The following is a 72,089-nucleotide window of genomic DNA, read 5'->3' on the forward strand; positions in this document are numbered from 1 at the left end:
TAGGAATTTAGTTAGTTTGTTTACAGTAACATATACAGAATATATACATAAAAGCAGGAATTTAGTTGGTTGCCAGATGAATTCAGAGTGTACTCTGATAGAGACCCTTTTCTAGGAATCAATGAGGATGTCGAAAGATGTGGTTCAAGAAGTCTCAGGTCCTTTCCAGGACACCCGTAAAGGAAGTTCCTCCAGAGGCAGAGGAGGGAACTCTAATGGATGACAATGCCCCCATGGCAGAGGTGGCCTGCAAAACCAGGGATCCAGAGAAACTTTCTTTGACAGACCCTGTCATTTTGGGGTTACTTATCCCTGCACCAGAGAGCCAATACTTGGTTGCAGAGGATTATTTCTAGAGGTTATACAATTACTTTTTCTCTTCCTCCACCAAATTTGAGAAATTTACCCGATGTTCCACCCAGTCAGATGGAACAAGGCAGCAATCCAAATTCAAAAGCTGCTAGAAAGAGTCATCCAGGAGGCCCCACCAGACCAGATAGAATCTGAAACTTGCTCAAGGTTCTTTTTAGTGCCAAAGAAAACGGGACTGGAGACCATTTTTTGGATCTCAGCAACTTAAGTCATTTCAACAAACCAGGTTTCGGTTAGTCATGATTGTCCATTCTCCCATTTCTGGGCAAGGATGACTGGATGTGCTTGATAGATTTAAAGGATGTGTACCATTATATAAAGATGATCCAGAAAGTACGTACGCTTCCAGCTGGGAGCCGGTCATTACTAGTTCAGAGTTCTGGCCTTTGGTCTCACCACAGCCTCCAGAGTGTTTACCAAGTGCATGGCACTAGTAGCAGCTCACTTGAGACTGCAAGGATTCCAGGTGTTTACGTATCTGGATGACTGGCTCATTTCCACTCCAAACAGGCATCAATTGATAAGGGCAAGAGACCAGGTTCTCCAGGCTTGCTGTCTTCTAGGGATAGCCATAAACTACAAAAAGTCTCAACTTAGAATCTAGAATTCATAGGAGTAATTCTTGACACAAAGTCAGTCATAACCTCACAACCGCCCTCAGGGGTCCTGAATATAAAGACACAGGTCAGGAATATAATCTGCAGTACCAAGATTTCAGTCCACCTAGTCCTTCAAGCTCTGGGATCAATGGCAGCAGCAGTTACATTAGTACCTTTAGCCAGATTTTACATGAGAATTCTTCAGTGGATGCTAGCCACAAAATGGTCAATACTTTACCAATCCATGTCTTATCAGATACAAATTACTGAGATATGCAAGAGAGATCTCATGTGGTGAACTTGATTAGCTTAGGTTCTACAAGGCTGTCCGTTTATTTCCCCTCAGCCCAAGGCCGTAATGACTATGGCACTTCATAGTTGGGGTGTGGGTGAGGCATTTTCTAGGGACAACAATCCAAGGCACTTGGTCCCCCAAAGAGGCCAGCTTGCATATCAGTGTCCTAGAGATGAGAGCAGTGCTTTTAATGTTGCAGGCTTTCCAGGATACTCTCCCTTTGGGAGCAATTACAATTCAAATGGACAACATGTCTGTAGTTTGGTACGTCAACAAACAAGGAGGAACCAGATCTTACTCCTTGTGTCAAGAAGCTCTCAGAATGTGGCAATGGGCGATCTCATCCAACCACTTTCTCATGCACATTCCGGGGAAATCCAACCTGATAGCAGACAAACTGAGCAAGTGCATTCTACTACCTCAATAAGAATGTCAAGGAGTTTATTTTCCATCAATGGGGCCAGCCTTGCTGTGATTTTTTTGCTTCCTATCTAAACAACAAATGTAGCAGCTACTTTTCCCCCACAGAGGGAATCACTGAGGGATACTCTACTTCATATTTGGCTCCGGGATCTACTCTACCCTTTTCAACCCATACCGTTAATTCTGAAATTCCTTCAGAAAGCTACCATGTTGAAGAGCAAAGTCATCCTCATTGCACCTTACTAGCCTCAACAAATTTGGTTCCTCTTACTTTGGCCTCACTTGCTTCAACCTTGGATTCTGGATCTGACTCCAGATATCCTGTCTCACCCAACAGGCATGATTCATCCAAACATAACCAACCTCAGGCTAATTGACTTCTCCAGTTCCATTAATACCCGGACAACCTATACTGTCTTCACGTGTTCATCAGATACTTTTACCAGAAAGCTCTGTTCCTGCAAATGGAAGAGGTTTGTTCACTGGGCTCATCTAAATAATACTGAACCCTTTTCTGCCCCCTTATGTAGCATTCTTGAATTTTTGTCACATTTTTTTAAAGAAGGAGTTAGTTCATCGACCATTAAAGTTCAGTTAGCAGTCATATTAAATTTTCACACTGGTTTTGATGGTTCCTCTGTCACCTTTCATAAATTAAGCAAAGCCTTCTTGAAAGGCACTCTTCTTCTAAGACTTCTTTTTAGAGATCCTACTTCTCCTTGGGACCTGAATCTAGTACTGCATGCTCTTACTAAATCCCCCTTCAAACCAGCAGCTACATGTTACCTTAAATACCCTTCTTGGAAGACCATCTTTCTGGTAGCTGTTATTCTACCAGACGAATTCCTGAGATTCAAGCCTTGTCCTCTAAACACCCATACATGATTTTTCACAAGGATATAGTTACACTATGGACTAATGCTTCTGTTCTTTCTGAGGTGGTGTCAGAATCTACTATCAATCAATCCATTGATTTGCCAGTATTTTTTCCTAAATTTACTAATAAGGGTGAATCTATATTACATTTATTGGATGTCCACAGACAGTTAATGTTTCTACCTATATAGAACAAAAGTCATCAGAAAATCTAACCAGTTGTTTGTTTCATTCGCAGAAGTAAAATTGGGAAAACCAGTTGCCAAGTTACTTTATCTAGATGGCTAACTGATTGCATTTCATTTGTTTATAATAAATTGGGCATTGCCCTATCAAACTCATTACAGGCCCATTCAGCTAGATCCATGGCCACTTCAGTTTTTCAATCCAGAATATCCATGCATGATTTATACACAATATCAACTTTGGCTACTCCCTATACAGTTGTTACTCATTACAAATTGGATGTGGTCTACAGAAGTAGAGCATCATTTGGTTTGGTGGTGCTCCAAAATATCCTTCCTTGCAGCCACCCTGGAATTTAGGCTCTGTCCCATCAATTGAGGATAGAATGAAGTTTGACAACATCAGATAAAGAAGTTATGTACTTACCGTAATGTTCTATCTGTGATGTCCATTTTCATTATTCCTCAACTCCCCACCAACCAACTCTCATCCTGTGGAAACTTCTGAAAGAATTAGCATTTGCAGGACAGGGCTTTATTATATATACTGAGCTCCAGATGTAGCCTTCTTCCTATCTCACTGCAAATATGTCCTTTCTAATAAAGTCAATGAACAAGATCTGAGGCACTTGGGGTTGATACATTATGGATAAGGGAGAAGCTCAAGAGTTTTTGATTGCCATGAGCTTTAGCAGTGACGAGTTGGATCCAAGATATTGGATCAGAACCCATCAGTTGAGGAAGAACGAAAATGGACAACACAGATGGAATGTTATGGTAAGTACATAGCTTCTTTTTTTTCTTCTTCTTCTTCATTTACTCATTTTTACCGGGTATGTCTGAAAAGGGTTCATCTGGATTCAAGAAGTGTCAGGAATGCAGACACAAATTTACCCTTTCTGATGGGCACGTCTTGTGTGTGTGTACTGCCTAGGCCCACAATACTTCAAGTTGACTGCAAAATATGTAAGGTGTTCAATCTGCATGCTCTAATGAATAGAAAGAACAAAGTTATTTTGAAAGGGTTATTACTGTGTTCTTTCTCAGAAGCTCTATCTAGGGCTCAACCCCCTAAACAAAAACTCAAGGAGCTACCAACTAAGCCTTTTGGTCCTTCCAGATCCTGGACTCCCTCGTCGGATCTGACTATGGAACCACCAAGGAAGAATTACAAGATGATGGATCTGAAGACTGCTCGTACCCAGCTAGTGTTTGACAGTAAAATGTCTTCCTTGGATCCCAGTCTCTTTGATCTGAAGCCATTGCCAAGAAGATCCTGTTCTCCTTTTATAGATCTGGTAGCATCTCAAATACTTTCCCCTTTCCTGGAGTCCTGCCAGCACTCTAGATCACCATCAATGACATCATCCAGAAGTCTGACTGATGCTGATATGGACAAAATGATGCAGTAGTTTCTCTCTGCACAGATACAGATTGGGAGTACGTTTTGCTCCTACCCCTTCATGTCAGGAAGCCCTTGTTTGCCCCTACACCACTGATTTTTGCTCCTTCTCCAATCCAACCTATCATTTCAGAGCCCTTGGATCTGAGTCTTCTGGGACCATTTGGATATGAAAATCATAGTATCTTTGACTCAGGCTTCCTCTGAGTGCACCATTTCCGACTGTTTCGGATCCGGATGACTGAGTCGAAACATCCCTGACAGATCCAAGGCATTAAAATTAATTCCAAAGTTACCTGAGCCATCTCTACCCCTTTGTAGCTTCAGCATTGGATAGCTTAGCTCCAACTTCTGCTTCAGGTAGACTGCCTTTAGGGCAGGTGGAGTCGATGGGTCAGAAGCTTGGCTTCTCTGCTCCAACTTCCTTCTCCCTGGAGCGTTCTGACTTTGAGATGGAGGAGAGAGTGTTCTCTGCTTCTGCAGAACAGATGGTTCCTCCCCAAAGGATCTCCAGTCTAAATCCTGAATGTCTCTGTGCCTTGAGCCCCATCATTCCACTCCACAGGGACAGCCAGCTGAAAAGTCTCCAGGTTACCCAGCAGGGTATGGCTATTTCTTCCGATGCTTATCTAGAATGCCCCACCAAAAAAGTCCCTAGGAAGAGGAAGTGCAAGAGGCGGCACTTAGGACTCCCCTCAGAAGTCCGTCACTGAAGATACATATTTCGATGATGGGGAAGGACCCCCAAGATTTCCACCCAAAGAAGTCTCATTTGGAGAAATCCTAGAAATCCATTAGCAGAGGGATGGTTGGTCCATCGATAACCTTCCAAAGAGGAATTTGTATTCCTGGAGGCCTTTGGGTCTGGCCCATCCACCTCATGGGTGACTCCACTCGCTAATGAGCTCGACTTGATCTCTAAGTTGCTGAGGAAGGAACCAGACATAGTTGAGACAATCCCCAAAAGACCAGACCAGCTACTGACACCACCTACAAGAAAGGAATTTTGGACAATGGGGGTTCTGTAGATGCCGAGGTCATAAAGCCAACAAGAAAGAACTCACGGAGCAGAGTTCTTCTGTCCATCCCCCTAACAGGGAGTATAGGGTGTTGGATAGATTTGGAAAGTGTCTGCATGCTTCAGCAACATTTGTACTCAGATCGCTGAATTATTTGGCACACTTCATGACACTACAGAGGGATTTGATTAAAGAACTTTCAAACTCCCTCTTGGAGACCAGTACTCTTCAGGCTCAGTCTTCTGTGGCTTTGCAGTTGGCTACCCTTCTATCAATCACTATCTCGTCCATGAGGTTTATCTTCCATGTGGCTGAAGGTACCTCGAGGATGGTGGGTTTAGGTATTTCTATTAGGAGGCATGCCTGGATGCACTGTGACTTTGTGGAGCCATTAAGGTATTCTTTCATCAGTGCTGCTTTTGTCAGAAGCTCTTTGTTCATCCCTAATGTTAAGGACACACTCTCCATGTGCAAGCTAGATGGAAAGACTCTGTCTGCAGTGGGCATATATTTTTAACTCCTCAAAGGTCCTTTTCCAGGAATCAATGAGGAGGTTGGAAAATGTGGTTCAGGAAATCCCAGGGTCCTTTCCATGTTCCCCCATAGATATAGTTCTCCCAGGGGAAGAGGGGGGAACATGAATGGAAGACACCACCCAGGCAGCAGAGGAAGCCCACAGAATCAGGGGTCCAGAGATTCCTTCTTAGGCAGACCTTACTAGCACTCCTGAAAGGAGGCCCAATTGTCCACCTCTAGAGGCTATTAGGGGTCATTTATCTCTCCACCAGGGAGCCTGGCTAGACATGACAAAATATAGTTGGGTGCAGAGGATTATTTCCAGACGTTATATAATTCCCTTTTTCCTACCACCTCTAACCTGTACACAAACTTCCTGATGTTCCACACAGTCAGAGGAAAGCAGCAGCACTAGAAATACAAAAGCTGTTAGAAACGAGTCATTCAAGAGGTCCCAGTAGACTGGATAGAATCAGGGACTTACTCAAGATTCTTTTTAGTGCCAAAAAAAAAAAAAAAAAACGGGACTAGAGACCGATTCTGGCTCTCAGCAGTTTGAACAAATCAGTTCAGCACACCAAGTTCCAGATGGCCACAGTTCAGTCCATTCTGCCCTTTTTATGCAAGGACATTCAGGATCTGTACTATCACATAAAAATGAACAGGCAATCCTGAAGGTATCTACAATTCTGGCTGGGAGCCAGTCATCAGTTCAGAGCACTACCCTTTGGCCTCACCACAGCACTCAGGGTGTTCACCAAATGTATGGCAGTAGTAGCAGCTCACTTGAAACTGCAAGGATTAAGTGTTTCTGTACTTGGACGACTGTCTCATTACCACCCTGACCAGGCATCTGCTGATAAGAGCTCAAGACCAGGTACTCCAAACTTTTGCCAACCTAGGGATCACTGTGAATTGCAACAAATCTCAGCTAGAACCAACTCAAACACTGGAGTTCATAGGAACAATTTTCAAGTGTCAGTGACAGCTTCACTTCCTCTGTCAAGAGTTATGGACTGTCAGCTTCCAGGTCAGAAAGATTAATCACAAATCCACAGTCTCATCCTGACTGATCCTACAAGCCTTGGGGACAATGTCTGTGGCTGTAGTTCTAGTTTTGGACGTTTTATACTTTGAATAAAGTGCGGATTGTGTGCGCTGTCTCTGGATTCCTTTTGTTGTAGTTCTAGTTCCCTTTGCAAGATTTCACATGAGAATTCTTCAATTGATGTTAGCAGTGTAATGGTCTATTCTTTATCAGTACGTCTGCCCAGATAAGGATTACCCAGGCATGCAAAATATACCTTTGGTGTTGGATTAGATCAGGATTTTCAAGGCCATCTCTTCATTTTCTCTCAGCCCAAGGTCATAGTGACCATGGATACTTCCCAGATTGGGTGGGTGGGGTACTTCATGGGGAAGAGAGTCCAAGGCACTTGGTCCCCCAAAGAGGCCAACATATGCATATCAATGTTCTGGAAATTACAGCACTGCTCTTAGTGTTGCAGGCTTTCCAAGACACTATCTCTTCCAGGAAAATTATTATTCAGACTGATAGTATGTCAGTGGTTTGGTACATCAACAAACAGGATGGGACCAGATCTTATCCCTTGTGTTGAGAAGCTCTGAGAGTGTGGCAATGCGCCAACTCACCCAATCGATTTCTGATAGCTACGCACATTCCAGGGAAGCCCAACATGATAGCAGACAAATTGAGCAGGTTCATTCTACTGCTCCATGAGTGGTCTCTCAATATGAAGTTGGAAGAAATAATTTTTTGCCACTGGGGCCAGCCTTGCTGCAACCTCTTTGCATCTCCCCTAAACAAGTGCAGCAACTTTTGCCCTAATCCCCCCACTGGGGGAGTCACCAAGAGACACTCTACTCCACGATTGGCCTTTCGGTCTCCACTATGCATATCCCCAATTCACTTCATCCCCAAATTTCTGCAGAAAGCATCCCAGTTGATGAGTAAAGTTATCCTTACTGCACCTTACTGGCTTTGACAAATTTGGTTCCCTTTTATTTGGCCTCATCTAGTCTACCAACCTTGGATTCTGGATCCAACTCCAGACCTGTCTTATCCGATGGACATGATTCACCCGGATATCTCAAACCTAAAGCTGACAGTGTGGTTTCTTCACTTCCGTTAATAGCCAGACACTATATGCTCTTTTCCTTGGTCTATCATATACTTCTGTCTTCTCACAAAGCTTCCACAAAAGACTTTACAGAAGTAAAATAGGACGGCGCAGTGGTGCAGCAGTAGCATTGTTGCTTAATAGCAAGAGGCTCTCTGGTTCAATTTTCGGCTGAGGTGCCCTCTGTGCGGAGTCTGCATGTCCTCCCTGCATTCATGTGGATTTCCTCCAGGTGCGGTTTCCTCTCATGTTCCAAAGACATGTGTCTGGACCATTTCTCCCCGGGCCTCTTCTGAAAATTGTCTTTGTTCCAAGTCGGACTTTCCCAGTAAACAAATGTTAAATAAAATGCAAAAATAAAATAAGTTAAATGGAGAAAGTTTGTTTTGGGGCACATCAGAGACTCATTGATCCCTTTTCAGCTCCTGTACATAGTGTCCTTGAATTTTTGCCAAAGATTTTTAACCAAGGAGCTAGCTTCTCAATCATTAGAGTCCAACTAGCTGCCATCTCTAATTTTTTCACATAGGAATTGAGAATGCCACCCTGGCTTCATCAAAACTTTGTAAGGCCGCCTTGAAAAGTACCCTTATTTTAAGACCTCCTTATAAGGATTCAACTCCTCCATGACAATTAAATTTAGTACTACAGGCCTTAATTCATTCTCCATTTATAGCAGCAGCAAAATGTGATCTGAAGTTTCTGATCTGGAAGACTATATTTTTGGTAGGCCACCACCTCTGCTAGAAGGGTGTCAGAACTAGAAGCATCATCTTCCAAACCTCCCTACTTGATTTTTATAGGGATCAGGTGGCATTACGAACCAATCCTCCTTTCCTTCCTAAGGTGGTATCAGAATCCTACATCAACCAGTCAATTAATCTGCCATTTTTCTTTCCAGATTCTGCAAACAAAAGTGAGCATGTGTTACATTTATTGGAAATTCACAATTACATTTCTACATACATAGAACAAAGGACATCAGAAAAACAGACCAATTATTTGCCTCCTTTGCAGATTCCAAATAGTTTAAGCCAGTTACAAAGATAACTCCAGCAAGATGGCCTACAGATTGTATATCATTTGTCTTCAAAAAGTTGGGTCTGTCCTTGCCAAAACCTTTAACAGCCTATTAAACCAGGTCCATTGCAACATCTCCAGTATTTTTATCAGTAACTTCCGTGGGTGACACATATTCAGCTGCAACTTGGGCTAATCCTCATACCTGTATTATTTCTCTCAAATTGGATCTGGTCTTGAGGGGAAGAGCAGGATTTGGCTCAACTGTGCTCAGGAATATCCTTCCTTAGAGTCCACCTGGGGAGTCTGTCCCAGCTGTTGAAGAATGAATGAAAATTGACAACATTGGATAAAGAAGTTATTTACTCATAATGTTCCACATCTGTGTTGTCCATTTTCATTCTTCCTCAACCCCCCTCCTACCAACCTCTACCTTTTTCAACTAATGGTTTCTGGAAGAGCAACAGCTTATACGGACACCACTGTTCCTTATGTTGAGCTCCAGATATTGTTTTTTTTACCAGGATAATAATAATAATGATGATGATAATATTTCTTGGATTATGTAAAGCAGCAAACAAGATCTGAGGTATGTTAGGTGATAACACCTTATGGGTAAGGGAGGAGCTTGAGAGTTTTCTAGTGGCCACATGCTAAAATAACGTCCTAGTATGATCTGAGGGTTGGATCCCAAATCCAGCTGTTGAGGTAAAATGAAAATGGACAACACAGATGGAAGGTTATGGTGAGTAAACCACTTATTTTTTTCTTATGAAGCTAAGAAGGAAGGTTAGCCTATGGCAAAACAGACTATATTTCCAAGTGGTTCTCTAAAGCTGTTACTTTTTGTTATACTCACCATAACAAATTTATTCCAGACAAGGTCACGGTCCACTCTACCTGGGTCTTGGCTTTATTTATGGATTTTTGGAAAAGGTTGGATTGTAGGGGTATTCTAGAAGCTACTACTTGGTCTTTTGTACATACTTTTACATAGCACTATAAGCTTGATTCCTGGTCTTTTGTACATACTTTCACATAGCACTATAAGCTTGATTCCTTCTCTAGATCTAGATCAAGCTGTATCAGGGGCTCCTGGACCCTTGTCCTTCCACCTACTAAATTTAGTTAACTATGTTAGTCTACCCATATAGCTAAGGCTACTGCAGCAGTGATCAGTATGAAGCACATAGTACAGATTCAGTGTTATCTATCTTCATCCATTTCAAACATGGGATGTCAGATCCAAATAGATCTGACCTCAGCACCAACTCTAAAACTTCTTTTGGTTCCAGGACTCTTGACTCCTCCCCTACCCACAATTCCCTGAACTCTCCCCATAATGTCCCAGATACTTGCCACCAAAGACTTCAGATGTGTTCTTGAGGGCTCCTTTGTTACACATTAAGAAGTATGTCCTTTTCCTCAATCATTCCTTCACTACTGAAAATTCTTTGAACTCTAATTTTCCACATTTTTTTTCCTTAAAGGTAATGTGTTTGAGAGGGTTCGATTTTTAGTTGTACACTAGGAGCAATAGTAAGTTAGTATAGTTAGATAGTATATAGGTTTGTTAATGATTCTGATAGTAATCTTAATTGTTTTTCAGTGCTTTACTTTATTGTAGAGTGTTGTTGCTGCTGTATTATAGTCTCTGCTTTTGGACTATCATGTTCTTCAACCATGCCATGTCAGATTCGCAAGATTTCAAAAAGTGCTCACATTGTGGGCAAAAACTCCATCCTCAGGACCCACACCTGCTCTGTGTATACTGCCTGAATCCTTCCAATCTAGACTCTTGATTGTCAGTCATGTGCATCTTTCAGTGACAGAGCCCTTCAGACCAGAAGAGAAATATAAATTGTGAAATGTTTGCTCCCTCCACAGACATAGACTTTGACTACTTCAGCATCACCATCAAAAAGGATAGAAAATACTAAATCCAGAGAAGAGGCTAAAAATAAAGACAAATAAATGGACAAGTCAGATAAGATTGAAAAGGGTCTTCAAATTCAACCAGGAAACATTCAATGGATCTGATGGTATCAGTCAGACCAAAACAGAAGTTGTCTAGAAGGTCAGAACTGTCAGCTCTTCAGCTCCATTTCTCTTCTCCTTGGCCCCAGTTTTCTCTGGAACTGTTGAGCCCAAGACTACATTCTCCAATCTTTCAAGAAAGAAGATTTTCCAGACCAACCTCTGTGCCCCCCCCCCCCATCATCCCAGAGTCTCAGAGCAGGATGTCAACTGGATGATATGGAAATTTCTTAAGACTCCAATCCAACATGGTGTTCTGTCAATACCACCCACTGGATCTGTACAGAGTAATGGTCCAACTTACTGTCCTGTTTTATTTCTCTTGTACTGGTCAACTCTACTCCAACACCAGTCACTCTGGTTCTATCATGCACTGGGGCGCCTTCATCAGTCAACACTTCTGGTTACTTCAACCCTGACAGCATCCCCCCTCTTTCCTATGCCAAAGCTGTCGGATCAGGGAGAGACTCTGAGCCGAAGTGTAATAACTGTGATTCGAGGGGAGGGTTTGACATAGATTATTGGAGTTATCCCTATCTCTTGGAGCATCAGTTGTTGACAGCTTGGATCGGAGATCAGCCACAGGGCCAAGAAGCATCAACACCAAGGAATCACTGTTGTCTTTGGACAGAGGCAAGTTTTCAGAGCCAATTGCATTTGGCTTTCAAGGTTTTTCACAGGGTCTTAGCCATGCTTAAGGAGAAGGCTCCCTCAACCAGTTTGTTGCCTCCCAAAACCCAAAAGGACTCTGGCTTTTTCCTTTTATTGTCCTGCAACAGAGAGACAATCGGAACCACAAGCTCCCGAGATTTCATGCTATATTAGCTCCCACTTTGACTCTGATCCTTCCCCATAAATGGTATATAAGCAGATGTGCAAACAGAAGCACGTAGATTTATCCCCAGAATCTCTCACAGAAAACACTGATTTGGATGAAGGTGATGAGTCCTCCCACTCCTACTCAGATGATGTCACATTTGGCAAAATCCTTGAATTGATGAATCATAGAGGGGGATGGTCTACCCAAGATCTCACACCAGATGAGTCAGCGTTCTTGGAAGCATTTGGTTCTGGCTCAACATCTTCATGAGTTGCACCCCATGGTTGATCCTCTAATCAATCATATGGTACAATGGGCTTGGAAGGACCCTGATGGGGTGCAGCCTATTCCTAAGAAAGCAGACAAAATTTTGGCAGCTCCCAAAGATAGAAAACACTGGAGCAAAGGTCCGCCAGTAGATGCTATGCTGGTAGCAGTAGCCAGAAAAAAAGAATTATCAGAAAAAAGTTCCTCTGTACATCCCCCTAACAGGGAGTCTAGGGAGATGGAGAAGTTAGGGAAATGGATTTGTGCTTCATTGATGTTTGCTGTCAGATCCTTGAATTATTTAGCTCATATGACTAGATTCCAGAGGGATTTGATTAAGGAAATCTCCAAATCTCTTTTGGGTATATTACCTGCAGTTGTCCAGAAGACAGTGGATCCCCAGTTATCTACTCAACCTCTAAAGTAGCCATGCATCTGCTCTCCAATGCAGCTGATAGTATGGCCAGGACAGCAGGCACAGGAATCACCATTTGCCATCACGCCTGGATGTTTCTTTGTGACTTCACGGGAAGCTCCAAGATGTCTTTTGTCGATGCCTCCTTTGATGGGTCCACACATTTTGGATATAAAGTGAAAGACACGCTCATCAGGAGTCAGCAGGATGGTAAGAATCATCTGCTGTGGGAATCTGTTTCTCCACTCCTCAAAGATCCATTTCTAGTAATCAAAGGACAAGACAGAAATGTTCCTGAAGTCTCAGAGGTCTTACTAAGATTCTTCTTGAGATGGGCCTTCTCTTGGCAGAGGTGGAGGTAACTCTAATGAATGTCACTTTAAGGGGCAGAGTCAGACTGCGCAATCAAGGCTTCCATGGTCCTTTCTCAGAGAAACCCTACCAGCACCCCTGAATGGCTGCCCAACTGCTGCACTCTAGAGGCAGTAGGGGCACTTATCTTTACACCATCAAGCCTGTCAAGATATAACAGTAAATTTCCAGGTGCTAAAGATAATTGACAAAGGCTTCTCAGTTCCCAAAAAGAGGAACGGTTCTAATGTTCCACCCAGTTGGTGGGAACCAGCAGAAGTAGAAATTTCAAGAGAGTCATCCAACCCAGTCCCCCAAGACCAGTTAGAATCCAGAGTCTACTGAAGGTTCTTTTTAGTGCCATAAAAGACTGGGGATCTCAGACCAATTTTGGATCTCAGTCATCTGAATCAATTTGTGAAACAGACAAAATTCCAGGTGGTCAATCTTCAGTCCATATTACCTCTGCTGAAGAAGGATGACTGGATGTTCTCAGTAAATCTCCAGGATGCTTACTGTCATGTGAAGATAGAGAAGAATTCCAGGAGATTTCTCCATTTCCAGCTGGGAGCCAGTCACTACCAATTAAGAGCCCTGTCTTTCGATCTCACCATAGCTCCCAGGGTGTTCACCAAGATCATGGCAATAGTGACAACGGATGTGAGTCTGCTAGGGATCCAGGTTCATCCATCTCAATGTCTCCTAATTACTGCCCCTGAGCATCTACTTTTACAATATCTGGACTTTGTGCTCCAGTGATTACACAATTAGGGATAACACTGAATTTACACAAATTCTACCCTTACACCAACACTTCAAATTCAATTCCCTGTCTGTATGCAGTCCTGCTCTGACTGCTGTCTTCTCTCAGTTTATTCTTTGTGTTAATATTGTCACTTCTATACAGCTATAGGGTATTTGTGCAACATGGGTGTAAACTTGATCTGGGGTGTTAGGGTGGAGTATAGGGAATTATGGGTAGGGAAAGAGTCAGAGCCCTGGAACTGAAAGAAGATTCAGATTCTGTGCTGGGGTCAGATCCAGTGAATCCTAAAACCTTTGTGTTGAACCAGATGAAAATGAGACAACATGGATGTATCATTATGGTAAGTACATAGCTTTCATTTGTGTAAGCTGAATTTAACATAGCAGTAGATGTTTGAATGATCACTGCTGCAGTAGCCACACCCTCCCTCCATTATCCTTGTTTTTTGGCATTTTTTTTGTGTGTGTGTGGACATATAGTTTTTGTTTTTCTTAGCATTGTTTTTCAGGGCTCAGCCTCACATTCTCTGTTGGCAGGGAAGATGTGGAGGGCTTTGCTCCTAGACTTGTCTTTTAGTCAAGCTCAGCTTGAGCTGCTTGACAGTTTGGGTGTGTGGAAGGTGCCTTGAAGCTTTGGAGGCTGGCTGGCCGGCCTTTATATCTCTGGCAGGATATAACCCATATAACTAAGTCTATTGCAGCAGTGATCATTCAAACATCTTATGTTATATAAGTTCAACTTTCAAAACTGTACCTTCTTGGAAGTTGTGATCCCTTGATGTTCTTTGTAGGAATCACTCACAGTATAATTCATTGTCCATGCAAATTATTCATAAATGCACATCTGATTTCCAGTTTAACTTCCAGAATTTTCGAATGCCCCCAGTAATGGGCTGGGCTCCTCCTTTAATTCAGGATGTCCACCAACGCTCAAGTGAAAGGGAGAACAGTTCATGCCATTTCTATCCTGTAAGAAGCAGTTGTTCATCAGTCCATCTGTTCATTTAGCCTTTCCAGGCAACTTCCAGAAAATTAACTTCCCAACTGGGAATCTTCATACATTATACTTAACTGATGTTAGTTTTTATAATAATTGTGACAGTTTGCTTGGACTGTGGATTTCTGTTTTCTGATATCCATGTCCCCAGCAGAAGTAACATTTGGATGTAGAAAACAAATTCTGCCAGAAGAATCACTTAATACCAAAATAATCACTTAAAGCCTTGAGCCTCCTCTTGTTAACACTGCAGCACTCCAAATAAAGACACTCCATTAAATGGTACAGAATGTGAAGGCCTTCCCTCTTCATAACAAGCCAGTAGCATTAGCCTAAGCATCTGCCACTTTGGGGAGGAACCCTCTGCAACTGTTCCAAAGTAAGCTTGCCCAAGAGGGAAAATGGAGAAGTCCAAAAGATTGATTGTTAAGGCACATTTAGACAGAGAGTGGGAGATAAAATTGATGCAGGGGGCAGACACCCACCCTGTCATGTTAGTCCAGCTTGTGCCTTTTTCAGTTATTGCAGGATTAGCTCCCTTGTATCTTATCCTTTGGTGTTAGGGACAGCTCTCTCAGCAGAAAGAGAGAGCTTTTACCCATTATGACTTATCAGACTACAACTTGGATGAGGAAGATCTGGCCTACTCTGCATTGATGTCCTGTTTCTTAGGCAATGACACAAATGACAAGGGGACCATGTTGTTGGACTCCTGTCTGAAAGACATCTCCTTTGGAGACAAACTCAGCCTGATGAAGCATTTTAAGTGGGCTTCAAAGAAGTGACAAGGGTCTCGTTAAGAGATACTTGGATGGTTTGGGGTTTGAGGAACTAGGATTCACAGTAGTGCCCTGGTTTTGCAGGTGTTAAGCTACCCAATAACTTTCACACATCACCGTTCAGCAGAGAATAATCATCTTTATTGCAAAAAGAAGCATGAAATTTTGCAACACATTATTTGTGTGTTTAGTAAAACATGACAATCGATATAAGGGATTGGGGAAATGTAAAAATATATGTAGTAGAGGTTGTGCTATGATTTTTGTCGATAGTGGACAGTGATAAAGATTTCGTTTTTTGCATTTGCAATGTGATAGTTTTTCTGGATTCTAATAATTTTAAAATGCAGGCTTTTACCATAAAATGAATAAGGCCTAACAATATGATTAGAATAGCTATAAGCATAAAAAACTTTAAAATTCCTCCTCCCCATCTGAAGGAAAGGTTCATTAACTATTCCCATTGAGAACCATTAGTTTCTTTGAAGTGAAATTCATTGACTTTCTGAATTATTTCTAGGTGGCTACAGCTGGCAATGGTGGTATCAGGAATAAAAGAGCAACACCCTATTTGGATAAGGGCACAAAGTAGGGTACCATGTGGTTCTGTAGCACCATGCTGGGCATTGCAGTTAATTACCAGATGTCCTTCACTGCCTAATAAGCAGATATAATACCTGCTCCAGAAATTACTGCAGCACCAATATCCATGTGAGCAAGCCCTTTAAAAGCATGTTTTATACAGCATTTTGATAAATCCAGGAGGCATCTCTCTAGGTTAGAAATGTCTTTAGTGTCTCTCTTGTAATGCGCATTATGAATTTTTCCTTCTGGTAAAGCAGTTGTTTGGCAAATGGCTGAAATAACACAACCTACATAACAACCAGATCAGTCTGTAGTAATCCGGGACAAGTTTGATTTCCACAAACGTAATATTCATGCAATGCTGCCATGCCCTGCCCTCCAACCCCATCATAAATTTCCCACATGAAATTGCAAGCACTAATTCCAATAAAAAGTGTTCAGTTTTTGCAATAGAAACGTGTTCTCGAACAGTCATTGATACTTGAAGCTGCACTATGGTAAAGGGAGTTGGAAACATGTTTATTCTTCTTATTTTTAGCAAGAAAATAAAGAAAATGCAGTGTGAAGCTCTGAGTCAGTCAATGTGATAGGAATCAATGGAATACCCCATCATGTGCTGTAGGAATATGGTCAGAAACCAAGCAGTTGCTAAATTTGAAGGTCTGCACATATGTATGTAAGAGAGCAGAAAAAGTATTAAATGTAGGATGCCATTCAGGTACTCTTGATCCAGTTCTAACCAAATGCCTGTCTCTATTTCTAGCAAAGCATGTGTGTCTGTTAAGAAATGGTTCAGTACTGACTGTTCCAATAGTCAGAGGATGATGCACTTATGGTTCTGGATGGCAAACGCAAGAGAAGTAAAATGATGATGAAAATCACATTAACTGTTGCGAAGATCAGTCCATAGGAAAAATGAGCATGTTGGAGCTGGTGAGGGTTTTGAAGAAACTGTAAACAAGGATGTTGGGTGGGCTGTCCATTGTGCAAATTAAATATATCGCCAAAAACTCCTCGACTAAGGGTCTTAATCTCAGATGACTTAAAAAAAAATGTTGTTTAAATAAGGCAATATCTGAATCTGTGTCCAAAAGACAGGATTAATCTGTAATAGAATTATAGAAGCAAGAAAAACTGTCTGTTGAGAAAAAGAATCACTGTAGTTATCAGACCATGAAGAAATAGCAGAATCGCACTATTTGACTTCATTGTCTGGTAAAAGCAGTAACTTAACGGCCTTCATTTCTGAATGTGAACTGGATGGTGGATATGGACTTTAGTTGGATGGCAAACAGTTTACAGCTGATTCCAGATGGATGGCAAAACCGTCATGGGCTGAAACTTCCACATGTAAAGATGTCCCTGGTTTGCCATCTGTTTCAGCTGGTGATAGGTGCTTCGTTATCATGGTCTAAGGACTCCACCCTCATCTGCTCAACCCCAACTATACCTGAACTTCACAAGATCACGTAGGAAGCCTTTTCATCTGTAGAAAACTGGCTATCTTCCTGTTTCGGCTTTTTCCTGGTTAGGGGTCGCCACAGCGGATTACCTGTCCACTCATGATTGGCAGTGGAGTTTTACGGTGTCGAGTTGCCAGCCCGGTGCCCAACCTTCCACGGAAGGCACACACATGCACACCCTCACACCTAGGGCCAATTTAGAGTGTCCAATCCACCTGCAGCATGTCTTTGGGATGTGGGAAGAAACCGGAGCACCCGGAGGAAACCCACGCGACCACAGGGAGGACATGCAGACTCCGCACAGAAGGCACCCCAGCCGAGGATCGAACCAGAGAACCTCTTGCTTTGAGGTGGCAATGCTAACCGCTGCACCACCGCAGCCACCCAGAAAACTGGTTATCTAATGCCCAGTTATTACTCAACCCAAGCAAGACTAAACTCCTTATCTTCCAACCCACTAAATCTAAACCAATTATCCCCCACTTAATATTCTAGCCAAAGACAATATTATCATCTCCCCAACATAACACACCAAACTACTTGGTGTCGAGACTGATAATAATCTCAGATTTGACACTCCCATTTCTCTTACCATAAAAAGGTTCACAAAAAAACTAGGTGCATTTGTACAGAAACAAACAATTCCTCACCAAGACAGCCAGAATTTCTGCTGCCAATTCCCACCTAATCTCCACTTTCCTCTATGCCTCTCCTATATTACCTACCTTAGATAAATAGACCTAAACAAGCTCAAGGCTTGCTACAATAAAATTGCTAAGTTTGCCACTGGTGCATCTTATCGCAGCCACCACTGTTATCTTACTTAGAGAATTAGACTGGCTTGAACTCCCTCAACTTCTTTACCTGAATCCACTCTCCCTTGCCCACAAGTTAGTAAACCATCCTCTTAAAGTCCCATCCCTTCAAAACCTTCTCCAGCCGTACTGCTCCACTAGACCTCTACACTCCAGCAGCAAAAATCTACTAGTGACCAAACCCAAGAACTCAGCGAGAGAAGCACTATTCTCCTCCATCATATCCAGATTATGGAACAATCTCCCCCCACTATAACCACACTACCTTCTTGCAGTCACTTCAAGACTGCACTAAAAACACACTTAAAAAGTCTCTGGTTTTGCTCATGCAACAATGACGACTAGTAACCTTCCTTTCCCCTCCCCTAGCCACTGTGCCTCACACCATCTGATCATTGCATTCCTTCCTCTGCAGGCTCTGGCTCACCCTTTACCCTCCCCTTTCCTCCTCAATCAATCTCTCAGACCTGTTATAACATGCTTAACCTCACTTCATCTCAGTTCCAAATAGATATCCAACTGACTTACACCTAGCTTCCTCTCATTACCACATATACTACTCACTCAGTCTCCTCTCTTACTCCTCCTTCCCCTTCCATCCCATTAGCCCTTCTAGCTTGTTCCACCTTCATGTGGAGCTTCTGCTTTATATCTGCTTGAGTTTAGTCCAATATTTGTATACAAGATTTAGATATATGAGTTTAGAACAGTATCCGTTTGAGGTTAGTTACTATACAATCCTACCTTTATTCCTAGGCTTTAGCTAGATATTGGTATATCTGTCCATTACTATGTTTCATATTGTATGTATAGCTAATGTTTGCTGCAGTATGTATTATTTGCTATTGTATGTATATTCAATTGTTCTTCATGTACTCTGCTGCTCATTTATTGTTCTATGGAGCTTTTCTCCCCGGGCCTCCACTGAAAAGGGACCTGTGTCCAGTAGGAATTTCCCAGTAAACAAATGTAAATAAATAATGTCAGTGGTATTTTGATAGTACTCGTCACAAGGGAGGGTCTTCTTGAAGTGAGACACACGGATCCAGGTGGGGAGGATTCACAACAGATGGCAGTAGTAGTTCTGAGCAAAGCCAAGTATAGCCATTTCCATCTGGGGCTAAGTGAGTTTCTTTGGGAATGTATTGTGATGTAAACAAAGTCTCTGGGCTGCAGATTATAATGGTCCTGCTCTGTGGGTTGTCGGAATGGCACTACATTTCTGCGAAATAGAGCACAGAGATTTGCAATACAAAAGCATAGTTTCATCAATATCTTGCAATTCTACATTTTTGGGGAGAGGGGGTTTCAGGCATTTTCATTTGTCTGCCCATGAGGATTTCATGGTGGGACAAACTGCACTTCTGCTAAATAAAACTAAAGGCAATGTGTCTGGCTATTTAAGATCAGTTTCCTCACAAGCTTTAGTTCACCAGAATTTGATTGATTGGTTCTCTCCACTGTCCCTGAAACCTGCACTCTATAGGGACAATGAAAGTGCAATTTAATGTTTAAAATCTTAGAGTTGCTATATTACCAGAATAATAGAATGAGAGCCCTGTTCAGAATGTATGCAACAGGAAACACCAAATCTTGGAATTAACTCTGTTAGAAGCTTTTTTGCCACTGCATGTTCTTCTACCCATCCAGAAAAAAATGTCAGTCAGTCTAAGCACGTGTTTGACTTTCTGCACTTGAAGTTCAATAAAGTCCCGCTGCAAAAAGCAAAATGTTCCCTAGGACTTTCAGTGATTGAACAGGTGCAGGTACTGATTTAGACACATTATGTTGTAAAACTACACAAGTATTTACAAAATGTTGAGCAACTTCTGAGAGAGGAGAGGCATACCAATCAGTGGAAATATGTTTTATTAATGCATTTTTTAAATACCTTTACCTGTGTCTTAAGTGATAATTTAATAAAACCAGTAATCCAAAAAAGAGCACAGCTTTGCGAGTCCACAGAAAGAGATTTATTGACAAAAAATTATCCACAGGTTAAGCGCTTTCATCAAACTGAATGACTTCATCAGAACAATTAACCAAGAACCCCACAGTTTAAATAGTCAAAACTTTTAAATCATTGGTGCAGAATTAGCCAATGCCCAACATTGAATAACACTTCTCATGAATATCAAATGTTAAAATATATAGTGAATAAATTAATTTACCAAAATACCAAAATAACAGAAATTGGGTAAGAAAACATTTTTTGTATACCACCAGATGATACATTTATTGAATAAGAATCTCTGATATATGATATAAAAATAAAAATGATTTTAGTATTTATATATATATATGTATATATTTTTTATATAAAAATAAAACTGATGTTTAAAAGTCATAAATATATATTAATAATATGTTAATAATGAATACATGATATTGGTGATACACGTTTAAACTAATTCTGCCTTTTCCTTCAATATAGGCATAATAGAAATGTGTTCATTTATGCCCGGAGGGTGGTCGGCTGCCAATCTAAGTTGCCACAACAACTCTTTTTTTATATAGTATATTTTGCCAATCACCTCCCCTCATATCAATTTTAATAAAATCAAGTATACCAAACTTGAAGCATTTAAAATTCTTGCACAGAATACTGTGTTTATACAAAGCATTGGTGTTTTTTTCATTTTTGATGTCATATAGATGTTCATATATCCTATTTTTCAACATTCTTTCCGTCTTACCAATATAGAAAGACGGACAGGTGGTGCATTGAGCAATGTATACTAATTTATTTGAACAAGAATTACCATTTTTCAAAAAAATGTGACTTCTGTTTGAATTACTTAAGATTATATCCCTGCCTGTTAGTAAATAGGCACAGTACAAGCACCTACCACATGTTTTAGTACCAATTGTATTCCCCTGCATATTGTTTGAATTTCTACTAGATTCCACCAAGGTTTTAATATTATCTCCTACCTTGGTGGAAAATATTGGTTTATCACCAAGAATATGAACTATCTCAGGGTTAGTTCTAAAAATGTTCCAATTTTTTATCATAGTACCCTTAATATGTGAATATAGGGGACAGAATTGAACCACACATGCTTGCTGAAAGTTTATGGTATTCTGAACATTTTCTTCATTATTTGCAAAATCAGACCTACTTTCACTAGTACCTAATAATGGTTTATAAATAGTGCCCCATTTTCTAAATTTTTCTAAAAATGTTCCAATTTTTTATCGTAGTACCCTTAATATGTGAATATAGGGGACAGAATTGAACCACACATGCTTGCTGAAAGTTTATGGTATTCTGAACATTTTCTTCATTATTTGCAAAACCAGACCTACTTTCACTAGTACCTAATAATGGTTTATAAATAGTGCCCCATTTTCTATTAACCTCATTGAGAATAGGGTCAATAAAATGATCCGGATATCCTCTTTCCAAAAACATGGTCCTTAAATTCCTGAACTCCGCTATAATGTCCTCCTTCATAGTAGTCATCCTGGCTACTCTGACAGCCTGACCCTTAACAGTACTTTTTTTTTTGCTCCCAACCTAATGGTAATTATTGTTCAAATAAATTAGTATACATTGCTCAATGCACCACCTGTCCATCTTTCTGTATTGGTAAGACGGAAAGAATGTTGAAAAATAGGATATATGAACATCTATACGACATCAAAAACGAAAAAAACACCAATGCTTTGTATAAACACAGTATTCTGTGCAAGAATTTTAAATGCTTCAAGTTTGGTATACTTGATTTTATTAAAATTGATATGGGGGGAGGTGATTGGCAAAATATACTATATAAAAAAGAGTTGTTGTGGCAACTTAGATTGGCAGCCGACCACCCTCCGGGCATAAATGAACACATTTCTATTATGCCTATATTGAAGGAAAAGGCAGAATTAGTTTAAAAGTGTATCACCAATATCATGTATTCATTATTAACATATTATTAATATATATTTATGACTTTTAAACATCAGTTTTATTTTTATATAAAAAATATATACATATATATATATATATATATATATATATATATATATATATATATATATATATAAATACTAAAATAATTTTTATTTTTATATCATACATCAGAGATTCTTATTCAATAAATGTATCATCTGCGGGTATACAAAAAATGTTTTCTTACCCAATTTCTGTTATTTTGGTATTTTGGTAAATGAATTTATTCACTATATATTTTAACATTTGATATTCATGAGAAGTGTTATTCAATGTTGGGCATTGGCTAATTCTGCACCAATGATTTTAAAGTTTTGACTATTTAAACTCTGGGGTTCTTGGTTAATTGTTCTGATGAAGTCATTCAGTTTGATGAAAGCGCTTAACCTGTGGATAATTTTTTGTTAATAAATCTCTTTCTGTGGACTCGCAACGCTGTGCTCTTTTTTTGGATTACTGGTTGTATTTTGAGCGCATTCAACATCATTGTTTTGGACTTAGTTTATTGCTGGTGTTTGTTGCTATGGGGTCCCCAGATTTGTTCAGCCTCTCCCCCTTGATGGATTCGGGCCAGCCAGAGATTGCAGCCTTGAAGAAGGAAATGGCTGAGCTCAAAGGAGAGCTTACAAGATTGATTGAATTGTTTACTCAAAGTAACAAAACCAATATTGGACATATCTCTCTTTCTACTCCCGATGGGTCTAAAAGGGGTAATGACATTAATATTGGTGATACCAGTATTCAGGAGGATATTATTCAGCATCGCCATTTTAAGAAAACGGCTGACGTCATCACGACAGCAGAAATACAAGAGGGAAGTGCGCGAGTAGGTCAGGCTTTGAACGCTGACAATTTTATCCTTTTAGACAACGGATGTGGTGGTATACAGCAAAAACAACATTTTTAAAGCAACTGTGTCATTGAATTTGATGGAGAAATCGAACTGAACTCCGTCGAAAATGACAAAATGACACAACGCTGTGAGAACTCTACTTTTGGTCCTAATACAGGTACTGTTTCTAACCCTCTATCTGACAAAACTGGTGTTGGTTATGATTTTAGTAACATTGGTCGAACTCCTATTCGGAGAGGGTTGTTGACAATAATGCTACATGGGGAAAGTGTTTTTGTAAGGCTGGTTTGAGTGGGCATAACAACAATGTTAACAGACTGGTTGATAGAGGACGTTATACCAATAATTGCACTACAAGAGAAACAAACAATAGTAAGGACAGTGGGCTCTCTAAAAACCCCAATGACACTTTTGGTAAACTGCTACAGAGACATTTCTCTTTTCAAGATGCTGGTTCTAGACTTGATAAAGTGCCTTCAACTAATAGACTAGGAGAGCAGCATAATTATCCATCTTTGAGAGAAATGATTTATGCTTTTGAAAAGAAGTTATTCAAATTTAAATTATGTGAAATGGAAATTTGTTATCTAAGTGAATGTATCAAACAATGTTTAATTCCACAAGGGCTGAGAGTTTATAAGTTTCCCTATGGAATTTATTATGATGGTGAGACTGTTAAAAAGTTTTCTGAGATGTTTGATAAATGGGGTTTTGAGTTACTGAATAAAACAGTGGATACTTATGAGGTTATGGTAAATGTATCGAGGGAGGAGGTGAACATATTAAATGAAAAAATCAGCACTGATTTATTGTTTCAGCAATATGAAAATTTGTATTACAAAATCGTTAGTAGGGTGGACCAAAAATGTGACAACATTTTCAAGAAAAAAGTTAAGAAAATGGAAAGGGACAGTAAACAGTATAAATCTCACAAAGTATATCCTACTGACAAATTGTTTTTTTATATGGAACAAGAACAGGAACACGGGTCTATTGTAATAGATGGTAAAGTAAATTCTGGTTACAATTTCAACATGGTATTGGATGAAGGAAATTCTGGAGAAATTGAACCTGAATGTTTTCATGACAACCAGGATTTTCAAGTTCCCAGACGCTCATAAAGAATAGCCAAACGCCGACAAGGGTCGAACAAGACCTACAGCAGGGTAGTAAAACAAAATTACGGTTACAACAAATGGTAGACAATACAGTCCAAATACAAAGTTTGGACAATATTAAATATAGCTTACATGGTTTCAATATTTACAATTATGCTAGTTTTCCTATTACCAAATAATTATTTTCTCTGTTTTCTAAGGGGTTCAAATTTGTTCCTACATATATGCCTGATATAGCCTCTGTAATGGTTGATTTTCAAATATATTTAAGAAAATTGAATTTGAACCTTATTTTTTCAGATAAATTAAACAAGTGTAAAACCAACGACACTCCTAAGAGAAGTAGTACCTTTAACCCACCCCTGCATCCTTTAATTATGACTTACGAAAAACTAGTCAAGGAAGAGTTGTACAAGACGCGAGGGGAGAAAAGGAGAATTTTTTACAATTTAAACCCCGATGAAAAGAGTCTCTTGGAGAGTCTCAGGCATAACAAGAGTATTAGAATTATGACTCCGGACAAAGGTGGGGGGGTGGTTATCTACAGCATGGTAGATTATAATAATGATATGCAACATATATTATTCCAAGAGGACAGCTATTCAGTGTGTTCAAAAATGAAATCAATATTTCCTATCGTAGGTTGCATAGTTATTTATATGAATATTTATTAGATCAGAGAATTTCCAAGGATGAATACAACTTTTTGTATAATAAATATCCAAAAAATCCTATGATTTTCAGAATACCTAAGGTGCATAAAAACTTAAAGAAGCCACCTTTTAGACCTATAGTTGCAGCTGTTGGCTCCAAGACCCATAATTTAGTGGTGTATGTGGATAAAAAATTGAAATATGTTGTAAGTAAATTTCCACATCTACTCAAAGATTCTTGGGATTTTTTGGGGCAGATCAAGCCGGACTTATGGTCATCTGATTGTTGGTTTCTCACCATAGATGTACAAGATCTTTTCTCTTGTATTCCAAAAGATGAAGGCTTAAGTTTTTTTGAAGAGGTTTTATTTACTCCCTCATCTTTAAAATCAGATGAAGTTTTACTTTTATGTGAGCTCATGAGCTTGATTTTGGACAACAATTTTATATTCTTTGGTGGTGAATATTATAAACAGTTAAAGGGAGTAGCACTGGGTGCTGCTTGCGCCCCCCCTTACGCTAACCTGGTTCTCCTAGGTTGGGAGCAAAAATATATATTTTTTCACACCAAAGATTTTTTTCATGCATTACCTATTACGGTAGGTTTTTGGATGATATTTTTATTTTATGGAAGGGAAGTTTAGATGAAATTTCTGAGTTTGTGAACTATATTAATCAGACTACAGATTACTTAAAGTTTACCTTCCAGTGTCATCAGCAGGAAATTATTTTTCTTGCTGTTAAGATTTTTAAAAGTCAGGATTGTTTCCATTCTAAAATCTACCATAAAAACACTTTTTGTAATGCATATCTACATTATAATAGTCATCATCCTGCCTATCAGAAAAAAAGTATTGTTAAGGGTCAGGCTGTCAGGGTAGCCAGGATGACTACTATGAAGAAGGACATTATAGCGGAGTTCAGGAATTTAAGGACCATGTTTTTGGAAAGAGGATATCCGGATCATTTTATTGACCCTATTCTCAATGAGGTTAATAGAAAATGGGGCACTATTTATAAACCATTATTAGGTACTAGTGAAAGTAGGTCTGGTTTTGCAAATAATGAAGAAAATGTTCAGAATACCATCAACTTTCAGCAAGCATGTGTGGTTCAATTCTGTCCCCTATATTCACATATTAAGGGTACTATGATAAAAAATTGGAACATTTTTAGAACTAACCCTGAGATAGTTCGTATTCTTGGTGATAAACCAATATTTTCCACCAAGGTAGGAGATAATATTAAAACCTTGGTGGAATCTAGTAGAAATTCAAACAATATGCAGGGGAATACAATTGGTACTAAAGCATGTGGTAGGCGCTTGTACTATCCCTATATACTAACAGGCAGGGATATAATCTTAAGTAATTCAAACAGAAGTCACATTTTTTTGAAAAATGGTAATTGTTGTTCCAATAAATTAGTATACATTGCTCAATGCACCACCTGTCCGTCTTTCTATATTGGTAAGACGGAAAGAATGTTGAAAAATAGGATATATGAACATCTATACGACATCAAAAATGAAAAAAAAACACCAATGCTTTGTATAAACACAGTATTCTGTGCAAGAATTTTAAATGCTTCAAGTTTGGTATACTTGATTTTATTAAAATTGATATGAGGGGAGGTGATTGGCAAAATATACTATATAAAAAAGAGTTGTTGTGGCAACTTAGATTGGCAGCCGACCACCCTCCGGGCATAAATGAACACATTTCTATTATGCCTATATTGAAGGAAAAGGCAGAATTAGTTTAAACGTGCATCACCAATATCATGTATTCATTATTAACATATTATTAATATATATTTATGACTTTTAAACATCAGTTTTATTTTTATATAAAAAATATATACATTATATATATATAAATACTAAAATAATTTTTATTTTTATATCATATATCAGAGATTCTTATTCAATAAATGTATCATCTGTGGGTATACAAAAAATGTTTTCTTACCCAATTTCTGTTATTTTGGTATTTTGGTAAATGAATTTATTCACTATATATTTTAACATTTGATATTCATGAGAAGTGTTATTCAATGTTGGGCATTGGCTAATTCTGCACCAATGATTTTAAAGTTTTGACTATTTAAACTGTGGGGTTCTTGGTTAATTGTTCTGATGAAGTCATTCAGTTTGATGAAAGCACTTAACCTGTGGATAATTTTTTGTTAATAAATCTCTTTCTGTGGACTCGCAATGCTGTGCTCTTTTTTTGGATTACTGGTTGTATTTCGAGCGCATTCAACATCATTGTTTTGGACTTTGATAATTTAATAAACATATAGTAAATTCCACCCCCTCTTACCTATTTTTTATGTACTCCAACTTGCAGCCATCTCTATTGTCAAAATTTCCTTTCTCCATTCTCATATTGTATTAGTTCTTAGAATACTTTCTACTACCTTGTGAATATGATATTCTGTATGGTGGTGGTATTCTCCTTAAGGGTCTGCATCCAAAATCCTACTCTCTATTTCTTGAACTCCCCCTTGCTTTATGTATATGAGCCTTAACTGTGTAGCTCTAAAATATCTCTTCAAATCAGGTTAACCTATACCACCTTGCTCAATTGGAAGGATCAGTGTATCCCACTTAACTCTTGCCCTTGATCCCTCCCAGATAAATTCCTTCAATTCTTTATTGTCCATAATGTCTCTTCAGGTTGATAAAAGTATGGCTGAACTGTATACAAGACTAAAGGCACTTGAAACATTCTCACTGCTTGTATCTTATTATATAGTTCCATAAATAAGAGTTTCCAGTTTCTCAATTTTTTTATTATCTTTTGTTTAGTCTCTTCCCACATGTCCTTAGTGGCCATAACAGAAGCCTTTTTAACCCATGCTCCTAAATACCTCATCTTATCATGTACCTGTAAACATGGGTATTGCTGAACCAGTTTGTGTGTGGGTACATAATTTACGGCTATAGGCTTTGTTTTAGCTTCATTGATTTTTATATCCTGAAAGACTTGAAACTGTTTCAAAATATTCCACTACACTGATGTCCTTTTCTGGATTTATCAAGTACAAAATAATATCATTTGCAAATAAAGCCGTTTCTTGATTATCATATGAATTATACCCTTGTATTTCTGAATCGCTTATTTTCTTTGCCAGTGGCTCTAAATATAAAGCAAATAAGAAAGGGGAAAGAGGTCACCCCTGCCTGGTTCTTTTGTTAAAACACAGCTTATCTGAGAGGAACCAGCCGACTTTACTTCTTGCCTCCAATCCTTCATATATCTTTCTAATTGACCATCTGATGATGTTAACTTTCTTTCCCTTCATCACTGATGTCAGTTCCAAGCCCTTGGAACCGAGTTGGCCTAATACCAAGCTCATGCCAGCCAAAAACTCTCGAGCTAAGCTTCTACCCACAATGCTCTTCCTTCTCTCTGTTACCTCAGATCTCATTTGCCGGGTAGCCATAAAGCTGCGTTTCAGCCGAGCTCTCAGCTAAGTGGAAAATGTTAGACAACTTTTTCCACAAAATATCAATTTTCTTGTCATTTGTGACTTACATCCATTAATCTTTATATTTACAGTGAGATTTATATCTTTTTCACTTCTACTTCTACCCATTTGGTAATCTTTAAACTACCATTATTGGTACGGCCTTCTCTCTTTACCCTTGTGGTATTCCTTGAATACCATTGCTGGTATTTCTTCACTCCTTCCCCTTTTCTATCTAGTTGTGTGTTTTTGACTCTGGATAGATACTGTGTGTATTTAGACAGGTTTGGACTTAGAGTAGAATTTATTTTTCCTCTGAAGATTTTGTTGTGTTTAACTTTTTCATGATGTCTGAAAAGAAGGGTACATCAGGCTTCAAGTATTGTACTTCTTGTAATGGTAAACTTCCAAAGAGTAACTCTCACGATGATTGTGTCTATTCCTTGGGGGTTTCCCATCTTTTGGTGCAACCCCCCTGTGTGATTTGTCAAAGTTTCAGCCAGCGCACTCTGAACGAGAGCAAGAATAAGTTACTACTGAAGGGCCTACTTAAGTTGCCCTTTCTGCGACGGAGGTCTCAACCCCTCCTAGGAAGGATAAGAAAAGGTCCCATGTGGTTCTCTCTTCACCCATGGGTGACCAGGGTAAGTATGTGAAACCTAAAGTGCAAAAACTTTCTTCGGAGCATAAATCTACCTCGTCAGCACCAACTTCATCTCTTCTGGGTACTACGATTGTTTTTACATCGGAGCAGCTTCGGCTCCAATACTGTCTCTGGCACAGACTATAGACCTCGCCTTGCCTACTACGACTTTGGCACCAGGTGTCGCTTCGGCACAGTGCATGCATTCAATGCCTATCTCTACAATGATTGAAGCTCTCGTATCGGCTCTGAGTGCCCCTTCAGCACTGAGCTCTTTTATGATTCTGACAAGAATGGATTTGACCACACTGCTTCCTGTCTCCAAACTAGAGACAATGGTGCTGGTAGATTCCCCACCATGGACCCAATACTCTCCGTCCATAGATCCATTTCTAGGCCAAGTGTATAGCCCATTTCTAGATCAAACTGACTCTCCATTGGGAGTATACACTAGATCCACCAGGAGCCTTTCAGAGCTTGATGTGGTGCATCTTGTGGATCAGCTGTTGGCAGCCAGGGGGATACCCACACCTTCCAGGACCCATCCTCCTGCAGGACTTGGGTTAACTTCTCCACAGACTCCATCCTATTCTCCTCCTTTGACCACTCTGGATCCAAAGCCTCCTGCCCTGATGTCCTTTTTGGAACCCCCCCATCTCAGCACCTGTAGTGGACCTCACTGTGGCTCCAGGACCATCCCTTTGGTCCTTGGTTCCTACTGAAACAGTCCTTCCTCAACTCCGTGATTGGGTGAGCTCTTTGGTTCGGGGCATGGATCAAAGTTTCTCTTCGGTTCCATCCTCTGTGCCGGGAGCTTTGTCTGCACTGATCCTGCTTGAGGCTCCATCCTTGGGAGTGGGTTCAGTGGAGTGGGATGTGACTCCGGTTCTGAGGTTGTCTTTCTCGGTTTCAGGCTCCCATCCCTCTTCAGGCAGACCTGCTTTCCATGCGATGGAGAGGGTGCTTGCTTCTGGAAGCAGATTTCTCCCCCTGAGCTACAGCTGCCACAGGCCACCTCCCCTGGACACCAGGCAGAGAAGCCGCAGGAACCCCCTGTACAGGGTACCCACTTTTCCAAGTCCTCCTCAGAAGCCCCCACTGAGGAGCCCCCACAGAAGAGGTCATGCAAGAGGAAGCATGTAGACTCCCCTGAGGAGTCTCTAACAGAGGACATGGATTTTGATGATGGTGAAGGGTCCCCACAGTCACCCCCTGATGATGTTTCCTTTGTTGACATCCTTGAAATGCTGAAACAAAGGGGTGACTGGAAGACCGCTAATCCTTCTGAGGAGTCTGTGTTCCTGCAGGCTTTACATGCCCGGCCATCTACCTCTTGGGTGACCCTACCTGCAGACAAGCTGGTTCAGCTCATGGTGCAGTAAGCCTGGAAGAATCCTGATTCTGTTGAGGCGATCCCTTGGAGACCCGACACGATACTCTCTCCACCCGAGGATAACCCACATTGGTCCAGATGTATCCCAGTTGATGCTATGGTGATGGCAGCCTCCATGAAAAAAGATCTAGCTGAAGAGAGTCCTACTGTCCACCCACCCAACAGAGAGTCCTGGGGGCAGATTGGGGAGCAAGTCTTTGCATCAGCGACCTTTACAATACAGTCCCTGAACTACTTGGCACATTTTATGAGGCTCCAAAGAGACTTGATCTCCGAACTCTCTGGAACGCTCGCAGGGCAGGTGTCTGATGAGGTAAGGGACAAAGTTGCATTGCAGCATGCAACCCTGGAACTGATCTCCAACTCATCCATGAGGTTGCTTTCACACGCAACCAAAGGGGCGGCTAGAGCTGTGGGTTCAGGCATAGTTATGAGACGCCATGCCTGGATGTGCATTTGTAACCTCGCAGATCCCTTTAAGTCTTCCTTTCTGAATGCTCCCATTGAAGCATCTTCCCTGTTTGGGTCCAAGGTAAAGGACACTCTGGCCAGGTGTGAGCAGGATGGTAAGACCCTGTCTGTTGTAGGTCTACATTTTTCCAACCCTCAATGTTCCTAGTCTAGGAACCAGAGGAGAGGGAAGATGTAGCACAAAAATCTCAGGGCCCTTTCTGTGCCACATGTGGTGACAATACCCCCAGGAGCAGAGGGTGTAACAATTCTGGAAGATGCCCCTATCAAGCCAGAGGGGGTCCATGTAACCAAGACCTTATAGACTCCTTCTCTGGGCAGCCTTACTAGCACTCCTGAAGAGCGGCCTGATTGCTTTCCTCTGGAAGCAGTCAGGCATTGTTTCTCTTTGCACCAAGCTGCCTGGCACTCTATTACCACCAATCATTGAGTGCAGAATATCATTACCAGAGGTTACACCATTCCCCTCATTGCTTATCCAAAACTTCCAACAAAACTTCCTGATGTCCCATCCAGTCAGAGGGAAGAAGCAGCTTCAGAAATAAAAAAGCTGTATCAAAAAGAGTTATCCAGCTAGTCCCACCAAACCAATGTGGATATGGATTTTACTCACGATTATTTTTGATGCCATAAAAGACAGGGGACTGGAGACCCATTCTGGATCTCAACAGTTTGAACATGTTTGTTGCCCAGACCAAATTCTGAATGGTCATGGTTCAGTCCATTCTCCCTTTTCCAAGGGAGGGTGATTGGATGTGCTCGATAGATCTCTGGGATTCGTATTACTACATCAAAATACTTCACTTCCGGCTAGGAGCCAATCATTACCAGTTTCATGCCCTGCCATTTGGTCTCTCTATAGCCCCCAGAGGGTTCACAAAGTGCATGGCAGTGGTTACAGCTCACTTGAGACTGCAAGGATTCTGGGTGTTTCTATGCTTAGATGATTGGCTCCTTACCGCCCCCACCAAGCATTTTCTGGTAGCAGCCCTGCAATACACTCTTTCTCTGGCAGACATTTTGGGGATTACTGTGCACTGGGAGAAATCCAACTTTACTCTGACCCAGCAGATAGAATTCATTGGGGCAATCTTCGACACTCGATCCTGTGTGGTATCACACCCAGCTCACAGACTCCAAAGATTGAGGCTTCAGCTCCGGATGATACTCTGTCAAAACAAAGTCTCAGCGAGAGAGGTTCTTTAGGTCCTAGGATCCATGGCAGCTTCCATACCAATAGTGCCTCTTGCAAAACTGCACATGTGAATTCTCCACTGGCTTCTTCTGTCTCAGAGGTTCACGAACCATCAGTCTCTCTGTTTTCAGATTCAGATAACCAACTCTTGCAAACAGAACCTTCTTTGGTGGATGAGGGCAGACACAGAACTTTGGAGCTGCTCATTCCAGTCCCCTTAACCCAAGGCCATTGTGACCACAGATGCTTCCCTGATAGGGTGGGGGAGCATTTCCAGAGAAAGACAGTCCAAGGCGCATGGTCCACTTTGGAGGCCAACCTGCATATCAACATTCTAGAACTGAGAGTGGTGCTGTTAACATTGCAAGCATTCCAAACAGTTCTTCCTTCTGGAATGATTGCAATTTAGTCAGACAGTATGTCAGTAGTCTGGTATATCAACAAGCAAGGAGGAACCAAGTCATACCCCTGTGTCGAGAAGCCATGAGAATTTGGCAGTGGGCGATAGCTTCCAACCGCTTTCTGATAGCAACGCATATCCTGGGGAACTCCAACTTGATTGCAGGCAAGTTGAGCAGATGCATTCTCTTGCCCCACGAGTGTTGTCTCAATCCTGAAATAGCGACAGAAATTTTCAGCCATTGGGGCCAGCCTTGCTGCAACCTTTTCACCTCCCCATCCAACAGCAAATGTAGCACCTATTTTGCCCTGCTCCCCCCAAAGGGGGAGTCCCTGAGGGATGCTCTGATTCATGATTGGCTCACGGGACTTCTTTATGCCTATCCCCCCATTCCTCTGATTCCTCAGTTCATAAAGAAAGCTATTTGGTTGAAATGCAAAGTGATCCTCATAGCCCCCTTTTGGTCTCGACAAGTTTGATTCCCCTTCCTTTGGCCTCATCTGTTATATCCACTGTGGATTCTAGACCCTCTTCCAGACCTGATTTCTCACCCCCATGGGTTGTCTCCAGAATCTGTCCAGTCTTAAGCTTACAGCTTGGTTTCTCCACTTCCATTAGTTGCCAGGCAGGATGATCTCACCTCACCTGTCCATGACATTATTCTGGCCTCTCACAAACCATCCACCAGAAGAATATATATCGGGACAAATGGAAAAGGTTTTCTTTTTGGTCAAAGGAAAATATGCTAGATCCATATTCAGCTCCAGTCACAGCGGTCTTACAATATCTGTCTAAGTTTTTTGAAGATGGAGCCACAGCCTCTACCATATGAGTACATCTGGTGGTGATTTCTAATTACCATAATGGGCTGCATGGTAGTCCTCTCATATCACTGCGTTTATGTAAAACTTTTCTCAAGGGAGTTTCTCATATTAGACCTCCAATCAGACAGCCTATAGAGCCATGGAATCTTACATTAGTTCTCCAGTCTTTGACTCAACCCCCCTTTGAACCTGCAGCGAAATATGACCTCAAATCCCTGTCATGGAAATCTCTGTTCTTGGTAGCCATCATGCCAGCCAGACGAATTTCGGAGTTGCAGGCATTGTGCACCAAAAGACCCTACCTAATCTTCCACAAGGACAGAGTATCACTCCAGACTAATCCATCTTTTCTCCCCAAAGTTGTTTCTGACTTTTACATCAGTCAGTCTATTGACCTACCAGTATTTTTCCCAAACTTTTCTAATAAAGGAGAATACTGCCTACATTCCTTGGGTGTGTACAGGCAATTGAGACTTTATTTAGACAGGACCAAAACAATACGTAAGACTGACCAACTTTTCATTTCCTTTTCTGAGTCTAGAATGGAAAATTCTGTCTCCAAGGTCACTTTATCAAAATGGCTAAGGGGCACTGCATACATTACATCTATTCATTTCCAAAAGAGCCTATGCAACAGAATATTAAAACCCATTCTTTTAAATCGATGGCAACTTCTGTAGCCTTCCATTCCAGGGCTTCTATGGATGACAGTTGCGCAGCAGCCACTTCGGCTAAACCCCATACTTTTATCAGTCATTACAAATTGGATGTGGTCTCCAGAGAGAAGCTGCCTTCAGCTCAATGGTTCTCAGGAACGTTCATCCATAAGGGCTACCCAAGGATCTCAAGGTAGCTGGGGATTCTGTCCCATCAGTGATGAATGGAAAGAAGATTAACAACATCAGATAAAGAAGTTATGTCTTATCATAACGTTCCATCTGTGTTGTTTGATCTTCTTTCATTCATCACCTCCCACCCTCCTTCCCCCGCCAAATGCTCCAGGGGGAGGCTTTGGGTTCAAGTGGTGTCTTAGGGCAATTGCGCAGGAATGGCCTCTGCTTTACTTGTATAACATGGGCAAACTTGATCTGAGGTAACAGGGAGAACGGCATTGTGGGTAGAAGCTTAGCTCGAGAGTTTTTGGCTGACATGAGCTTGGTATTAGGCTGACTTGGATCCGAGGGCTCGGAACCGAACCCATCAGTTATGAATGAAAGAAGATCAACAACACAGGCAGAACATTATGGTAAGACATAACTTCTTTTTTTTTATTGTATAAGGGAGTGCAAATGCTTCCAATGCCCTTCTCAAAATCCCAGCTTACTCTGTCATATTTTTTAATCTGCATCAAGACCCACCAACAACGGAGGTATTTTCTTACATACTGCTTCCTTCTGGATTATTGTTGTCCTATTAATGTTGTCAAATGTTTGCCTACCCTCCACAAAACCACACTGATCCATATCTATCAATTTTGGCAACACCTTTGCCATTCTTTTAGCTAGTATAGACATAACCACCTTATAATCGTTGTTTAAAATTGAATGGGTCTATATGAAGCTGGGTCTGAAGGGTCTTTGCCATCTTTATAGGTAACACATCCGTAACAGCTTTCATGTGATGATGTCAGTCTCATCCTTGTTCTCACTTGTAGGTCGGATCAGTCTCATCCATTTCTCCCACTCAAGGTCTTCAGCAAAGCTTGTGGGCTTCATTCTTTACCAATAATGCATTGCCTTAGTTACCCCAGATCTTGTTTGCTGCCCAGCGAAGAGGTTTCGTCAGCTATAGCTCTGGGCTAAGTACTTAGTTTTTTCACTAATTATTTTAGTATAAAGTTATCTTTCTCCTTAATTCTTAACACCTTTTAAATTACTTCTCTATTTTACTTCTTTGCCCAGCTCTTTCCCTCATTAGACATCCATTGGCATCCAGGAATGTCCGTTTTAGCTAGGGGACATTCCTTATCTTATATTTATCATCTTTCCCCTTTCATTAAAAATTTTTAGTAGTAGTATATTTCTATTTTTTGACCTGAGTTGAGTCTTTAGATTACTGTTTGTATGTGTGCGTATGTGCGTGAAGTCCATTTAAGTTAGAGGACTTGCTTTTTACTAAGAGTGACTGTTTGTATTCTTGTCTGTTCTCTCTCTCTCTTCTTTCCTAATCATCTCCCAGAAACAGGAAAGCAAGCCTTTGGTCTTCAAGAAGTGTGAAAAATGCAGTAAGAAAATGCCCCTTAGCGATTCACATACTTTGTGTGTGTATTGCTTGGGGCCTCTTCATCTGCAGGAGACTTGTTCCATTTGCCACAACTTCAACCAGTGGGCATTAATGGAATGTAAAAATAAACTCATTTTGAAATGCCTTTTGAAATTACCTTTCTCTGAGGCTATATCTCCTAAATCTTCAGAAAAATCTACTTAAAGACCTTCATCGGAGCCAAGATCCTCTTTGGAGCTGAGGCAGAAGGCTCCGAAACTGATGGATCCAAAGGCTGTATCAGAGCAGACATCTCTTCCTGGTTCCAAAACTCCCTTGGCGCCGACTACTTCCACTGAACGTAGACATAGGAGTTGATCTCCCCCTACTGAGAAGATTTCTTCTTGGCTCCCTTCTCCACTACTAGCTACATTAAGGTCACACACCCTGTCCACTAGGTCTACCAGGAGATTATCTGATGAAGACGTGGATAGGGCTGTAGAGAGACTTTTGAAGACACCTGCTTTGGCCAAACTTCTATTGCATCTGAGCCCAAAGGAATCGGGTCATACTCAAACCCCCCTCTTCTGTTAGTTCCTCCTCTGATCCGTCCCCCTGTTTTGGAGCCAGAAGATTCCGATATCCAGTTTGTGTCGGTGTTGGGTCCAGGACCTATATCGTCCTTGGATTAGATAGCTGCCCCAAGTGTTTCTATGCCTTCAGAGCACGAGATCTCTGGGAGCTGACACTCCCCTGATGGGTCCGCAGAGACTTTTCGGATCTCTTCAGATCCAACTATGCTTCTGGGGGCCTCTGCATAAGTGAGTTTGGCTCTTACATCTGCTTCAGAGCTACTGTATTTTGCTCTGGAGATTCCTTCAGCTCCGACAATGTTTGTCAGATATTTGGAGGAATTCTGAGTGGGGAGGATTGCCTTTGAGACAATGAGGAGGGCTTTGATTACTTCAGAGTCTAGGATACAGTCTAATTTTGTTCTTCCTCCCTCTTCAGGTGGGGGGTATCTTTGTCTTCTCATAGGCCCTCTCCACAGGTCCGCAGAGATGTTAGCCCTCAGGATGTACCTCAGGGCACTGCCTCCTCTTCCAAAACCTCTGCAGAGTACCCCACTGAAGAGGTCCCTCGGAAGAGGACATGCAAGAGGAAGCATCTGACTCACTGGAAGAGTCTATCACATCTGACACTAACCTCAATGAAGCAGAAAGGTGCCCACGATCACCTCCTGAAGATGTCTCTTTTGGAGATATCCTAGAAGTATTAAAACAGAGTGGTGATTGGCAGCCCTCCACCCCTTTGGCTGAGGAGTCGGTCTTCCTGAAGGCCTTTGCGTCTTGCCCATCAACTTCTTGGGTTACTTCTCCTTTTAACGAGCTTATCAAATTAACCTTGGAAAAGGCTTGGGAGATCCCAGACACCATACACCCTACTCCTAGGAGGCCAAATAAATACATCACTGCCCCAAAAGAAAAAAAGTTTTCTAACAAAGGGTGTAGGAGTTAATGCCATGATTGTGGTGGTGGCCACTAGGAAGGAACTCTGTGAGACAAGTACTTCTAGCCATCCTCCTAATAAGGACTCTAGGACTATCGATAGCTATGGGAAGTGCATCTTCTCATCAGTGACCTTTGCTTTGTAGTCTCTGAATTAACTCACTCACTTCACTAGACTGCTGTGGGACCTGATTAAAGAATTATGGTGAAAGTCAATGCTGAGCTTGCTACCTTGAATTCAGTTGTTAACTCATCCAGGGGACTCATTTTCTTATGCAGCCGATGGAACAAGTAGGTTAGCAGGCTCATGAAACTCTCTCAGGAGGCAGGCCTGTATCCATCTTTGCAATTTCACAGTGCCCTTCAAGTCTTCCTTCATTAATGCCCCTTTTGATGGGCTCCTCTCTTTTTGGGCCAAAAGTAAAGGAAATGCTCATCAGGTGTGAACAAGAGGAAATACCTTGTCTGCTGTTGGAGTGTGTTTTTCCACTCCTACTAGACCCCTTCCCAAGGGTCAAAAAGGTAGTGGAAAAATGTGGTTCAGAAAATCTCAGAGGTTTTACCAAGACACACAAGGTAAAAGTTCCCCCAGAGGCAGATGGGGGAACAGTAACTGAAGACACTGCCCTCGCAGCAGAGGAGGCCTAAAAAACCAAGGCTCCAGAGAATCTTTCTTTGGGAGACCTTTCCAGTACTCCTGAAGGAGTGCCAGATTGTTCGCCTCTGGAGGCAGTCACAGGGCAATTGTCCTTGCACCAAGAAACCTGGTAAAGATAAATGACAAATGCATGCATGATATAATATCCAGAGGATATATCATTCCCTTCTACCTTCATATTCCCAAAAACAAAGTGGTTCCAGATGTTCCACCCAATCAAAAGGAACAAGCAGCTATAGAAATTCAAAAGTTGCTAACAAAAAGAGTCATCCAAGAAGTCAACTGAAAATATCCACAAACCAGGTAACCAAAGGGAGGAAGAACAGCAAAGTCCTCTGTAGAAAACACTCCATTATTGAATAAAACCACAGTAGTTAAGCACTTTCATCCCTCTCATAGAGACTTCTTTAGAACAATATCATCAAGATTTCCCAGCATTCATATACATCTAACAATAAACCAATTAATACCTGTTAATTGCATTATTTAAAATTTACATTAACAATTAAATTAAACATACCCTTGTACTCATACTATATGTATATGTGTATATATATATATATATATATATATATATATATATATAATACAATAATGTTATTGAACTGTGTGACCTTGTTGAATAATAATGTTAACCCAAAATGTGATTCACTTTTAAAAAAACATTCAAATTCACCATTTCATTTATACCTGGAAACCTAGTGACATCCAGAGTCCGTTGCCATTTTAATTCACAAACGTCTAAAAACTCATTTAGTGTCTCCCCTTGTTCATCCACTTTAATTTATTAAATTATTAAACAATTAAATAAATACCCTACATTTTCCATAAGATGCCTTCTCAAAGCATTTGTATTCTTACCATGCCTTATGTCTAATAGATGTTCATATATCCTGCTCCTAAACCGTCTACAAGTTTTCCTATGTAGAATGCTGGACACAGGGAACATTTTGCAATATAAACTACATTCTTGGTTTGACAATTATAATGACCTCTTATGAATATTTTCTTACCATTTAGTTAAAAAATATCACCTGTAATAAGTATATAGGAGCACTGGGAACACATCCCACATTTAAAGTTCCCAGCCTTTTCAACCACACCACAGTTACTTAACCTGCTCCCTTGTTCCAAAATGTCCTTGAAACATCTGAGACTCTTGAAAACAAACTTTGTTTTTTGTATAAAATATGTTGACATTTTTGTCCACTGACAATAATTCCCCAGCTTTTTCTATTAGTTGACATACCCTGTGGGCATCCTTATTATAGGTAGTAATAAAACTCGAATGTGCATACACATTATTCTCTATATCAGACTTTTTTACGTCTGCCATAGATGTTGTATCTAAGGCATTTAATATAGGTAAATAAAAGCCATTTTTCCATTTATTAACAACCTCTTCCCTAATAGCAGTTAACATTTCCGTTGGATAATTTCTTTTCTTAACCATATCTAATATGAAATTCACCTCTCCATAAATTCATTATCCAGGGAAGTCATTTTTGCAGCACGGACTAAGTGCCTTTTTACTATAGATTTCTTTTGAAAATCAGGGTGCCAACTATTAAACTCCAAATGTGAATTTGAAAAAGTGGGTTTTCTGTATATTCTTGAAACCAAAGTTTTTTCTCTGTTTATTTTTAATTCCACATCCAAATACATTATTTGTCTTTGACTATATTCATGGGTGAATTTAAAACAACTCAAAGTGTCATTAATGTAAGCCAAAAACTGCATTAGAGAGTCTCCTGTCCCAATCCAAATCAAAAACATATCATCCAAAAATCTAGTGTAATTTTTGATGTACCCAGATTTAAAAATAAAACGGTCCTCCCAGTATGACATAACATAATTTGCAAATATGGGGGCACAAGCTGCCCCCATAGCCACACCAGTGCTCTGACAAAAGTACTGGCCCTCAAACCTAATGAAATTGTGTTTCAGTGTCATCACCAGTAGGGTCACAAATACGTTAATTTCATCTTGATCATATGTGTCTGTTATTTGTAATTGGGTTTCAAACCATGTTAAGGCCTCTACATGTGGTATTATTGAGAATAGGTTGCAAACATCTATGGTCACCAAAAACATATTTTCCATATATTGAAATGTATTTAAATTCACCAGGAACTGCCAAGAATCTTTGCATATGTGTTTAAAGTGTTGCACACTTCTCTTTAAGTGAAAATCCAAAAATGTACCTATAAAACAAGTTTTGCTTCTTTTTGCATCTACAATAAGTCTAAACTTTGGATTTTCTAACCTTTTATGAATTTTTGGCAATCCAAAGATGTTTGCTACCACCAGATGTTGATTTGTCATAAAATTGTGAGCATCTATATCTATTTGTCCTTGCAATAACATGTCTTCTAATGCCAGATCCAACTTTTTATACAGGATATTAATCTCATTCAAAGATATTTCATGGTAGGTGTCATCCATCAAAAGGGCTGACATACAATTTAAATAAGCACTTTTGTCCATCACTGCCACTCTCTGGCTTCATTATACATATTTTTCTACCTCTCGAAATGACGAACAATAAAATTTTTTTCATTTTCTGTTAAATTATCACCTTGAATTTCACAAGGCCATTTATATACTTCCTTTATGTCCAATTCACACACTTTTTCAAAAATAACCAACCAAATTACACATAGGTGGATTAAAAATACTTGGTTTACACAATCTTGTGTTCATTTGTTTATTACAGTTATTATCTCTAAACCATGCTTCTAAATTCAACTTCCTTGTGGAAAGTTTCAGGTCTATTAGGGTATCCGCAACCCTACCCCTCCTACTTGGAACATAAGTGAAGCCCTTTTCTAATAAATTTGTATGGGTGATCTGAATATCTTTATACAAGTAATTATAAATCTTAAAATCCCCTGTTGCATTGACAATTTTTGGCAAGTTTTCCATTTCATCTGTGCCTTGCACCCATAAACAGACATTCATTGTTAACTTCAATATTTTGTTCATTATTTTGCAGCATATCATTAAGAGAAACACTTCTATCCATTGCATAAAAATCTTAAATCTCACTAGCATCTAACATTAAATATCCAGGACAGTTTGCTTCAACCTCCTGCTGTCAATATTTAAGTTATATAAAAACATAACTTCATTCACAAACATGTCATTTCTACTCACATTCTTTGATACACCCATGTCAGCGTCCATATCAATGCAATGAATATTATTTTCACTTGAATGCACATCGACAACCTCACCAAAAACTGTTACAGACTGTGTAGGCTCATTACTTTTAATTAAAAAACTGTTTAAACATGTGTCCGATGCATTTGTACCAAAACAGTCACCAACAGATGATTCTTTACTTTCATTCCCATTTATGACATTAATGGCAGCATCCATCATCTCTTTTGCTGATAGGGAGCATGATACGAGTTTTTTGGTCTTGCTCCCTGTACTGGATAATCCCTGTTGATGTCATTTTCCCCATAATTGTAAGTATGATTGTTTAAACGAGGCCACCTATTCTTCAGCCTCTCCGTGGAGGACACTAAATGAGTTTTTAGATGTTTGTGAATTAAAATGACAACTGACTCTGGATGCCACTAGGTTTCCAGGTATAAATGAAATGGTGAATTTGAATTAGTTTTTAAAAGTGAATCACATTTTGGGTTAATATTATTATTCAACAAGGTCACACAGTTCAAGAACATTATTGTATAATATATATATATGTGTATAGTATGAGTACAAGGGTATGTTTCTTTTAATTAACAATGTAAATTTTAAATAATGCAATTAACAGGTATTAATTGGTTTATTGTTAGATGTATATGAATCCTGGGAAATCTTGATGGTATTGTTCTGAAGAAGTCCCTATGAGAGGGATGAAAGCGTTTAACTATTGTGGTTTTATTCAGTAAAGCAGTGTTTTCTACAGAGGACTTTGCTGTTCTTTATCCAAGAAGTCCCCACAGACCAGAGAGGATCCAGAACCTACTCAAAATTATTTTTAGTTCCGAAGAGAACAGGGGACTGGAGGCACATTTTGGATCTCAGCAATTTGAACAAATCAGTTAAGAAGACCAAATTACCAGATGGTGACACTGCAGTCGATATTTCCATTTCTGAAAAAAGACAATTGGATGTGCTCTATTAGACCTTCAGGATGCATACTACCATATTCAAATGGACAGGAGGTTCTTGTGCTTCCGGCTAAGAACCAGTCATTTCCAGTTTTGAGCTCTTCCCTTTGATCTCACTACACCCCTTAGAGTGTTCACCAAATGTTTGACAGTAGTAGCGGCTCACCTGAGACGCAAAGGATTTCTCATGTTTCCATACCTGGACAACTGGCTCATAACTGCCCCTACCAGGCATCATTTATGCCAGTCAAGGAATTATGTCCTTCAACTCTGGTCCTCCCTAGGCATAACCGTCAATTACGAAAAAGGTGCACTAGAGCCATCTTAAACTTTACTGTTCATAGGAGCAGAGATAAACACAACCACTCAAATAGCAAGACTTCCACAAGACAGAGTAGATGACCTCCATCATTCATCAGAATTCTAATAAAGAAGTCAAAAGCCACCACAAAACTAATTCTCCCGGTCCTAGGAAAAATGGCTGCATCCATTGTACTAATTTCCCTAGCTCGCCTCCATATGAGGGTTCTCCAGTGGATGCTATTTGTTCAGTGGTCAGTCTTGGAAATTCCAATGTCTCACAAGATTATGATAACCAATGATCTCCAATAGTGGTTTTGTTCACCTTCAGTACCTTGAGGCTGTCCTTTCATTCCTCCTCAATCTCTGGCCACAGTGACCACAGACACTTCCCAGATGGGGGAGGCATTTTCTCAGGAAGACAATTCAAGGCATCTGGCAAGATCACAAGGCTCACTTGCATATTAATGTCCTAGAGATGAGAGCAGTGCTTTTAGCATTGCAAGCATTCCAGGACACTCTTCCTCTGTGAACAATAGCAATCCAGATGGACACCATGTATGAAGTATGGTATATAAACAAACGGGGGGAACCAGATCAATACCCACTTTGGCAAGAAGCTCTCTGGGTCTGGCATTGGGAGATAGCCTCCAACCACTTTCTAATTGCATCGCACATCCCAGGAAAATTCAACTTCATTCTGGACAAGCTGAGCAGAGCCATTCTATGGCCGCATGAGTGGTCCCTCAAGTCAGAAAGTTACAGAAGCGATCTTCTGCAAATGAAGCCTCTTTGCTGTGACCTTTTTGCATCACCCATAAATGCCAAATGCAGCAACTACTTTGCCCTGATCCCTCCTACAGGGGAGTCACCAAGGGATGCATTTGTTCATGATTGGCCCCAAGACTTTATGCTTTTCCCCCGATTCCTCTAATTCTAGAGTTTCTACAGAAAGTGAGTTTGTTGGAGACTACGATTATCCTAATTCTTCACTACTGGTCTCTTCAAATCTGGTTCTCCTTTCTTCAGCCTCATCTTCGAGAAGAACCCTGAATTCTGGTCTCAGTTCTGGACCTTCTGATACACCCGTCAGGAATGGTTCATTCCAATCTAGATATCCTAAAGTTGACACCTTGGCTGCTCCAGTTCCCGTAATTGCCAGGTTTCCATCCCTCTCCTCCCCAGTCAGACATATTATATTATCATCTCATAAAACATCTACTAAAAAACTTTACAAAAGCAAATGGAAGAAGTTTGTTGTATGAACAAACTGTAAAAACAGACCCTTTTACAGCACCAGTTCATTCTGTTTTACAATCTCTGTTAGAGATCTTTAATGATGGAGCAGTGAGAGCTTCAGTTAAAGTTCAACTAGCTGCAGTTTCTAATTTTCATATAGGAGAAAATGACCATCTTATCATGTCACACAGACTTTTCAGAGCTTTTTTTGAGGGACACTTATGTTAAGACCTCCATATAAACATCCAATGCCCCCTTGGGATCTCAATTTAATTTTACCCAATATTACATTTCCTCCCTTTGAGCCCTTAGCCACATGTGACTTGAAATATCTCTCCTGGAAAATTCTATTCTTGGTGGCTATTACTTCAGCCAGAAGGGTATTTGAGTTGTAGGTCTTGTCCACAAAACTTCTGTATCTAACCTTTCGCAAAGATAGGGTGTTGTTATGCACTTATCCATCTTTTCTACCCAGGGTTGTGATGGAAAATACCCTTAACCAATCTATAGATCTTCCATTTTTTTTCCCAGCTTCCAAAATAAAGGAGAGCATTCCTTGCATCTCCTAGATGTTCACAGACAATTACATTTCTATTTACACAGAACTTCAGAAAATCAGATCAGCTTTTTGTCTCATATTCTGACACAAGGAAAGGTCAATCGGTTTCAAAAGTCACATTATTTAGATGGCTATCAGTATGCATATCCTGCATTTACAATTCTAAAAACAGAACCCTCCCAAATGTTGTGAAAGCTCATTCCACTAGATCTGTGGCCACATTTGCAGCTTTTCAGGCTAGACTACCACTGGATAATATCTGTGCGGCAGCTACTTGAGCAAAACCTCATACTTTTATTACTCATTACAAAGTGGATCTGGCCTCTAGGAGTAGAGCTTCCGTTGGTTCTATGGTTCTGAGGAATATTCTCCCATGAGCCACCCAAGAGTATAGTTGCTTGGGACGCAGTCACACAAATGAGAATAAGGACGAGATTGACAACAACACATAAAGAAATTATGTACTTACCATAACGTTACATGTGTGTTGTCCATCTCGGCCTTTATTCTCACAACCCACCCTCCATACCTCCTTCCTTTACTCCTGGGAGACCAAGTAGTTATTCAACTTGCAGATCTCCATAGCCTCAGAAATACTGCTTTGGCCTATTTATATATACTCATGTGTATACACATATTCGAGGAATCTTTTTTAATTTGTTTGAGTCAAGGGGGGCAAACAAGATCTGAGGACATTAGGGAAATGCATTATGGGTAGGGAAGGATGCCCATTAGCTTTGCTGAAGACCTTGAGCTTTTGAAAAGGCCAAGATGGATCTGATACATCAGATCTGACCCATCAGTGAGAATAAAGGTTGAGATGGACAACACACATGGAACATTATGGCAAGTACATAACTTCTTTTTTTCTGCAAACACTCTGCCTTCTGCAATTTTTTTAATACTTTGCCTTCTGCCACAATTTTGTCAGGCTCAACTGTTTTTGTTGGTATGATTGCACCTTTATTAATTTAGGTTTTGGATGCTTTTCCAGTGGCTAGGCTTGGAGCATACACTTGATGTGCTCTTTCAGTTAACAAATTTTGCTGTGGAACACCAGTCCAGCTGCTTATTTGTGCTTTTATAACATTGATATAGTCTTTTTTCTGGTACAGCAGAAAATACCAGATTTTATGTTTGTGCTCCGTCTTTGAAGTCTACTATTTTTAAACAGTTCTTGAGAAACCTCATATCCAGCCAGCTTTTTCATCATCAACCTCTGATTTTTGCAGTTTTATCAGTTCATCAGAATGGCTAGTTAAAACTGCTACTATTTTTTCTGCTTGTTTGATTTGATGTTTGTCTTTTCGGCTTTTCCCATTCAGGGGTCGCCACAGCGGAACTCCGGTCTGCTAATGATTGGCAGTAGATTTTTATGGTGCCGAGTTTCCAGCCCCCGATGCCCAACCTTCAGCGAAAGCACGCCCATTCACACATGCCTTTCGGAGGCCACTCAACTGCGGGGAGGACATGCAGACGCCACACAAAAGGCACTTCAGCCAAGAGTTGAACAGGAGAACCTCTTGCTGTGCAGCAACAACGCTACCGCTGTACCACCGCAACTTGTTTGATTTGATGTATTCCTTAAATATTTCATTTATTTTAATCACCTCTAAGTACATTTGATTCATTTTTTCCTCTAAACTACTAGAAACCAACTCTTGAACAAAAGCTGAAATGTTAACTGCTTTTTGATGAACCGCTACAGAATCCTTCTCAGACAGTGTTTTCTCTTCACCTTTTCTGGTTGATTCAAGTTTTCCAAATTTCTTCTTTGCTAGCATGCAGGCATTGTATTTACTAGTCAATAACTGAAATTTACCAAAGTTTATCAAAAAAAAAAAAAAAAAAAGAAAAAGTTTTCAATGGCACTCCTTTTCCTCAGTTTCTGTTTTCACACTGGGAGAGCTGAAGTTAATTGATAGTGTGCAGTCATCTTGGAAGTCTTTTATTGATGCATTTTTGCCCAAATGGAAAGGCAGTTGGTAAGTTTTTACCAGTTGATTTAGGAAATTTTGTGGGTCAACCAGTTGACTATCTGGATGGTGTCACAAATGGTCTGGAGAGCAGCTGCAGCCATCACTTGTCCGCATCCTTCTCTGAGACCTTCTGTCTGAGTTTGAAAAGACGATAACTCCTGTAAAGAAAACCTGTTATTTTCATTAATTTGCTGCAAAAATAAACAGTATAAGGCAATGCCTGTATTACTGCCATACCTGCAAACGTTTTACCCTTTGTTACAAAGGAAATGTCAGTCTGATGTGCGGCACATCTAACAATTGTTAAAAACAGTATTTTTAATGACTGTCCCTGTTAATGTTAACCCCTTTTCCAAAGTGTACGAAAATCATTAACTACTCCATAAGCATATGCTTTTCTGTGCATTTTTTGTGAGGTTTCTGTGTTCAAGTCAGGTTGCATAGTCTGGATAAAGGCCTGCTGTTATCCAGGCCTGGTTGTTTTGCTTGTTGAGTTTCCTGTGTTTCTGGTAGCCATCTTCTGCTGGTAGTGTCTTGTCTTCACTGTTAGTGAGAGCAACTGGGTTGCCTGACCTTCTCTAGCATGAGTGATTGGTTGAAAGAGCAGGGGCTAACAGGATTGGGTAGTAATTTGAGCTTCTAGATTATTTTCTGGTATTTATACTCTGTGTTTGCAGGATGTTGCATTTGTTTGCTCATTGTACATTGCCAATGTGCTGTTTTAACCCATAACAAGGTATCTCAGTTGCATTTTTTCCCTTACCAGCACTCCTGTATAACTGATGCCCTCCCTTGCAAGTACTGTGATTTTATACAGCCCTACTCACACATATAGGTACTCTATTCCAATAGTACCCAGTCTACCATCTTTTGCCTCTCTTCCACAGATTCTGACAACCCTGGAAGGAGAATTTCCTGTGGTTTCTCCTGCTAGTCTTGTTGATATGGGCATCCTGAGACAATATAGCAACTGCCTCATGTACACTGACAACCCTCTTCTACCACCTAGGAACATAATATGTGAGAGATGCAATTACATTAAGAACCTAGAATCCTTGCTGTCTCAATCACAAGCCAGTACATCTGGCACTGAGAAGGCTGTCTGCACAAATACCACAAGCACCACACCTCTAACACCACCCGCAACTGCACAGTACATTCCTACATATGTGGAGGTTTTCAACAAAAACATACCTAAACCAAAGAGACTTCCTAGTCAAAAGCACACACACATATGACAACCCAATGCACCACACATAGTACACATGCCTGTGTCTCACAGCCTGTAAGGCCCAGCCACAAACCCAACATACTAGTCATAGCAGACTCTATCATGAGACACACAGATGTGCCCCTTACCAGGCTAGACAAGGGAAAAGTCACGGTAAGTTGCTTGTCAGGTGCTAGAATCCACCATATCACTCATGTCTCTCAGCAACAGGTACTGTTTTGTCTCTATCATAGTCTATGTTGGTGTGAATGACTTGAGACGTACCTCTCTGTGCTATAAGATGAGAGACATGATTAAGCTCGCTGAATGTGTGTTCCAGGCAGGTATGTCTCTAGCCTTAAGCAGCATCCTACCATCACCCAGAATAAAATGCCTCATTACAAACAGAAAATGAATGACTTTAACAATTGGCTTAGTTTCTGGTGTGATTCCAATAGGATCCAGTACCTGACAGCCTGGGAAGACATGATTGACAGACATGGCCTTCATCTGTCTCCCCCCTGGGCTTCAGCCTTCTGGCAAAGGCTCTTGCCTGCCCCATAGTACCTTTTTTAGGCAAAGTCATGAGGACAAAACTACCAATATAAAAATTCTTCTAAACAAACTTTAAAGGTCATGCTGCTAAATGCTAGGAGTCTTAACATAAAACTGCACTCATTGCAAACATTCCTCACCCTGGAAGATGCTGACATTTGTGCCGTCACTGAAACCTAGTTAAAAGGTGCGGAGAGCACCCCAGCCTTACCAGGTTACCTGTCCTACCATACTTTCAGACCCCAAACAGAGGTCTAAAACCAAAGGAGGTGGGGTTTCAGTATTTATCAAAGACATACACACCTCCAGGCTGGTCAAACAGTATGACACACAAGAGACACTCCAAGTGCAGTTAACTATTGACAAAACACCTATTCAAATCATAGCTATCTACAGACCCCCAACCATGACTCAGGAGGCCCAATCCACCTATCTGGACTTACTTGAATCCATCAAGATTCAACCCTCTACCCTGATCCTGGATGACTTTAACTACCCAACCATAGAGTGGAAGACCTATTCTAGCTCAAACATGAATGCCCAGAGATTCCTTGATTTCATCAATGCTAATGCATTGGATCAGTTGGTCGACACCCCCACAAGAGGTGAAAATATCCTGGACCTGGTACTAACCAACATGAGTAACCACTGTAGCACCCCCTACAGTGTCATCCTCCTTGGTAAGATCCAACAATAAAGCAATCACTTTCGAAGTCACCATCTCCCCCTCTCCCTCCTTGCCAGGGTCAAACAAAAAAACTTTTCCAAAGGTGACTACAACCTCGTGAGAGCAGGTATAAGCAGCTTCGCAGGCACCATCCCTTCAGTTGAATCAAGCACTAATGTCCAAGCCTACACCAAAAAACTATATGAGCACCTGTATAACTGCATGGACTCAGCAATACCTGACAAGACCAAATTGTCTTCCTCAAGGAAGAGTAAACCTGTCTGGTGGACAGCAGCAATAAACAGACTCTATAATAAAAGGAAAAAGTTGCTGTCCAGGACCAAGAAGAAGCAGGTGCCAAGTTGGAAGCAATCTCTCTTTTGTCTAAACAAGCAAATAAGGTCACTGGTGAAATCCTGTAAAGCTAACTTTGAGTCCAGATTGGCCACATCCACTAAGGACAATCACAAGGCCTTCTTTGGATAGGTCTGCAATCTCAAACATAACTCCCAAATCTGCTCTGAACTGGGTGGTCAAGAATACCACATACACAAATGCCATAGATATAGCAAACCTGCTGACAGACACGTTCAGTGAAAACTTCACCCTCCTGTCCCCCCCATCAGTAAACCAGGACATTCCCAGTACCTGCCCCTCTCCCCTCATCACCAGGGAGCAGGTTATTAATGCCCTCTCAAAGCAAAAAATACAGCCTCCATGGGACCCAACATCATCCCTGGCTGTGTCCTACATGAACTCAGGCAAGAGCTGTCAGCACCACTAGGCACCCTAGTCAGCCAACGCCTGTGCACCGGCTTCATCCCAGCAGAATTGAGGACAACCAATGTCATCCCTCTGCACAAAGGTGGAGTGTCCACCAACCCAGGCAATTATAGGCCCATCAGCCTAACTTGCCTGATCTGCAAGGCCATGGAAGGCACTATCATCGACCTTATAAACAAGGACATTGACAACCTCCAGACGCTTCATCCCACACAGTTTGGTTTTGTCAAAGGGAGATCATGCTTGTTAAACTTGGTTGCCTTCTTTGAAACAGTCATCAAAGCCATGAATGAGGGCAAGCCAGTGCACACCACCTACCTTGACCTAGCCAAAGCTTTTGACACTATTCCCCACTTGGGCATAATAGGTAAACTCTCTCAGCTAGGCATCAACCCATATGTTACCAGATGGATAGCTAACTGGCTCACTGATGGAACCCACTCAGTCAAACTAGGGGAAGCTTACAGATATGCTAAAAGCCCTGTCCTTCTATTCAGTCTCGTACAGGCTGCTCAGAGGTGACCTGTGTCTGGCATACAAGGCTGTCTCAGACTTAGCCTTGATGGAGTTGCTGCATATCCATAAGTCAAACTCCCCTCACGCAACCCATATGCAAGGTCTCAACCTGATCTGTGACATTAATAGAACTTGTTGGCGGGATAGATTTGTGTCCCAGTGACTCCCCCATCTGTGGAATAGACTTTCTCTCCATGTCAAGCAGAGTACCTCACTAGCCCTCTTTAAGAGGAACCTGGACGACTGGATGGGAAACAAAAACTATACCTCTGGGATCCTACCTGTGTCCCTGCTGGACAGGGAAAACAGGTGCTGACTTTGTGGGAACATGGATGAAATTCTTGGCTAGGCTTATAAGGGCCTCCAGGCCAATAGCCTAGTATTGTCTTATGAACCTATGAGAATCTATAAAAAAATTTTTACTGACTGATGTCTGCCAAACCTACAGGCTCCAGTTATAGCTACAAGCTCAGCTACTTCAGCAGACACATTTCCTTTTAGTTGTCCAGTTAATAAAATTCAGTCTTTTTGTGCAAACTGAAAAGGCTGCTACGGGTTCACCATCACCTCTTCGAAAACAGGAGCCATCCATGAAAAGAATGAAAACTGGATTCTGTAAAGGAATGGCTTTCAAATCTAATCTAGGAGGAAGCACAATGTTAGCAACACTTACACAGTCCTCATAGTTCTGCATCCACTATAAGGATTAAAGGGGCAGGGTTAAGTGGTGGACACTGAACAATCCGTAAAGAAGGGTTATTAAGTAAAGACAATTCATGTTTAGACAATCATGCTGCAGATAAATATTGCATTTTAGTCTTCAGTAATAAAGCTTTTACAGAATTGCCAAGTAAGTCTCATGCCAGAGAGCCAGTGCAGCAACCATATCTAATATGCGTGCCATCTTGGCCTCTACCCTAAGGCAGTGGGGAGGTCTGTAGTTAAAGGATGAAGATTCATACTAAAATAAGCAATGGGTCTAAAACCATCATTTCTGCATTGTACTAGTAATCCTAATGCTACTTTATTTATTTCACTGCAAAACTGCAAAAAAAGCTTTTAGAGTAATCTGGTAACCCAAGTGCAGGAGAATGTAAGAGTTAGCTTTTCAGTTGCAGAAAATTTGTTCATGATAATCTTGCCATGGTAAAGGTTCAGGGTTATGTGGAAGTGTTTGTGGTGTGCTATGGCAATTGTGGTAAATATATTAATGTGCAAATTTTCTGAAGGCATGCTTACAAGGGCTATCACCTCTAATAAAGTCCCAAAACCTGCTATTTAAGCTACCCGCAGTGCCACAACTCTGCTTTACTGGAACCACGGCTGAAAACAAACAAAAACAGTTTAAAACAAAGTATGTACATCTCCTGAATTGTATCACTGTATGTGTTCTATCCTGTTAAAGGCTTTACGGGCACCACCACACCCAGGAATTTCCTTTCTCTTTTCCCCTTACTTTCACCACTGCTCTTCATTTCTGTGATATAGCCAAATGCTAGACACTTTCTTGGTATTTCTAGACTTTCCATTGACCCACTTAGTCATAGCCACTGCCTTACTCTCTATCCACCTGCTAAGGACATTTATTATTGCCACTTCTCTCTCTGCCCCCCTTTTTAAACCAACAGACACTACCAATTAATCCCTTGCTGCTTGTCCTTTAGTGAAGCTGATTAACTGTATCTCTACCTCCAGGTCTTTTCCCCCTACAACCCCTGTTACTACATTGTACCTCCACCCTACATGATTCTTCATTTCCCCCTTCACCTACAAGTGTATCCTTACTCTATCGCCATTGTTACAAACTTTAGTCTCTTAGCTCTTACAACTTTACCATTACTTACCTTCTCTTCACTGATTGTTTCTGCTGCCATTACTCTGCAATATCTCAAACAAAACCATTATTCTGGGTGATACTAATATGAACAGCAAACTATCATGTCTAACTACCCCTGTAACAGTATAAACTTGCATATATTTACATAACTCATCACAGAACACACAGATATAGTAAATAAGCAAACTGAATCCACCATTGACTGGATTCTCATCTCCCACCCCGACAAATACACTCAAACAGGAACCCTCCCAAGTATCTGTAGCGACCATCTACCTGCCCTCACTCACAGAACCTAAATACAAACAGCAAAATCCCATCTGCATAAAAGTTCTAGAAATCTTACTCCATTTTAGTCAAAAGATATTTGTAGACACTAATTGTCCACAACTGGTACCCAACTAAAATACTTCCACTGGATGAAGCAATAGAGTACTTCAATAATAGGTTCATAGGTAGGTACTAGGCTATCGGCCCAAGGGCCTACGTAAGCCTAGCCAACAAGGTTCCCTGGCTTACGCCACCCAAGAAAGTTATTTTCCTGTGCCACTGTCGAGCAGAGACACAAAAGTGATCCCCGGGGTGTATTTCCTATTTCCCATCCACTCATCAAGATTTTTCTTGAAGAGTGCTAATGAAGAACTTTGCTTGACATAGATGGGTAGCCTGTTCCAGAGTATGGAAAGTCTCTGGGATAGGAATCTATCCCTCCAGCATGTCCTGTTTATTGTGGTGACAAGGTTTAGGTCCCTAGAGCATGTAGCTCGGAGGGATTGGGATTTCTTTAAGTGTAGCATGTCCAACAGCTCTGGGTTTGACATAGCTTTATATGTTAGGCAGAGATCACCTCTGAGTAAGCGATATGCTACGGAGTAAAGCCGGAATTTTTTAAGGCGGTCAGTGTAGGGCATTTGTTTGAGTCCAGTAATCCTGTTTGTGAGGTATTTCTGTGGCCTTTCCAGCTGTTGCAGATGTCTTGTGAGGTACATTCCAAAAGGGGTGTTGTACTCTATAGTGGATCTAATGAGTGTCAAGTAGAGGGGAACGATGACCTCTTTTTTCCTGGATGAGAACCCTTTTATGATGAGGTGTGCCACGTAGAAGGACTTCCTGACTACTGTGGCGATGTGACTATCAAAGGAGAGACTACTGTCCACCTGGGTCCCAAGGTCTCTTATCAAGCATTTGGTGTTAAGTAGATTGCTGCCTATGTGGTAGTTCATGGGTACAGAGTTTTTACCAAAGGGGATGTCACTGCACTTTTTGGCATTGAGCTTGAGGCCATGGCTCTGACACCAGGCATCTGTCTCAGTGAGGCCCTTCTGTAGGATGTTCACATCATTTGGAGACTTGTATGTAGAAAAACAAAAGAGGCTCGCCACAGCTGAAAGTAAGATCAAGTCTCAAGGGGCACCTTATTCGCAACCACTTAGTTTTTTTATTTGTTTTTCATTTAGGGACTTGACTATGGCTCCTAGTTTGCAGTCATCTGCGAACTTCGTTAGCCAGAGGCCTTCTGTGTTAGCCTGTACTTCAGAGAAGTAGATACCAAACAGGAGCGGTCCCAGGACGGAACCCTGTGGTACTCCACTTGTCACTGGTTTGAGGTCAGGTTTGGAGTCTGCAACTTTTACAGTGTGGGTTCTGTCAGTGAGCCAGTTGGCAACCCATCTTGTGACATAGGGATTTTTGCCTAGTTTATTGAGTTTAGCTATAATTCCAGAATGGGGGATGGTGTCGAAAGCCTTGGCGAGGTCAAGATAGGATGTGTGAACCACCTTACCCTCATCTACGGCTTTGGTGACTGCCTCAAAGAAGTCGATCAGGCTCAGGAGGCATGATCTGCCTTTCACAAACCCGAACTGGGTGGGATCCAGAGTTTGGAGGTTACCAATGTCTTTGTTTATGAGTTCCATGATGATACGTTCCATGGCTTTGCAGACCAGGCTCGTCAGGCTAATAGGTCTATAGTTCCCGGGATCAGTGGTGGCTCCCCCTTTGTGGAGTGGGATAACTGTTGCTGTGCACCATTCAGTGGGCACAAAGCCTGATGCGAGGTTATTATTGAACATGGTGCTTAAGTGGGGAGCCAGTTCATTCTGAAGTTCGTGTAAAACGCAGCCTGGGATGTTGTCTGGTCCCATGGATGCTGTGTTTTTGGCTTTAGAGAGTGCAGCTTTCACCTGTATAGTTGTGATTGCAGAGACTCTGCATTCTTCCTGTATAGATATGGGCCCTTTAGGGGGTGAGGGGGGGTAAAGTTAGCACTGAACCTATCTGCCAGGATGTTGGCAATATCAGTTGGTTCTGTAATTTTCATGCCTTTGTGCTGTAACTCAGAGCAGATCTGGGTGTTGCCATTGAGATTCTTGACATAGCTATAGAATGCTTTGTGGTTGTCCTTGGAATTAGTGGCAATTTTATTTTTGTAGCTAGCTATGGAGGATCTTATAAGGGATCTCAGCTTCTTACTGAGGCTGACCAGGGAGCTCCTCCACTCATGAGATTTTACTCTCTTTTGCAACAGTTTCTTCCTTCTGTTGTACAGTTTGTTTATGGCAGGGGACCATCAGATTGGCTTACTTTTTTTGGAGGATAGGGTTTTGGTTCTGTTTGGGATAGCACGATCCATGCACTCATGTAAGTGCTTATAGAGTGCATTTGTGTAGGATTCAGCAGTTGTAACTGTATTGTCCATCTGCATGGGTGTCATGAAGTTCACTACTTCTGTCTTAAGAAGCATGAAGTTGGCTTTGGAGAACTTTTTTACTGTGGTTTCCTTAATGGGGGGTGGGGTTGGGATGTGGATATCAAGGGTGATTAGCTTATGGTCAGATCGGACCAACGAGGAGTTGACTTCAGGTGTGGAACACCAGTCACTCATGTTGGTAATGACTAGGTCTAGGATACTGTTGCCCCTGGTGGGGGTGTGGATAAGTTGATCTAGGGCATTGGAGTTTATGAATTCCAGAAAGCGTTGCACTAAGGAGTTGGTACATGAGTAGTTTTCCCAGTTAATGGTGGGGAAGTTGAAGTCGCCCATTATTAGGGTGTTTGGTTGAACCCTAATATTTTCCAGTACATCAAGAAAAGAGGAGTGGGAATCCTGGGGCATGGTGGGGGATCTGTAGCAAGCTACAATTTGGATTGCAGTTTTGCCAAGAGTTAGTTGCACTTGGATAACCTCGGATGCATTATGCTGAGCAACTAGCCTGGAGGTGTGGATATCCTTAATGAATATGGACACACCACCACCTTTGGTGTTTCGGTCTATGTTACATGGCCGAAATGTGTGGTATGAGTTATAGCCTGGTAGTGCAGGGGTGCTCTCTGGAGCCTTGAACCAGGTCTCAGTCACTGCACAGATATCGATGTTCTCCATTTTAAGGAGTGCCTCGAGTGAGTGCATTTTGAAATTTAGACTTCTAGCATTGAGTAGCATTACCCTCAGTTTTTGCTTGCCTGTTCCTGTTATGGTGGTGAATTTGTTACTTGAACCCTGCCTAGAAAAGGCACTATAGGGGCAGCAAGAGCCTTTGCCAGTATCCAGAATCCCAGGGGCAACAGGTGCAGGCCATCTGTGGCAAAGCATCGTGGTCTGTCAACCATGTCATCCCAAGCAGACAGATACTGGATCCCCTTAGAATGACACCAGAAGCTTAGCCAATTGTTGAAGTCAATCATGTTGTCCTTGTACTGCTGTATCATTCTGGGCGATGGCAGAATGCTACTCAGGGCTAGGGTCATACCTGACTGGGCTACAAGATCGCAGAGCTCTTCCATGTCTCTTTTCATGTAGTCCAGGGAGGTACGTCTCAGGTCATTCACACCAACATGGACAATGACAGAGTCATATATGTACTTGTTGTGGAGTGACCTGAGTGCGTGGGTTATGTGGCGGATCCTGGCACCCGACAGGCAGCTGACAGTAACCTTCTCCTTATTTAGCCTGGTGAGTGGGACATCAGTGTGCCTGACTATAGAGTCACCTATGACTAGTGTGTTGGGTATGTTGTTTTGCCTTATTGGCTGTGTTTGAGTGGCACACTGAGTCTGTGGGCTATGTGTCATTTGGGTTGTGTTGGGGAATGGAGGTTGCTTGTGTTTCTGCTTTGGCGGTCTCTGTTGCTTAGGCAGATTATTATTGAGAGCCTCTGCGAATGTTTTTGAGTTTCTATGTGTGGATTTTGGTGGTGTAGACATAGTGAGACTATGTGATGAGTGTGGTGTGGTGCAAATGTTTACCTTCTCCTCATGACTGGTCAGGTTCAGTCTTGGTTGGAGAGAGCTTTATCTCCAGTTTGGCTAGATAAGTGCATCTCTCACAGGTTGTAGTGTTGGGTGGTAGGAGAGGGTTGTCTGTGTACAGGAGGCAATTTCTACATTGCCTCAAGATGCCCAGATTCATCAGATAGACAGGGGAGAACACTGGGAGCTGACCCTTGGACATGCCTCAATAAAAAAATATTTTCCTCTAGATAAGTGAGGAAAGTGAGTACAAGAGCTGTTTTTCTCAACGCCAGTGAAAAAAGTAAGTACAAAAACAGTTTTCCTCTAGGTAATGAGGAAGATTGAACGCTATAGTAATTAGTAGCTTATTTAGTGCTTACAAATTCTGAACAAGTGCTGAGTATGAATAAGCAAATTTAAGTGCTAAAACTAAGAATCTGTATCTGCACTAGACGAGTTACAGAAACAATTGCAAATGCAGGCTTTAATATCAGAAAGTTGAGAGAGATGGAAGATTGCTCAAATGGCCAATAACTACAAATTTTGGGCCAGAACCACTCCTTATGTGGTAGACAGGTTACCTAATGCTTACCACTCCCACTGATAAGCTAGAAGGCTTCCCTCCAACACAGAAAGGCTTGGGGGGGGGGGCTCAGAAGCTTACAAACAGTCCTGAATACAGCAAATCTGTATCTGGAACACTAGTTACAGGAAAGAGGCTTACAGTTTTTTTTTTTTTTTTTTTTACAGAAAAGTAGCAAAAACAGTAGTAAAAACAATTCACATGCAGTGCAAGCTAGCACAGAGTATGTAGCAATATTAGACCACACACAGTTTGAAAAATGCAATTAAATTAAAATGGACTTAAAGCAAGTGCAGAAAGGGTTTATTAGGTAGAATGCGGTAAAGAGATGAGACTGGGGGAGTGTCCTAGATCAAATCTACAGTGGGGCGGGCACTGCAAAAGCCACCCAATTTAACTACAAACCAAAAACAGGGAGGGGGGTGGGGAAGACAGTTTCAGCAGAGATTTAAGCAACCACTAACAGTATAAACTATAAAACCAAAAAATATACTCAGCTCTGAATATTTGCAGATCAGTATCTAAGCAACTATTAAACTCTATAATAAAGAAAAATATACTCAGCTCTGTATATTTGCAGATAATCTTGTAAGGCTGTCTCTCAGAACACAGGTTCCAATTTAAATGCAGGCTGTTATTAACAGGTCAAATTAAGGGAACCTTGAGTTAGGTAACACACAAGCTATAAAAAACAGTTATATCAGCTGAAGACAAGGCAGAAAATGGGGGTGGGGGGCTGGGGAAGACAGTTTCAGCAGAGATTTGAGCAACCACTAACAGTATAAACTATAAAACTAAAAGAATATACTCAGCTCTGTATATTTGCAGATCAGTATCTAAGCAACAATTAAACTCTATAATAAAGAAAAATATACTCAGCTCTGTATATTTGCAGATAATCTTGTAAGGCTGTCTCTCAGAACACAGGTTCCTAATGTCTTTCTTAATACTCTCAATAGTGTTGCCACTACGCAAACTAAACAAATTAAGCATAACCATGCCCCTTGGCTAACAAAACATACTAAACAGAAGCTCATTGCCAAGGGCAGAGCATGGAAAGAATGGCATAAAAAGTAGAACCCCACAACATGAAATAAAATACAAACAAAGAAACCAAGAACCAAAACAAAAAGGACTACAACACCAGTATGAACCAGTCCAAGAATGAAGTTCCACAAAAAAACACCATGTTGATAGAACACAGGTTTATTTAGTGTTTTTGTTGGATTATATCCACTGACTTCATCAGAATAATTTACAACAAATTCCTCACCTATTTAAATAGAAGCACAAGATAAAACACATGACTGTGTCAACCAATTAAATACATAAATTAATTAACTATACAAAAGCTGATATTCCCAGTAAAAAACCTAACTAGCCAAACTGAAATAAAAAACACATTGGTAAAAAAAATCTGTCAAAAACAAAATAATACAGCCTGCCACATAAATAATGATGCAAACAACCACAGTACTTTCCATAACTAAATGACATATGAACGTAACCTGAGAAGGCTACCAATGCTTATACTGTCATTGAGACCTGGGGGAACACAGGCATTTAATCGAACCTGTCAACAAAGTACCCTAAATTCTAAATAATCTTCCCAAGGGCCTCCCCTTGGGTCTTTTTTTTTTTTAACCCCTTCCACAACTAAAAAGTGAAAAGAGTGTGAGAAATATTTTGAAATATGCTTAAATAGAGCATTATCACCATTATCATTTCTGATGTCCCTGTAATGCTCGTAGATTCTATACTTGAACCTCCTCTTGGTCTTGCCAATATAGAAGCAACTATAGTGACAGCACAGGGCAGCATAAACCACCCCTACTGAATTACAGGAAAATTTCCCATTAGGTTTAATAGGAATCTAATTTATTTTAATGCAATTACTATTCAGAATAAGATGGCATTGAGAACAACAGCCACATTTTTTAGTCCCAAATCTGCCGTCACTGCTTCGATCAACAACCTCACTTTCAAGAAGATGTTTAATACTAATACCTCTTTTAAATACTATTTCTGGCCTGGATCCCACTTTTTCCAATAAGTCTGGGTCATTACAAAAAATCTGCCAGGTTTTCTTCAAAATACTGAAAATGCTACTATGGTCATTTGAAAACTTAGTTACAAAGGGGCAAAAAAATCGGGAGGGGTCAGTTTTGGTGAAAAACACTCCCATCAACTCTATTGGGGTTACCTCCCAAAATAGGCACAATGCTTTGATTGCTTCTCTTAAGGGCAACCTCCTTATGTGTTTGGGTTAGCAAGTGCATAGGATATCCTCTAGCCATAAACATACCAGTAAGTATCTCACACTGCTGTAAAAAATCTCCATCTGTACTAACCATCCTGGCAATCCTTACAATTGTCCTTTTATAATACCTTTCTTAAGGTGTATTGGATGGTTGCTCTCATAATGCAGGAGACTATTGCAACAAGTAGGCTTCCTGTACAAATTACTAACAAAGCATTTTTTGTTTAAATCCTTTCTGATGTCCACATCTAAATAACTGATGCCAGAAACATTGTCAACAAAAGTAAATTTCAGAAACACAGTTGTGTTAAGATAACCAATAAAAGATGTAACATCTTCACCAGCGTCATTCCATAAGAAAAAAAATCATCAATATAACGCAAATATACAGTCCACTTATTGGAGAACTCAGAATTAAATAAGTACTTTCTTTCCCACATAAGCATGATGATATTTGCAAAGACTGGAGCAGAATGGCTCCCATAGCAATGCCGGTCTTTTGTAGAAAGTACTGCCCTTCAAAAAAGACAAAGTTGTTTTTAATAACATCTCCATAAGTGTCATCAAAACCGAAACTTCATTGTTGTTAAATAAATGACTGTCAAACAAAAATTCCTCAAACCACTCAAGACCGAGTGTATGCAGAATGACATTATACAAATAAGTTACATATACTGTAAGAAAACTGGCATTTTCTTGAAGCATTGCACTATTTAGTTTGTCCAAAAAAATGCCAAGAATCAACACAAATGTGCATTTCACCTTTTAAAACATCCTTAAGGGCAAAACCAATAAATTTTCCTAATGTATGGGTTTTAGACCCAGCAGCACTGACAATGGGTCTCATAGGGGGTTTCTCTTATCCTTATGTATCTTCAGAATTCCGAAGATACTTGGAACCTTGGGGTACTAGTTGTGTAAAAAAATCAAACTGGCCAGGTTCCAACTGGCCTTGATCACACATGTCTTGCAATATGATGTCAATTCTATGATATGACAAATGGACAAAATGGCATGAAACCTCCTCGTAAGTACAGTCATCAAACAGAAGGTTCATCCTGTCAACATAGTCCTGGTTAAACATCACAACTACCCCACCACCCTTGTCAGGCTTCATAACTCTTACTGATCTGTCCTTACAGATTTTGACCAATAAATTTCTTTCAACAGTATTCAAATTGTCGTAAATGTTCTCATTCCTTTGCTTCAACAATGCCCTAAAGTCAAACTCACAAATCTTTTCAAATAACAATAAACAATTTTGAGCAGGAGGGTTATATATACTTTTTTTACATAACCCAGCAACCTGTTCACTTAACTCAGCATTGTTGAATAAAAGTTTAAAGTTTAAATTCCTAACATACAGTTTTAAATCTAAAACATGATCTATAATGCCCGAGCATCTTGCTGGCACAAAGCTAAATCCCTTACTAAATAAATCTGCCATTTGTTGATCAAAAAAATGTTCTGAGAAATTATACAGAGTAAAATCAGCTTTGTCATTAAAAATACATACCGGATAATCTCCCAAGCATACATTGTCAGACTCATCAGTGATACTATAGTCCAAACTATACAAATACAAACAACTCCATAACACTGCTAAAAAGCTAGTTGTTACTGACAAAAGAAACTACTTTTCCACTCAACTAGACTCCCAACACAGTAATCCCCCAAACGTCTGGAAATCTATAACCTCACTCATTAACCCTGGCAACCAGCAAAATCCTACACCATCCCCTGAGAAAGACCCACTAGAAATTGTACAGGCCTTCTACACCCACTTCATTGAAACCATACAAAAACTTGCCAATGACTTCTCCACTCAAACAAACTCTACTTCTAATAGTTCAAGATAGCAACACAAATCTCCCCTCTCCTAAGGCAGACAAATACTCTCCCCTCTAAATAACACCACAGATAGCACCTCACTCACTTGTACCTTTAATATACAACTTGTCCCACCTCTCTAGTGCACAAACTGTTAACTAAACTAAAGTCATGCTCCCTCTCTTCTGACAGACTCCCGGCAGAATACTTAAAACTTGCTTCAGATGCTATATCATACCCTGTTAGCACTCTCATCAACCAATCCATATCCGGATCATACATTCCACAACTTTGGAAAAAATCCGTTATAACCCCACTACATAAAGATGGCAATGCTAGTGATCTGTCCAATTACTTTCCCATACTCTCTCCTCTATCTAAAATCCTAGAAAAGTGTATACAGACTCAACTGTTAAAATATCTAATCAACAATCATTTACTCGCCCCTACACAACACGGCTTTTGCCCTGCACATAGTACTACCACTGCCTTACTTTCATTCACCAATACTGTTAACAAAGACTTGGGTGCTGGTCTAATAACCTCAGTTATCTTATTGGATCTGTCTAAGGCTTTCAACACAGTATCACACCCTAAACTACTACTACAACTACAGTCCTTAAATTGCTCCCCACAGTCACTGGTTTGGTTTTACAACTATCTTTCTGACAGGATACAAGCTGTCAAGTGGCAGAACAAGCAATCTGAATATCTCCTGAAAAAAACAGGAGTCCCCCAGGGGTCCATTCTTGGACCACTACTATTCAACATTTTCATCAATAACTACAAAGCCTCCCTTCTTAGTACTCACATCCGATTCTACAATAATCTCCTCTGCACACAGCCTGTCAGATCTTCAATATATCACGCAAAAAGTCTTCACTTCTATTGAATCCAGGCTAAATGATGCCCAGCTTCTACTCAGCCCCAAAAAATCTAAACTCTCGATACTTTCATCCAAACCCATAAATCAGGACTTCAAAATTTTCTCACAAAACCAAACCGAAATAGAACAAGTAAAATCATTAAAACTTCTGGGCATCACAATTGATGACAAACTCTCCTTCAATAATCACATTCATAGTGTAATCAAGAAAACCCACTTCAAACTTGGTAAGCTTTACAGGTATAAACATTTTATGAATACATCCACCAAGTAAAAACTGGCCAACTCTCTTCTCCTCCCCACCCTTCTCTATGGTAGCCCCATTTTTACTAACACACATACAACTCAAAAATAAATTACAGTCTGCTACTATAAAATAGCAAAGTTTGCCTGGAACATGCCAACTTGGACCCATCATTCCCTTGCCTTACAAAGTATAAACTGGCTCAACTTCTCCTACTATGTACAATACATCTAACTAACAGTCACCCACAAACTGTTATATAACCCCAATTCCTTGCCCTTCTCTTCAGACCATCTTACATACATGCACCTCCACATGGACCCTGGGATTCAGCAAACTTTCATGCAAGAATAGCTTATTCTTGCATGGAAGGGACCATTTCTGTGTAGCATGGCAGCGCGCCATGCATATTCAAGAAGGTGCGCTGCCGAGCTCTAATACAGACAGGGTTCTGTGTATGAGCACAGGGGGTGTGTCTGAGAGCAGTGCTCTAACAATACACACGCCCCCTGCACTCCATAATTGCCGTATGTCAATGTAAAGTAAGTGAGAGTGTCCGTGGACACTATTACCTCTCAACCTCAGACGAAATCTGGACAAAGGCATAAAAAACAAGGGACAAATGTGAAATATTTCCCTCACAAACTTATAAAGTCGATAGAATGACAGGCATCACATTAGCATGAATTTTCCAAAGGGTATGAAGTATAAAACTCAAATGTTCGTCATTATTTCCTGACTGCAGTCTTTAATGCTTTGCCACTAATCTGCCAGAAAGCCACAACTGTATGAAAAATGGACCAAAAATATAAGGCAAAAATCTGGACATTCTGTGAAAATCTGTACAGTTGAGAGGTATGGTGGACACTGTTACTGTCCATGGTGCATACCTCTCAAATGCAAAGCCTGTCATGTCATTACAGTTTGGAAAGTGCAGCCACCCACAGATAAAGTTGCAGAAAGCAATGTGCATACCCCTACATTAAAAAAAATAAAACACATCTGTTTAATTTTTATTTTCAGTCTGCAATAAAGTTTAAGCATAGCTGAGCAGGTTTGCAGATTGCACAGCTCTGCTCAGCCTATCTTATACATCAGAAGGAGCTAAATAGAAATATACTTCAAAAAGTAGCAATGCAGAAATAGTGAAGTGTTAGAGTGTTCGGTTTGCAAGTAGTCGTTCCCAGTTCAATCCCCACTGAAGCCAATTTGCATTTTACATGTGAAAGCAGTACATAATTTATTATTTTTATAATTGGGTAGTAAATAACATATATTTGTTAACCAGAGTAGTGTAGTAAGTCCAGATGTGAGGTGTCAGTGTAATAAAGTTGTGAAACCCCCATATAAACACAAGTGCCCCATACAGTATATTCATATAAGAATAGTGTAACGAAAGCACATAGGGGGATGTCAGGGAAGGTAAAAAAAATTATAATATGTCAGGAATGATGAATCAATCCCATACAGCTGATAGTCTATAAAAGAAAACTTAAGCAGCGTTAAGCATTGCACAGCTATGCTTACAGGGTGTAAACATTGCTTAAATATAAATGCTAAGCAATGAGTAGTCCAGCTAAGTGGATTTGCCCATTGGTAAGCAGTGCTGAACCTGCCTCTTTAAGCCCTGCCAACCTTAGCTAAGTAGGCTTGCCCGTAGCTTAGCTTAACTTAGCTCATCATATTCAAAACCATTCAATGATGGCAAAATGTGGAAAATTGACCATATTTAAACCTCAGGCAGGAATACAGCTCATAACCGGTTGTAACTCCCCAATGTAGGCAGTATGGCTGGTGTTGGAGAGGGTATGAACTTTTGGGCACAGCTCTGGGGCATACAGGAGTCCAAGGTCATGGTAGGACTCCTTGTTAAAAACCATGACATGAGACTACTGCAGGACCAGTACCAGGCTCCCAATGCAAAGCTGAGGCCTGGGAAAGACTCACTCATGATCTCACCAGAGCCACTGGCATCCCTCAGACTGGTGAGCAGGTCTGGCACCACTATTCTGACTTGAAGTGGAGGAGGAGGGAGCTCTTGGCCAGTGGGTCCAAGAAACATGGCAGAGGGGTGATGTCCCAGGCATGTGCAAGTATTCATATCAATAACTGTTTACCAAAGTCCAGCCTGTGTATGTGATGGATAGGTATGCATAAATGTTTCATGTCTTCTTTACAGCTCCAGATGAGTGGGCTGCGAACCAGGAAGCCCATGCAAGCAGTTTGCAAAGGCTGCATTGTGAGGCTGGTGAGTAACAATCTAGCTTGTAGTATTAATAAATAAATATAAAGGAGTAGAATGTCACCTGGAAGTATAAAAATGGGTATAGTTTGTACTGAATAAACCAGACAATATTACAATAATAGTTTCATATAGGTTTTATATAAAAAAACTGTAACTGCCTGTCAATAAAATTCAAAACCCTGGAATGGCTGTGTTTAATCTGGTATTGTATGAATTAAGATGTGTACAGGTTATGCACAGCGACCATAGCTCTGAAAGCATTAAACAGTTAAGTCTCATCTGACAAAGTTAGTGCCTCTGTAAGACATGAGATTAACTGATATGAAAGGTTTCGTGCACCAAGATCTGATATCGGAATAGTAATGTTGTGTTACCCACTGTTTTCCACACTGTGCTATGTCAAAAGGTATGTATAGGAATGTATGTATAGGAATGTTGTAATTACAAGCTCAGATTGTACAACCAAGAGAGAATGAGACAAAAAACATTCAAGGAAAAGACAGCAGTTTCTCAATAGCTCATTCTGATGAAACACAAACTTGTGTTTTTAGCAGAAACAGCCACGGTTCGAATCCCTGGAGTGGTAGTAAGCTGTATGCATAATTTCAACTAGGATTTTGTGAATATGTGTAGAAACAGTCAGGTAGTGTTAATGTGTCTATATCATATATTCAAAATTCCAAAATGTCGAACACCATATGTTCAAACTTGGAATTTCGAATATTGAAAACATCGAATGCTCAGAATAGCGAATTTTTTCCCAGGGAAAAAATTCGCTGTTCCAAGAAACATACACCCAACACAAGCATACCAAAATAAATAAACCACACACATACATTTAACAAAACCCAACCCCACACTAAACCACACATACATTACTAACTATCCATTTACCTTAACCCGCACCCTAGCCCTAAGGTCCGTAACTATCGCACACATACCCTACAAATCTATACACAAACAAACTAATTAATACAAACACATGCAGTTAACAAAACACAACCCTACACTACACCATGCATACATCACTAACTATCCACTTACCTTAACCCGCACCCTAACCCTAAGGTCTGTAACTCTCGCACCACAGTGGAGAAAATAGTGACGCTATGGAACGGCCCACCGAAATCTTGCCCTAGGTAAGATTTCGATATTCTGGGGCTTCACTATTTTCACCATTCGATATTTTGTGTTCGATGTTTTCACATTCGGCGTTGTACCTCTTCGGAATTTTGATATAGACCCATGTTAACATAAATTTCCTCCACAGGTCTTCCAGGTAAGAGAAGGTATAAAGTAGCTATAAGAAGGCTGTAGTTATACTGCCCAACACCCACGGTCCAACCCCAAGGCTGCAAATGACAGCAAGATAAGTACATACACCAACTGGTCTCCCCCAAGAAATGTTCAAAAGTGTCATGCTGTCACAGCTACTTGTCCCTGTTGCCAACAAACAGGGTGACCAATAGAAATCAAGGCAGAGTATGGCAGTAGCACACACACACACACACAGTATGAGTGCAGATATGTAACCCTGGCTATGTAAAAATGGGTAGAAACAGTCAGGTAATGTTAACAAAAATTCCCTCCACAGGTCTCCCAGGTAAGAGAAGGTATAAAGTAGCTATAAGAAGGCTATAATTACACACTGTGCACAAACATACCAATGCCCAATCCAAGGTCATAGGTTGTTGTAATAATACCTGTAGAGTAATGATTAAAGCAATGATCATTAAAGCTGTGACCATTGCAAGAATCTACATTTGTTAAAGGACCACTACGGGCAAATGTTGAAGAAAACATATATTTTTTATCTTGCCATGATTTACTACACCTCCCAAAGCTGCCTGCAGCAAAATAAGTACTCATTCCTAATTTTATTTTGTTTTTTCTCTTTTCTGTCCTCATGGGGGCAGACTTCGGGATTCCTTTGGAAAGCTAAATCTGTCCCATAATGCACAGACTGAGAACAAATAGCCCTACCATTTGTTGTCAGACTAGACTTCCATTCACTTAGAATGGAACACCTGAAAAAAACTGCCAAGTTTGTGAGTCTGCAGCTCATGTGTCATTGACTGGTATGTGCTGAGTTTTACAAATGTTGTTCCTACTGATGTACTGCACATTCTCTGAAAGAAACTTGCAAAAGTGTCAACAAATTACTGAGATAAAAAAGACTTTTCACAAGGAGCAGTTTTGCAAGTTTCAGTTCCTGGCCAAGTTACTCCTCCCATCTCCCCTCCTTCAGTGGGCTACAGTCTCACATTTCCAGCTTTACTAGATTCAACTATTTTATTTATTTTCAGTTTGATTACCGGGGAAGTCCACTGGGCCAAGAAGTGCCCATTTTCAGTGGAGGCCCGGGGAGAAAAGCTCCATGTGCAATACAGTACAATAAAGGTTACAAAATACAAAAAAGGTTACATAATGAATGAGATGAAATACAAGAGTAAGATTCATACATTCAAAAAAAATAGCAAGCGTAATATACATCATGAGACAATTTAAAAAAAGCAAAACATAATTTTTTTTTTTCACTCTTAGGAAATTCACAATATTTACAAGTTTCGAGTTTATTTAAAGTCAGCTAGTTCAGGTTCTTTAGAGAAATTAGAATAAGCTTAAGAGTAAAGCAGAGCAGGAGGATGGAGAGCTTAGTGGGAAGAGTTATGTAGGGTGAAAGCAGGAGCATTTCCATTTGGAAGATAGGTGTAGGAAGAGTAGGTTTTTGAAGGATTCAGTGTTAGGTATAGTCCTAAGAGAAGGAGGGAGAGAGTTCCATTTTTTACCTAGAGAGAAGGAGAGTAGAAGCTGGCCGGCGGGACGTTTGGGTTTGTGAATGGAGATTAGGTTTTGGTGTTCAGATCTCAGAGATCTGTTTGGGATGTAAGGGGGAAGAATGTTCTTTAAGGCTGAGAGAGAGTAAGGCTGAAATTGCTTTTTATTCAGCTTTGCATAACAATAGACATAAAAAAAAATCACAGCCTGGTGTGCCACTAAATCTGTTCCCTTGTATGTCTCTATGTCTCTTCACTTCTGAATAGCATTTCCCAGGAATAAAATAAAAAAAAAAAAAAAAAAAAGCAAACGCATCAGTCCAGAGTTTAGGCCAGTCTATCCATTTAAAATGTGCACAGTAAAATATTCAACTTATAATGCATTTTGGCTGCTGACATGGTTATCTTTACATAGTTATTCTCTTATAGTATAACCTGAACGTATGGTATTTAATGATAAATTTTACAACAGTTCTCAGTTTCTTAACAATGACCTCCCAAGCCTCTGATGTGACCTAGTACTTTTTCTTACTATTGCTTTATCCAGTTTGTCTTGGTTGTATACGTTTAGCATGTCTCTCATCCTCTCAGCAACAGACTCCTGGAGAAAACTTCCAAAGCAGATACTTGTATTGAAAGAGCAGCAGCAACTGTAGCAGTTATACCACACTCCAAAACAATGCACTCAAACATAGTATTGACAAACACAGTGGAATGCATATGTCTGAATCAACCAGTGATGAAATTGCTAGGGACTTCACTGAGCACAATTTTACTCAATCTCTCCATTTCATAATCCATAACATTCGCACCACACTTACAAAGGCACACCTCCACCTTCCACAAACACAGCTACCCACACCCATACAACATACCAGTCAAATTTAAGGCTTTTCCCACCTCTCTGCAAAACACTGCTGTAATGGCTTTGGCAAACAAATGAAAATGATTGATGGGTGTTGGCTCAAGACTTCCATCCATATCTCTCAACAGTACAGATTTTTGCAGAAAGTCCAGATTTTTTGTCTGGTTTTCATAAAATTGCAGTTTTCTGTCAAATCACTGGCAAATCATTGAACACTGAAGTCAGAAAGTTGACAGACATTTGATTTTCAGACTTCATATCCTTAAGAAAATTCACTCTAGTGCAAAATCTGTTTTATCAACTTTCTAAGTTTGTAAGTGCAATATTTATAAATTGTCCCATTTTTGGGCCTTTGTCCCCTATTATTTATGGCCTTGTCCAGATTTCTTGTTCTATATTGTTGAGAGGTATGCAGCCATCCCTTCCTACTGGAGCCAGTCCACTGCACTTGCAAAAGTGTCCCCCTCAACAGGGCAGCAAGCAGGTATCAGTGCAGATTTGCTTTATAGTTCTTTTACACCACACAAACACACACACACACACACACACACACACACACACACACACACACACACACACACACACACACACACACACACACACACACAGTAAATCTTGTTGTCCATGTTATTTATTCTTTTCCTTGGTTTCGTTTCTCTTACTTGTAATGTTACTTTTACTCATTTTTTCTCCTTCCTCCCATATCTACCCTAATTATTACTTCTAACAAATACTTTTTCTCACTCTTTCTTCTCTTCCCCTCCTCCTCTTTATCCACTATTTGAACTTTTCCACTCTGAAATTTGCTTTATGGCTAAATAATGAACGGTCACCCTTATAATGTTAGCACATTTCAATGCTACATAATATTGTATTTAGTCTAACAATAGGTTCATAGGTAGTTACTAGGCTATCGGCCTAAGGGCCTAAGTAAGTCTAGCCAACAAGTTTCCCTGGCTTATGCCACCCAAGAAAGTTATTTTCCTGTGCCACTGTCGAGCAGAGCCAGAGAAGTGATTCCCAGGGTATATTTTCCTATCTCCCATCCACTCAAAGATTTTTCTTGAAAAGTGCTAATGAGGAACTTTGCTTGACATAGATGGGTAGCTTGTTTCAGAGTATGGGAAGTCTCTGGGACAGGAATCTAGCTCTCCAGCATGTCCTGTTTATTGTGGTGACAAGGTTTAGGTCCCTAGAGCGTGTAGCTCAGAGGGATTGGGATTTCTTTAGGTGTAGCATGTCCAACAGCTCTGGGTTTGACATAGCTTTATATGTTAGGCAGAAATCACCTTGGAGTAGGCGATATGCTATGGAGTAAAGCTGGAATTTTTTTAGATGGTCAGTGTAGGGCATCTGTTTGAGGCCAGTAATCCTGTTTGTGAGGTACTTCTGCAGCCTTTCCAGCTGCTGCAAATGTCTTGTGAGGTACATTCCAAAAGGGGCGTTGTACTCTATAATGGGTCTAATGAGTGTCAAGTAAAGGGGAACAATGACCTCTTTTTTTCCTGGATGAGAACCCTTTTGTGATGAGGTGTGCCACGTAGAAGGACTTCCTGACTACTGTAGCAATGTGATTATCAAAGGAGAGACTACTGTCCACCTGGGTCCCAAGGTCTCATCACACATTCGGTGTTAAGTAGACTACCACCTATGTGGTAGGTTGGTTCCACTTCATATCATCGAAATTCAAATCATTGAGACCAAATCGTCGAAAACTCATATCATCGAATCTCAAATCATTGAAAACTATAAAGCAACTAGAAATAACATCCCAGACACTGCTTACTACGTTTATGCAGGGGGCCCCCTGCACCCCCATGTGGGGGGCTCCACCCCCCCCGTAATTAAATATACCAACTCCAAGGTTGCACTACAGTGGGGTTTTCCCCCACTATAGTGCGACCTTGGAGTTGGTATATTTAATACGGGGTGTGGGGCTCACATGGGGTGCAAGCCCCCCTGCATAAACGTAGTAAAAACTTTGTGGAATGTTATTTCTAGTTGCTTTATAGTTTTCAATGATTTGAGATTCGATGATATGAGTTTTCGACAAAATGAGTTTTCGACGATTTGGTCTTGATGATTTGAATTTCGATGAAATGAAATTTTGATGATATGAAGTGGAACCGGTAGCTCACGGGTACAGAGTTTTTACCAAAGGGGATGACTGCACTTTTTGGCAATGAGCTTGAGGCCATGGCTCTAACACCAGGCATCTGTCCCAGTGAGGCCCTTCTGTAGGATGTCCACATCATTAGGGCTCCTAGTTTGCAGTCATCTGTGAACTTCGTTAGCCAGAGGCCTTCTGTGTTAGCTTGTACTTCAGAGAAGTAGATACCAAACAGGAGAGGTCCCAGGACTGAACCCTGTGGTACTCCACTTGTCACTGGTTTGATGTCAGATTTGGAGTCTGCAACCTTTACAGTGTGGGTTCTGTCAGTGAGTCAGTTGGCAACTCATCTTGTGACATAGGGATTTATACCTAGTTTAGTGAGTTTAGCTATAATTCCTGAATGGGGGATGGTGTAAAAAGCCTTGGCGAGGTCAAGATAGGCTGTGTGAACCACCTTAGCCTCATCAACTGCCTCAGAGAAGTCAATTAGGCACAGGATGCATGATCTGCCTTTCACAAACCCGAACTGGGTGGGGTCCAGAGTTTGGAGGTTACCAATGTCTTTGTTTATGAGTTCCATGATGATACATTCCATGGCCTTGCAGACCAAGCTCATCAGGCTAATAGGATGATAGTTCCCGGGATCAGTGGTGGCTCCCCCTTTGTGGAGTGGGATAACTGTTGCTATGCACCATTCAGTGGGCACAAAGCCTGATGTGAGGCTATGATTGAACATGGTGCTTAGGTGGGGAGCCAGTTCGTTCTGAAGTTCATGTAAAATGCAGCCTGCGATGTTGTCCAGTCCCATGGAAGCTGTGTTTTTGGCTTTAGAGAGTGCAGCTTTTACCTGTGTAGTTGTGATTACAGGGACTCTGCATTCTTCCTGTATAGATATGGGCCCTTTAGGGTGTGAGAGGGTGGTAAAGATAGCACTGAACCTATCTGCCAGAATGTTGGCAATTTCAGTTGGTTCTGTAATTTTCATGCCATTGTGCTATAACTCAGAGCAGATCTGGGTGTTGCCATTGAGATTCTTGACATAGCTATAGAATGCTTTGTGGTTGTCCTTAGAATCAGTGGTGATTTTATTTTCATAGCTAGCTTTGGAGGCTCTCATAAGGGATCTCAGCATCTTACTGAGGCTGATCAGGGAGCTCCACCACTCATGGGATTTTACTCTCTTTTGCAACAGTTTCTGTTTATGGCAGGGGACCAACAGATTGGCTTCCTTATTTTGGAGGATAGCTTCTTGGTTCTGTTTGGGATAGCATGATCCATGCACTCATGTAGGTGCTTATAGAGTGCATTTGTGTAGGATTCAGCAGTTCTAACTGCATTGTCCATCTGCATGGGTGTCATGGAGTTCGCCACTTCTGTCTTAAGAAGCATGAAGTTGGCTATGGAGAAATTTTTTACCGTGGTTTCCTTAATGGGGGTGGGGGCGGGATGTGGATATCTGGGGTGATCAGCTTATGGTTGGATCTGACCAACAAGGAGCTGACTTCGGGTGTGGAACACCGATCATTTATGTTTGTAATGACTAGGTCTAGGATATTGTTGCCCTTGGTGGGGGTGTGGATAAGTTGATCCAGGGCACTGGAGTTTATGAATTCCAAAAAGCATTGAGCAAAGGAGTTGGTACATGAGTAGTTTTCCCAGTTAATGGTAGGGTAGTTGACATCACCCATTATCAGGGTGTTTGAACCCTAATATTTTCCAGTATATCAAGAAAACAGGAGTGGGAATGCTGGGGCATGATGGGGGATCTGTAGCAAGCTACAATTTGGATTGCAGTTTTGCCCAGAGTTAGTTGCACTTGGATAACCTCGGATGCATTATGCTGAGCAACTAGCCTGGAGGTGTGGATATCCTTAATGAATATGGGCATACCTCCGCCTTTGATGTTCTGGTCCAGGTTACGTGGCCGAAAAGTGTGGTATGAGTTATAGCCTGGTAGTGCAGGGGTTCTCTTTGGAGCCTTGAACCAGGTCTCAGTCACTGCACAGGTATCGATGTTCTCCATTTTAAGTAGTGCCTTGAGTGAGTGCATTTTGAGATTTAGACTTCTAGCATTGAGTAGCATTACCATCAGTTTTGGCTTGCCTGTTCCTGTTACATTTGAAACTTGTCTAAAAAAGGCACTATAGGGGCGGCAAGAGCCTTAGCCAGTATCCGGAATCCCATGGGCAACAGGTGCAGGACATCTCTGGCAATGCATCATGGTCTGTTGACCATGTCGTCCCAGGCAGACAGATACTGGATCCACTTAGAATGACACCAGAAGCTTAGCCAATTGTTGAAGTCAGTCATTTTGTCCTTGTACTGCGGTATCATTCTGAGCGATGGCAGAATGCTACTCAGGGCTAGGGTCATACCTCCATGGGCTACAAGATCGGAGAGCTCTTCCATGTCTCTTTTCATGTAGTCCAGGGAGGCATGTCTCAGGTCATTCACACCAACATGGACAATGACAGAGTCATATTTTCTTGTTGTGGAGTGACCTGAGTGCATCGGTTATGTGGCAGATCCTGGCAACCGACAGGCAGCTGACAGTAACCTTATCCTTGTTTAGCCTGGTGAGTGGGACATCAGTGTGCCTGACTATAAATTCACTTATGACTGGTGGGTTGGGTACGTTGTTTTGCCTAATATATTATATATGTTATAATATATATATATATATATATATATATATATATATATATATATATATATATATATATATGTTTGCCCATAATATCTGAATAAGTGAGTGGGATTTTCATGACAGCATCAGGGAAACATTTTCCTTCCTTCTGTGTTTTTTCTTC

The sequence above is a fragment of the Protopterus annectens genome, chromosome 2.part2 (assembly GCF_019279795.1).
Source record: "Protopterus annectens isolate FY-2018-M chromosome 2.part2, PAN1.0, whole genome shotgun sequence".
In the NCBI taxonomy this organism is placed as follows: Eukaryota; Metazoa; Chordata; order Ceratodontiformes; family Protopteridae; genus Protopterus; species Protopterus annectens.